Genomic DNA, 72,089 nt, shown 5'->3' on the forward strand with positions numbered 1-72,089 from the left:
ATCTTTCTTCCTAACTTTCCCCATTTGGTTTTATCTAAATTTTTTTTCTTCACTGAAATTTACCTTATCCATGGCTCATTCTTTTAAGGACCTGATAAGCTTTCTGGTTTCTTATAATCTTGTAAATCAATTTATAAAATATGTTAATGAATGTTAATAACTTAACCTCAATCAGAAATTGTATCTGAAATTTGTTGAAAATGTGCAATATCAGGGGTCAGGTGGGTGGCTCAGTGGATTGAGTGCTAGGCCTAGAGACGGGAGGTCCTAGGATCAAATTTGGTCTCAGATACTTTCCAGCTGTGTGACCTTGGGCAAGTCACTTTACCCGCATTGCCTAGCCCTTACCACTCTTCTGCCTTGGAACCAATACATAGTATTGATTCCAAGATGGAAGGTAAGGGTTTAAAAAAAATGTTCAGTATCTTAATGGAACAAAATAACTAAGTTAACGCTTATGAATATCATAGCATGATGATAGGGGAAGGATATCTCAATTTGAAATGTACAGAATATTTTTTAAACTGTACAGTGTGTTAATTTATTGCTTCTTAAATATTTTTCTTTGTGTTTGTATTGGGAACTTATTATATTTTTAGCTTATTCAATTCATAATGTAAAGGAAAAGAATATAAAAGATTAAAAACAGCAAATGCAATTTATTCCCCCAACAGTTTGGTGGTATAGGGGATAGAGTTATGGACTTTGACTTAGGAAGACCTAATTTCAAAATTTTCCACAGACACTTACCAGCCAACTACTGTGCACATCATTTGGCCTCTCTCTGCTTTTGGTTTCCTACTGTGTAAAATGGAAATAAGGTAGGTAGTTCCTGGCCTCTTTTTCCCTTTTCTGGATTTTACTTTTATTTTCAGTTACCCTTTGTCATTTTAGGAGAAAGAGGAAGAAAGGAAGGGAATGCTATGAGATGAGAGAGGGGTCAAGCCATCATTAATGCATGAGATTCCCATCATCAAAGTGATAGTCTCTTCATATGTCACTTCTGCTTTCTCTTGGGCAGTGTGTGTTGAAAATGAAGAGATGGAGGTAGGATGGTAGGATGGATGGAAGAAAGGAGAGAGGAAGGTAGGGGAAGGGAAAGGAAGGTAGTGGTCCCAGCCCCAGCATAGGGAAATTGACCAGAGCCCTCAAATTAATGATCAGAGAGCAACTTTAGGGTTTGAATAGCTAGGTTTTATTTTAATTAGAAAGGGAAAGGTGGTCTCAGGGTATTTTAGATATGATTTTTTGGCTACATTTGTTTTATTTGTATGGAACTTTTTAATTTAATGCAATCAAAGTTATTAATTTTTTATCTCACAATCCTGTTTCTTGTTTATTTGTGTATTTTATCCTATCCTTAAGTCATAAGTAATAGGTTATTATACTCTTATTACTCTGTTCTTTGTCTGTTGTATTCCACTGATTTACTTTACTGTTTCTTAGGCAGTATCAGGGAGTTTTGATAAAAATAACTGTTTTATATTACGGTTTAAAATCAGGTACTAATGAACCTCTTTTCTTTACATTTTTTAATGAGTTCCTTTAATATACTTTTGACAGTCTTAAATGTTGCTTTATCAATACATTTTTTCCTTAATCCAATGAGTAGGAAACATATTCTTCCTCTTACAAACACTTATCATTTTGTATCTCCTTTATGGACTTATTTTGTAGAATAATTTCCTGTATGCATAGTATATGCCATTTGCTGGAATTTACTCTCTGAAAAAGTGTTTGAATCATTTTTTTTCTCAACATCTAAGAAGCAAGTCTAGTGCCTTGCACATACTAGGAATTCAATAAGTATCTTTAAATTGAATCAAATTGATTTATATTATATGCATATTCATAATACTCTGTGAAAATATTTTTCTTTCACTGATCATTTAGCACTTTATCTATTAGAACTTTTACATCTCTACTATGTTTGACAGCCAGCAAGAGACTATGGTGTTTGACTTGGGAACAATAACTATACCTACTGTTGGTATATAGTCTTCTGTGTTTTTTTTTAAAAAGGCAATTTGGTGAATTGCTATGGAATATTTCACATTTTCTGCTAACTAATTCTCATTAAAAGGAAGCTCTGAAAGAAATTCAATTACTGTGGGCCTCTTGGGATCCAGCTTAGCAATATACTGCAACATTCAGCAAGATTCAAGAAACATTCTCATTTTATTTGTTTGTGTTATTTCATTTCAATGATTTTTACTTATCTAGCTTTTTTGTCTTGTAGTAGAGTTTTCCTGTTCATTATTTAGATATTGACTGGAACTTAGAAAAGGTAAAAGAAAAGAAAGAGAATGCACTTACTAAATAATATCTAATTATTCTTATTTTGTCATGGCTAAAGAATTCATTGTCAAGCAGTCAGCTTAATGGTGATAAAGGCGATTTCAGTCAAAATCTATATAACTAGAGTTAGTACTCACATTGATAATGTCAAAGATCCATTGATTTGTCAAGAAATTTTAAAGTAAGTTAATTAAGATAAATTATTAAGTATTCTTTCCTAGGAATTCTGATTTCAACTTTATATTGTATAGTAATTGTAGAAAGTTTCTTCCATGTCTTTAAAATCAAGTTAAATACTTGATCTGTCATTAGAAAGCATTTTATGTTTTCCATTACAGGAAAAAAGACATAGGAGTATGGAGAATAAGGTAGGAAATTAGATGACTGACAAATAGCTCTACAAATAACTTAAAATAATACCTCAAAATGAATTCTTTAGTGGAAGAAAAAATTAAAATTAAGAGTAAAGCAGCTGTCCATCCTTAGATAATTTGGGAAGATGATATGAAAGATGTGACCTTCTGGGGTGGTGGTCTGGTCTGATTTAATTCAGATACCTCTGAGAAGATACTACCATGTAAAAAAATAGCAGGGCCAGGGGACAGCTGTGTTGATTGATGGTAGTCTTAGCTTCTGTACTTTCTGCTCCAGGGACAGTGCATGGGGTCAAATCGTTGCGGGGGCCATCTGTTCACTCTGCACATGAACCTCAGGCAAAATGACTATAAGCTATCCTAGGCTCTGAAAGTTGGTGAGGAAGAGTGAGTACACACAAGTGAGTGTATACAGTGATCCCTCATATACTGTGGAAGTTAGGTTTTGGAGACCCCTGTGATAGGTGAAAATCTGTGGAGTAGAAGCATTATATTCATTTTATTTTATGTGTGTGTGTGTGTGTGTGTGTGTGTGTGTGTGTGCTTTATAAACCCTTCCCAACTCCTATAAACCTTTTCTACACTCTTATTTACCTGCAGTCACTGAAACATTCAGGGCCCAGGATACATAACACAGCATTGTGGTTCGTCACCTTTAACTCCATTAGCCAATAATGTGCCTCAATAAGTGTAACTAACTCCATGATACAAAATTAGATTTAAAACAAACAAACAATCAAACAAACAACAACAACAAAATAGCAATACCTGGATAAGTGAACCAGAATATAGCAGGGACAACTGTATTCACAGAAGAAGAAACCTCCTGATTATGCTCAGTTGCAGGAGATAAGAGTCTAATTGCCCTTCCAGATCAGAGAGAGGAGCTGATGGTTGCACCCACCTTAAAGAACTCAGGGGAGAAAGAGTATTAGTGATGATGAGGTCCCTGGTCCTTGCTTAAGGGTAGAAAGGAATGCCTGAGATCACTCATAAATGAGGATTTTACTGGAGGAGAAGTGACAAACTTTGTCTTGAATTATGAAACACTGGAGGAAACAAAAGATCAAAAGCCCCCAGAAAGAGCTCAGAAAACAACATGAAAAATCTGAAGCCTGAGACATTGGTCCACATATGCCAGGAATAGAACCCAATCTTCACATAAATTTAAAAGTCAAAACATAATCTATTTTTAAAAATAATGAGTAAAAATAAAAAATTTAAATCAGAAATTATATAAGAATTGTTGGAATAAAGAAAATGATGATTAAAAAAGTCCAGAAAGTATACCAAAAGAAAATATTAAGGGAAATTGCCACTCAGACCTAGAAATGAAAATATAAGTAGAAAAAATTCACAAATCATTTCCTGAAAGAGATTCCTAGAAAACTTATAGAGACATTATAGCTAAATTTCAAGTTCCCAGATCAAGGATAAAATCTTACACAAAAATAGAAACAATGTAAATATTGTGGACTGTCAGGAAAACACAATATTTAGCAACATCTACATTAAAAGATAAAAGGGCCTAGTACAAAATATTCTTTTTTTTCCCTTTTTTTTAAACCCTTAACTTCTTTGTATTGGCTCATAGGTGGAAGAGTGGTAAGGGTGGGCAATGTGGGTCAAGTGACTTGCCCAGGGTCACACAGCTGGGAAGTGTCTGAGGCCGGATTTGAACCTAGGACCTCCCATCTTTAGGCCTGGCTCTCAATCCACTGAGCTACCCACCTGCCCCACAAAATATTCTGAAAGGCAAAAGACTTGTGTTTGCAACTAAGAATAACTTAACTGGCAAAGCTGAATGTAATCCTGCAAGGAAAAATTAAATATTTAATAGGAACTAAAGAGTTTTAGGTTTTCTTAAGGAAAAGAACAGAACTGAATAGAAAATTTAAAATACAAGAATTATAAGAAATAAAAGAAGGTAAACATGGCAGACTAATGATAACAGATTTAATGAGGTTGAATTGTTTGCTTTTTACATGGGAAAATCATTTTTGAAACTCAATAAAGATCATTATTAGGGTAGTTCAAAGATAGAATACTCGGAATTGACTTGATTATGAGGGAGATTATCCTAAAAATTTCTGGATGGGTAGAAGCAAAATAGAGCAAATTATCTCCTATAAATATGATGTGAATGGAAGAACAGCTACAGTGGAGGTGGGTAATATGGAAACCTTGCTCTCATCAGAACTGGATTAAAAAGATTATATATACATCTAGAAGGAAATAAAAGTCTTCTTCAATGGCAGAAAATTAGAGTGCAAGGAGAAAGGATAAATGAGGGACTATTTTATATGAGTAAAGGACACTGATCAAAATTGAATTACACTTCCTTAGAAAGAGAAAACAAGAAGAGGAGCTTATGATGATAGAATAGAGGGAAATAGACTACTAGTAATTATAATATCCAATGTGAATAGGATGAACTCACTCATAAAACATAAATTAGAGAATGATTAAAAAACAGTATCCAATAATGTTATTTTTAAGAAACACATTTGAAAATTAAAAACAGCAAAAAAAAAAAAAAAAGAGGCTAGAGTCAAATTTATTATGCCTATGCTAATGTAAAAACAAAAACAAAACAGGGGTAGTAGTCATTATCCCAGATAAAGTTAGAGGTAAAAGAGATTTATAGAGATAAGAACAGAAACTAGATGATGTTAAACGTAGATAATGAAATAATAACAGTAATAAATACACATGCACAAAATACTATAGCATTCATTTAAAGGAAAAGTTAAATAAATTACAGGTGGAAATAGAAAATAGAACTGTAAGAGTAAGGTTTCCAAAAATCTCCTCCCAGGACTAGATAAACGAAATAAAAATAAATGAATTAAGATGAATGGAATCATAGATAAGATAGAGAGGATAATTCATTTAAAACAAGTAAAGACCATATAAGATAATTAAGAGTATTGTTGCCAGGACAAATCTAGGAAATACATGATCATAATAATTAAAACACATTTTAAACAAATACAGATATAAATAGTTGGAGAAGTATTTATTGTTATTGGGTGGACTGACCTAATACAATAAAAATAACAATTCTATGTAAATTTTATCTACTTATTCAGTAACATCCCAATTAAAATATGAAAAAAAACCTTCACTGAACTGGAAAAAATAATAACAAAATTCATTTTAAAGAAAAATGGTCAAGCATGACAAATAAAATAATGAAAGTTTAAAGGAAATAAATCTAAGTGCAAGTTCTTAAATTGTATTATAAGGTAGTACCTATCAAACTATCTGGTAATGGTTAAGAAATGGAATGGTGGATCACTGGAATAGAGTAGTCATACACTAAGTAGTAGAAAATTATTATTACCTAATTTTTGAAAAATGTAAAGAAATAAGTTTTCAGGATAAATTAGTAAAAACTATTATAATAACTGAAATACAGTCTGGCAGAAACTAGTATGGATCATATTATATACCCTTTATAATTTAAAATGTGTTCATGATAGACATAAAAAGAAATCATAAATAAATTAGAAGTACATCAGATGTATTACCTATGAGATTTATGGATAGGTGAAGAATTTATAATAAATAATATATAAAGGTTGTTATGAGTTAAAATGTTATGTTTTGATTACATTAAATTTTGTTTTTTTCAAATAAAACCCACATAGCTAATATTAGATAGAAAGCAGAAAACTGACAAAATATAGACCATTTCTCAGAAAAAAAGGTGTCATGTCTCAAATATATGGAGAACTTTGCCAAATTTATGAGAATGAGTGTTTTCTCATCTGATAAATGGTGAAAGGATATGAACAGACAATTTTTATAGGAAAAATGTTAAATTATGGATAGTGATATGAAAAAATGCTCTAAATCATTATTGATAAAGAAATTCAATTTAAAACATTTCTTTACCATCTTACAATTTTGACATTGGCTAAAATTTGGAAAAGGAAAATGACAAATATTAGAAGGGTTATAGAAAATGTTATACTAATACACTGTTGGTGATTTGAACTGCTACAACCATTTTGGAGAGCTATTTAAAACTATGATGGAAGTAACAAAACTGTGTATACCCTTTTGCCCAGTAATATGGCTATTAGGATTGTTTCCCAAAGTGATTAAGGACAAAGGAAAAGAACTCATGTGTTTTAAAATGTACATAGCTGTTTTATTTTGGGTGCAAATATGTAGAAATTGAGGGGATACATACCAACTGGAGAATGGTTAATAAGTTGTAGTATAAAATTGTGATGGAATATTATTGGGTTTTAAGAAGGGATGAGCAAGTTAATTTTGGAAGGGGGTAAAAAATGTAAAGCCATGCATGAAATAACAGAGTACAATGAGCCTAAATCAGAGAACCTTCTACTTACTAACAGTAATATTGTTCAAAGAGTAAATGTAAATTCTGAGTTATATGAATGTTCAAATCAAATAAGGACCTATGAAGGAAAATGCTATTGATTTCCCAAAAAAAGATCTAATGTATGGAACTAAGCATTATATAGTTTCATGTGTACACGTATATTGAGATGATATGATATTAATTTATGTCAAATATTGGCCTTCTCTAATGTGGAGTTGGCAGGGATGGAGTGGGGGAAGAATTTTGGAGCTCAAACATAGCCAAAAACAATATCTAAAAAGGGTAATAAATATATTTGCAGCCTCAAACATAAATATATGAGTACTACTGTCATTCAATGGTAAGAAATTTATCTAGTTCTTGGTTCTGAATGATAAAAGAATTTCATGAATCTGATAGCTATGGTAGCTTTCAAGAAGGAGGAAAAAATCCATATTGTCTTATGGTTGTAGATATTTTAATGTAATTTTTACCCTTTTGTCCCTTCATCAATGTGACAAGTGAAGTGAAATCATTTCATTTTTAATTTCTTTCCACAGAATAGAGTGGAATCATGGAATTGGTTTATAGACAATTTCCATGGATGAATAGAAACACTTTTGTGTTTTCTATTCTATAGCTTGGCACTTTTTCTGTTTTAATATCCTGTTGGATACCTGTACATGAGTGTGTGTACATATATACACACATATATAGATATATATGTATTTATATACACATATGTACATGTATATGTGTATTTATTTTTAATTAAATACTTAAACTATAAATTTTATTGTATAAATAAATACACATTTATATATAATATAAATAAAATAATTTAGGAGATTTAAAACATTATTTTTAAAACCCACTCCTGTCTAATGTGCAAGATGTGTCAAGTGGTTAATGATGCATTACTCAATTTTTTAATCCCTTACCTTTCATCTTAGAATCAATTCTGTGTATTGCTTCTAAGACAGAAGACTGGTAAAGGCTAGGCAATGAGGGTTAAATGACTTGCTTAGGGTCACACAGCTGGCAAGTGTCTGAATTAAGATTTGAACCCAGGATCTCCCATCCCTAGGCCTGACTCTTAATTCACTGAGTCATCCAGCTGCCACCCAACATTTCCCCTCATTACTTACTTTTTTATGTATCTTGATTTCACCTATATCAGTTTGATCTGTCTAAAACAATACCTGTTCCTAGTAGATTTACTAACAATCCCAATAGTGTTGACTGCTCTTTAGTAGATGACATCTCAGAAATTCCAAAGATCATAGGACCATAGATTTAAAGTTGGAAGGAAATTTAGAGACAATGAAGCTTAACCTCCCCATTTTAGAGTAGAGGAAACTGAAGCTGGAGTTTAAGTAACTTGCCTAGATTCACACTTCCAGGAAGTATCTGAGTCATAATTGTACTCAGGCATGCTTGACACGGAGCCTTGTACTCAATCCACTGTGCCACTTACCCATTTAGACTATAGAGTGAATTATAATGGAAAGTGTAATTGGACTTACTGCTCTCATTAGCATATGGAAATCTTGGGTGAAGAAACTCCCTTGGTCAACACAGGTCTTCCATGTAATTTATAATCTTAGCTGCTTAGAATAAGACGTTTACAAAACCAGTATATTTCAGAAGCGTGATTTAACCACAAATCTTCTTGGCATTGTGAAACTGAATATGCTAATTACATTGATGTATAGAAGCTGCCCAACTATCTAGGTAACCATGGAGAGTTGTGTAGGGCTGACTTGACCAATCAGGTTACAGAATGATTTGAACTGACAATCCTTTGTGTTAACTGGCAATAAACCAGGATGGAAGTGTAGAATCAGTGACCATGAAAGTAGTTTAACTCAAATAACCATAGACCAGTGATGGGCAAATTTCGGCTCACAGACTAGATGTGGTGTACTATAGGATTTTAGCATTGCCATGTTGGCTTAGGGCAAACTTGTCAGTTACCCTGGATGGAATGTTGAAGAGGGCATGAGACACTTGGCAGATAGCAACTAGCAGTTGAACTGAGTGTATAAAAAGCCCTGGAAACCCAGAGCTGGGTTCTTCCCTGACCTGACTTCATCCAGTTCACTCATCTACCCACTTCCCTGGGCCAAGGTGGTGGGTGTAAAGGGTGGTGGGATTGGAAGAGGGTGGCAGGAATGAGAAAGTGGGAAATTTGGATTTAGGACCCAAACAACTAGAGCAACACAATATTATTATTTATCATCATCTACAAGATTAGCTCATTTCCCCAACCAGAGACTTCTTCATTCTGGCTGAGGGCTACCTGCCCTCAGTCAGCCTAGACCTTCCAAGCACCTTCTACCATTTTAATCAGATAATCCATAACAACAGATTTAGTATTACCAAGCCCTCTTACCATTGCCTTGTTCCTTCCCAGTTACCAATAAATCCCATAGCCTTAACCAGTGAATCTTATGGTTATTTCCCAACCATCACAGGCTAGGAAAACAGGCAACAGATTCTGAGCAGTTAAGGCTGGAACAAGGTCCATAGCAGAGGGGCAGGAAGCTCTACATCCACTTCCTGCCAGACTGCCATTAGCCAATAAAAGGCAGTTTCCTCAGCAGGGTGGGGCTGGCTGCCTGATATGTTAAAGGAGCCTTGTGACTAGCAGTGGAGTTTCACTGCTATTATGTTTGTAATAACAGGGATGCTTGGGAAGCTGATGGACTGACCTGAACTAGGAGTCTGTGAGACTCCCTTCTCCCCCACAAATAGGCTTGAGTAAATAGGGAGGGGGTAAAGTACTCCTTACTCTCAAACCCCTCCCCCCTAGCAGTTGGTTTTCAGTTGAATATGGAGGCAGGCCAGTGTGTCTTCAGACAGGACCCAGCAAAGCCAGTATCTAATGATGTTCACTTTCTCCACTTATATTCTTCACAGGTCTGATTGAGGGACTAAGGGGAAGCTTGATCTCTTGATATTAAGGACTGAGAAGGATCTGACATCTTAGGCTGGCAACTGACAGGAACCAAGCTTAATGGCAGTAGTGAGTATACCCAAATAATACTCAATAACAGCTATTAAAAGATGGAATTTATATAGATAAAAGAAGGAAGTGTTAGGAGCCAAGACTATAAAATAAAAATAGTAACTCTTCAAGGAGAAGGATACTGATCATGAGCCCCGTTCGGGCGAGGACATAATTGCAAAAACCTCCTCCAGATAACAGCATGTTCTTTTCCCGCATTCCTTCCTAGTAACATCTAGTCCCTTTCTCTCCTCATCCCTACCGCCAGCCCCCTCACCCTGAACATATATATTCTTGCCCTGTACCAGCAATAAACAAGCCTTGCTCCATTAGACTCCCTTGTCTTCTTGAGTGCTTGGTCTCCCCTCCCTCCCCCTATGGTCTTTCAGGTGGCTGTTTCACGGACCCCACTGTTGTATCCGGCTGGTTCCGGACAAGTGGCGCCCAACGTGTGGGGCACAGAGAAAACAGCTTACCAGACAACTGAGGAACACATTTCGCGGCCGCGAACTAAAGTAAACGGGAAGAGGTTGACCAGACAACCTTGAGGTAGGGTAAGTTGTCCCATCACCATAGGCATTAAACCGAGAAGTGTTGGATCTGGGTAATGTGTGTGTGTGTGTGTGAGGAAAGAGATTCCGTGTGGGTCAGTCCACGAATCGCATACAAAGCCATAGAGTGCCGGGCCAGAGGGTGCCTTCGCTTGACGAAGGAGCCTGACGGGGGATTATACCGTCCACCCGAGCCCAAGCGACGTGGTCCATCCTGTTCCGGGGTGAGTGGATGGCTTCGGCCAGACTGACTTTGACTGACCCCTCGGCTCATTAATGAGTGTTGACCCATTATTATCCGGTTCCATACCCTCGCAAGAGGATTGGCGAGAATGTGGGGAAGTGCAAGTGTGTGAATGATGGGAAAGACACTCTCGAAAGAAGCGTTATTTGTTAAACAATTAAAAAGTAGTCTCAGGGAGAGAGGTATTAGGGTTAAGAAAAAAAATCTATTCCGGTTCTTTTGCTTTATAGAAAAACAGTGCCCTTGGCTCATACTACATGGCCCAGGTATTCACCCACTCACTTGGAACAAAGTGGGTAAAGAATTAAATGGCCTTTTAAGATCTGGCCAGGAAATTCCAGATGATTACTTTTCTTTTTACAGCTTGATCCGTGGCATTCTTAAAGAAGCCAACACTAGTAAACAAGTCTCGCACCTCCTCAGCTTGGCTGAGGATGCTATCTTGGAATCTAAAATTAAAACTGAAGAAATGAGCTCAATTGAGGAACAGAGTTCGCCCTTTAAAAAGAATGAGAGCCCCTCGTCTCTTTTAGACGAACCTATCAAAAACCCCTCTCTTGAGGAACCCCTCATCCCCGCAAAAAAAAGCCACACCTTTATCCAGTTCTATATACAGACCCTCCTCAAGAAAGCACACTTAATCCTGCCTACCAAAAAGAATTAGAGGAGGAGGCAGCCCGTTACCATAACAATGGCCCCCTCGGGCAAAATTAAGCATTAGGGCACTGGGCCCTTCTTAGAAGGACACCAGGAAAAGCGTATTTTTCTCTAGGACTAAACGGCAAATTTAAAAGTGACCAGAAATTTTCCTCTCTGCCCCCCTTTTTAGAAGCGGCTGGCTACTTTGCTTCAGCTAGAAAAACCAGTTTTGTCATAGTTTTTTTTCTTTCTCCCTTGGAAGGAGTCCAATTGGTAATGGCCACAGACAATGTAAAAAGTTTTAACAATTTTCACTTAGCTAAACCAGTCTTTCCAGTAATGTGGCATACCTGGAATTATTCAGGCAGGTATCAGAATCCCACTTCATAGAAAAATGAAAAAGCAAAAGTGTATTTATTTTAGGATACTTATTGAAGCATGAAGAAAGGTAATTAAGAAACAAAATTCATTATATGTCAGCCAGCTCCTTGTTAAGAATTAACCCTTTTCTGACTCATTCTTTTTCACAGAATTCTTCAGTCATGGAGATATGAATTGTAACAATTGATCTTTTGCCAGGATGAAAAGAAAAATCTAGCTTATATAATTTATGTTTTATATTTGTCAGAGTGTGTGTGATATGCCCGGGAAATGTGTCCTTGATTAGTCTGCGTGTTATATGTTGTTTGTCTGTGATCACAATGGGAGGGTTACAGGTTGGGAAAAATAAATCTCTCTCTTCTTCATTCATTCCAGAGGAATGGGGAAGACAGACAGAAGCGTTAGAGAAATTCAGAAAATAACATTGTAATTTCTGAATGTCTCAAACTCTAAGATAATTTAATCGGTTAAAAGAAATCTTATTCTCTGCTCTTATTAAGGCAAGAGTTAAACAAACTAATCTGTCAAACATTTCTCCTTCCATTTCTCACTGGCCATGAGAAAGGGAACATGGAAATCAAAAGACAGAAAAAGGGACAAATTTGATCCCATCACCAAATTCTATCAACAGGTTAAGTACTGAGACATATATCTAATGAAAATTACAAAAGATTCTAAAATGCAATCTAAGAAAAACTTATTCAGAGAGAAAGCAATGATTCTTAGTTGTGTACAGAAGTACAGAAGTGCAGCTTAACTTTCTTAGCTAGCAAAAAAATAAATAAAAACCATCAGTCTTGCTCAGTGCTTAACCAAGAGTGAAAAAGCTTCTTTAAACAACCATGAATTTAACCTAACATTAATTAAACTGATGTTAGTGAAAAATTTAACTTAAAGATTATTAGAACAATGCAATTGGTTTACATTTCAAAATTAGATCCCTTTAGACAGAGACTGGTCCATGAGAAAATTATTTGTTGAGAGCGAATCATCCACGCCGCCCCAGTTCAGCAGGAAGTAGCTATGAGAAGCTAAAAATCGTTGCCCATTCTCCCCCAAACTCATGGACCTTTCTCTACCCATTAGAGTATATATTTGCTAAGGAACTGAATAGGTACTGATGGTATTGTGTAAATTCATTGACTACTAGTTAAAAATGGAATTTCTGTTAAATTTAAGAATGCACAAAACTTATATTGAAAAGTTATCTATTAGGATTTGCAGTGTAGGAATGATCAGACTTACCAAAAATGCTTATTGAACTGAATTTAGGGAAAACATATGAACATGTAAAATTGTTACTCTAAGATCTGTACCATCATATTAAGTAATAGGTAAAAATATAATTAACATTAGGGTTTCAAAATTTGGTAAATCAAAAATAATATTTTTGCATTAGGAATCTAGTATATTATGAATATAAAAAATTTGGACAGCATTGTAATTTATTACGATATAAAATTATTTTAAAAGCATGTGCAATGTATTAGAAGAAATTCACGATCTAAGGAATAACATGCAATTTGTTTAAAGAAAAAAATATTATTATGGGTAAGAACAAACATGTAGAATAGCTTCATGTGAACAGACTCAGAGAGGTACAGTGACCAATCAAGCATGACTTGCCAGCTTAGCTCTGTAAAGTGAAAAAATGAACAGGAAGCTAAGAGCAACTTTATAACATCAATAATGATTGTGCAAAAATTTAGGTTTCCCTAATTCACCACGATTGGAGCATAAGTTTAAAATAAAAAGGGAAACTGCAGATATTATAGAGAATAAAAGGCAGTTAATACAAAGGAAATATGGTTTGGAAATTTATAAAAAAGCAAATAACATATATTGTGACAACTTAAAATTAAGCCTTAAGACAAAAGGGTTCAGCAAAATTGTCATTGATATTAAGGATTGCTTTTTCTCAATTCCTCTTGATCTCTCTGACAGCCCTCACTTTGCATTCTCCATTCCCATAGTCAATCACATAGGGCCTAACCCTCGATTTCAGTGGCGTGTACTTTCATAGGGAATGGCTAATTCCCCTACACTATGTCAAAAATTTGTTGCTCAATCTATTGACCCCATTAGGACTCATTATCCCTTAGCCTATCTCATTCATTACATGGATGATCTCCTCATTGCTGCCCCTTCCCCCTCATTGGCACAGATTATAGCCCAGGCTATCGTCAGCGTGCTCCAAGCCCGTGGCTTTAGCATTGCCCCAGACAAAATTCAAACTCAATATCCCTTCACCTTTTTAGGATTTCGACTTGAACCCAACCGACTGTTTTCTAATAAAGTCGAGCTTAAATGCTCTTCTCTTAAGACTCTTAATGACTTTCAGAAGCTCCTAGGGGATATTAATTGGCTACGCCCCTACTTGCAACTTTCCAAGGCAGACCTCCATCCTCTGGAGGATATCCTGCGAGGGGATGCTGACCCTTCCTCCCCTTGTTCTTTAACTCCGGCAGGTGAAGTTTCTCTCAAAAAGGTAGAACAGGCTATAGCCACCCAGAATATTGGATACTTCTCCCCAGAATTGTCCCTATACCTCCTTATCTTTCCCACTGAATTTTTTCCCACTGGACTCCTATGGCAAGATCCTTCTCCCCTCATTTGGATACATCTCCCCATGCACAATCGAAAGATTCTTGCCTTTTACCCCGACTTGATTGCTCGTATAGCTATGATAGGCATTCGCCTTTCCACACGCCATTTCGGCCGTCCCCCTGATCACGTAGTATCCCCTTACAGCAGAGAACAGCTTGACTGGCTCAAATCTCAGAATGACAATTGGGCTATACTCATCTCCACGTTTCAGGGCATCTTAGACAATCATATGCCCAGTAAAAAATTGCTACAGTTTTTCAATTTTACTCCCTTCATACTCACACGCCATACCCGATTCTCCCCCATTTCAGGGGCACCCACAATCTTTGTGGATGGTTCCAAAACTGGCCTTGCTGCCATAGTCATGAACGATTACCCTCGTTCTATCCGAACTCCTTATGAGTCCGCGCAGCTGGTGGAACTTTATGCTGCTCTAACAGTTTTTCATTCTCTGCCTGACACTCCATTCAATCTCTACTCGGATAGCAGATATGTTGTTCAATCCCTACTCCGACTCGAAATCGTTCCTGCGGTTCAGCCAACAACCGCTACCTTTTCTCTTTTTTTTTTCAACTCCAGCAGGCCATTCGATCACGGTCCTGTCCCTTTTTTGTGGGCCATATACGTGCCCACTCCAGCCTCCCAGGCCCCTTATCTTTTGGGAACGATCTCGCAGATCAACACACTCGCTTAATTGCCTCAGCATCTACGCCCACCCCTTTTACTGCCCTCTTGCCCGATCCTGTTTCCCTCGCTACAGAGGCACACAGGCTTCACCACCTCAACTCTCAATCTCTTCGTCTAGCCTACAAAATTTCCAGGGAACAGGCCAGGTCAATTGTGAAAAATTGTAAGAATTGTGTTACTCTCTTGCCTGAACCCCATTTGGGGATTAACCCTCGTGGCCTTCTTCCCGGCCATCTATGGCAAATGTACGTCACCCACGTCCCCTCTTTTGCTAAACTCAAGTATGTTCATGTTTCCATTGATACGTTTAGTGGCTTTCTTTTCGCATCTGCACAATCCGGGGAAGCCACTAAACATGTCATCAAACATATGTTTCTTGCTATGTCTATGATGGGGAAACCTCTCTCCATTAAAACAGACAATGGCCCTGGCTATACCAGCCAAGCCTTTAAACAATTTTGTTCCCAATTAGGCATAAAACATGTTACAGGCATACCCTATAAGGGCAAGGTATTGTCGAACGGGCAAACCAAACTCTTAAAAATACTCCTTTTAAACTCAAGGCGCAAGAGACCCTTTATCCGTTAAATGGCAATCAGACTCTGCTTCTTGCTCACGCCCTCTTTGTTCTTAATTTCCTTACGCTGGATGCTGAAGGGCGTTCTGCTGCTGATCGCCACTGGCATCCGCATACTTCATCAAATTTGGCCACAGTCCTTTGGCGTGACCCTCTCACTGGCCTCTGGTGCACCCTGACCCTGTCCTTACTTGCGGAAAAGGTTCCGCCTGCATCTTTGATAAAACAGCGAATAATGCCCGCTGGGTCCCGTCTAGGCTGATCAAAACCTTTACCCCTGACACTAATCTTGATGGCCCAGGGCTTACCCCTGAGAAATCTTCTCTTCATTCCGCAGGAAGATGACTTCTCCTTGGAATTGCCTCCTCTACATCTTCCAGAGTTATTCTTTGCCTGCTACGGTCGGAGCCCTCACTTTCCTGCCAGACAAACCTGGGAAATCATTAACCCGATCAACCAAAGAATCCTTTCGCGGGTCACTTCACAGAACATGCCTCCTCTCACTTGGTTCCCCGAGCTTTTTATTGACTTTTGTCAACTAGGAAACCCTTCTTCCTCCTCGTTTCACTACTGTTTACCTGCCATTCCACCTCCACCCGGGACGAAAATGATATCTACATTCCCCATCTACGGTTGTCCAGGATTCTCCCAACCTGACTTTTGTGGTGGTCTTTCTGAAGGATTCTGTGCCATCTGGGGGTGTGAGACTATCGGTACTGTATATTGGGTCCCAAAAAACAGGGATCTTATCCAAATTATGAGTGGATCTCAACTGCCTTCTTGCATTTCGAATAATCCCCCTAAGATCCCTAATTGTAATCCCCTTAATATCTCTTTTACCAACACCAGGAAATTGGATTCCCGATGGCCTCACCTGGGGATTGCGCCTTTATAAGACAGGCCCAGATGATGTCGTTCTTATGACTATCCGCCTCCGAATCAAAACCATCACAGTTTCAGTTGCCCCTAATACTATTCTCACTGAGCGACAACCCCCACTTCCTCCACTTCCGCCAGTACGGTTCCCCTCTGGTACCCACACTCCCCTTGATAACTCCAGACCCCATTCAATCTCTACCAAGTCTAGACCTCACCTGACCCCAAACCCAATCCCTTACCTCCCTTCTACTTCTACTTCTCAGCGTCTCCTCAACCTTATCTTCGGTGCATATACGGCCCTAAATTTCTCTCAACCCGATAAGACTAGAGACTGTTGGTTATGCCTCCCTGCTGCCCCTCCTTACTATGAAGCTTTAGCTTTAACCCTTGATCCTGAATACTACATCCAGCCCCCTGAACATTGTTTTCACGGACCCCCCAAGCTTACTATTTCTGATCTCTCCGGGTCCGGTCTCTGCCTGGGGAAACCACCCTCTCCTTATGATTCTTTATGTAATTCCACTTTGCGGATGCATCTAGGTGGTTTCTACCTGCTTGCACCCAATAACACCTTTTGGGCATGTAACACTGGCCTCACTAAATGCATTATAGGGACCCGTTTCAATTTTTCCTCTGAATTCTGTATCCTTGTATCCCTTTGGCCCCGCATTACTTATCATTATGGCCCCTACGTTTTAACAACAATTGACCCCTTTGCCTTACGGCATAAACGAGAAGTTCTTTCTCTCTCTATCATCACCCTTTTAGGCCTCGGAGGAATAGCTGCCGGCATCAGTACCGGGACCACAGCTCTTGTGGAAACACGCTATCTCCAATCTCTCCATACAGCACTTGTTGCAGACCTTGAGGATATTGAAAAATCAGTTACAGCCCTAGAAAAATCTCTCACCTCCCTTTTGGAGGTTGTTTTACAGAATAGATGGGGACTTCACCTTTTATTCCTAAAAGAGGGCGGGTTATGTGCTGCGCTTAAAGAAGAGTGCTGCTTTTACGCAGACCATACTGGTATTGCCTGAGAATTCATGGCAAAATTACGAGAGCAATTAGCTCAGAAGAAGAGGGAGGCCAAGGCAGGAGAAGGATGGTTTAATACACTCCTTAAAGGCTCCCCCTTGGCTATCTACTCTGATCCCTACTATTATTACATCACTTCTCATTCTTTTATTAGCTCTTACTTTTGGCCCTTGGGTTTTCCAAAGTCTAACCAAATTCATTAAATCAAACATCGACTCAGCCCTTGATAAGTTTCCTACGGTTCAATACCATCGTATTGAGATAGCAGACGCGGAACATCCTCACGATACTCGTCTACATTTTTCCAACAGGGCGGTAACCCAATGACGGGAATAGCACAGGTCCTCGACCCTTGATGGTCGAGTAACTCCCCCTGTGTAGCCTAAGACAGGGACTGTCGCTGCGAATATCATCTATGGATCAACTGGAAACATAAGGTGCTTTGAGAATATGGTATAGACTTGGAGGAAACAACGGTCAAAAGGAGTGCACTTAGTTATTATGCCCTTCATTTAAAAAATAAAGAAAGGGGGAATTGTTAGGAGCCAAGACTATAAAATAAAAATAGTAACTCTTCATGGAGAAGGATACTGATCATGAGCCCCGTTCGGGCGAGGACATAATTGCAAAAACCTCCTCCAGATAACAGCATGTTCTTTTCCGCATTCCTTCCTAGTAACATCTAGTCCCTTTCTCTCCTCATCCTGACTGCCAGCCCCCTCACCCTGAACATATATATTCTTGCCCTGTACCAGCAATAAACGAGTCTTGCTCCATTAGACTCCCTTGTCTTCTTGAATGCTTGGTCTCCCCTCCCTCCCCCTATGGTCTTTCAGGTGGCTGTTTCACGGACCCCATGTTGTATCCGGCTGGTTCCGGACAGGCAAGGAGGGGGTAAGTAGGATTTGGATAAGATCTGGGAAGCCCTGGACTGTCAGGTAGGAACTGCCCCTCCCCCGCAGGAGGGAGTGGCAGACTTAATATCTAACTGGCCCTCAAAGCTTATAGTAATCATTTCTAATATCTAAATAACTAAATCACTATTATATTGATGTTGGAAAGGTCTAATCCACCTAGACAGGAAAACTCCTGAGTAGAAACCACAATGGCTTTTGCCACTATGGCCTCCCAGGAAAACCCCAAACTTGGAAAAGCAAGCAGAGAGACCTGCTCACCTCAACCCCCAGGAATCAAATGTCCAATTCCTTTCTAACTGTCCCCTCACCCAGAGTTCTCCAGGGGGGACCCTGTATTCTGCAGGAATTCCACCCTGCCATTTTCCATATTATACTGGGCACTCAGTTCACCGAGTCTGGATCTTTGTACTTCCATAAACAAGCTTCAGGCCCAACTGAGGTTGCTCACTCCATCCAAACAACCAACACTATCCTACTGCTAGCCTGATCCCAGCTCGAGGCCCCTGTTAACCTGCTCCTTCATTACAGTGGCCACTTGAAATGTTCTATCCAGCAGTAGGACATTATTCCTAATCTGACCAATACAGTGAGTAGGACACAATACAATGAAACTTCGAAAGAGTTGCCTTAGAAACAGACTGACAGATGAGCATTTCCTTTCCTTTGGCCCCCTCTTTAAAAAGTTTGCCCATCACTGGTCTAGACAGTCCTTGAGCTATCAGTTCTATTGAAACATCCTGTTATCTCTTATTGTCTGTACTCAAGTCAGGGACTCTCTTACTTCATACTACTTATTTTGTTGACTTTTCTTAGATTATTGAAAAGTACCAAGAAGTCAGTGCCTCTCTTCTTGAAACTCTTCACCCACAACATACTTCATTCCCTCCCAACTTCAACACATTTCTCACCTCCCATATGACAACTAAATAAACCATTCCCTGCTTTCCCCTTGCTAAGCAGTTTTAGCATCAGCCTGCCTACTCTACATGTGTATGTATGTACCTGTTTAATAAAGATCAATGGTGATTTTTATAAGCAGAGTCTCCTTCTAGTTTTCTTTCCCTTTGGAAAAGAAGGACTGGTCCCATAAGAGTCTTTCCTTGGCATTTTCTTTCCAGTTTGCTTCCCTTTCTCAAAGGAGACCTTGGTCCTGGATGATTCATGCCTCATTTAACAACTTAAAGCTCAAATATCTATTCAAATACTGTCCTGATTTACTGTTAGTCATTATATGATGTGGTATTTCTTTCTTCATGGATTTTTTAATTAGTAAGGCCACATTGGAAACCAATTTAGAACCATGCCCTTAAATTAACTAATCTATGGATACATTTGACATAGGGTTATACTAAAGAGGTGAAAAAAAATGAACTCATGTATAAAAAAATTACACTTGTTATATTTGTTGTGCCAAATAACTGGAAAGTAAGGTGATGCCAATTAGTTGGGAAATGGCTAAATGAGTTATGGCATATTGATTCATTAAACATTGCAGTTTTCTAAAAAGAAAACAGAAAAATATATTATGAATGGTTTCATTTCAAACTGGCAAAATTTGTATGAATTGATAAAGATTGAAATGAACAGAACTAGGGGAACAATTTACATTAACAAAACTCCAGCCAAAAATCATAAAGAATGCTACCCAAATCCTGAAAGATAGGTGATAGGCTCAGGATGAAAAAATGAGATTTCTCTATCTAGATTAATTTTTTACTGACATTGTATACATGTGTAAATATAAACATACAAGATTTATATCTTTTTTTCTGTAAGCATAAATAAATACATATGTATACACATAAATATAGCAAATATATATATATATACATATATATATGTATATATATATATATATGTATATATATATATATACATATATATATATATGTAAAAAAACTTACTGATATGCCTGGGCTATTACAGAATGTTTTCCCTGGGTTGGAAGAAGGAGATATATAAAACTGATCATAAGTTGGGAGCCAGCAAGGGTTTCTGGGGGTGTTCTCAGGACAAGTCCCCAAGATTGGGAGGAGATCACAGGGGGAGACCTTAAAAGATGGAGCTCCAGAGGAGATAACAGTCTAGAGAGTAGTGGAAGTTTCCCAACTGCTGAGTGTCCACGCTCAGGGTAGATGCGAATTGGAGAAAGAGCTATCATGTGGTTGATAACAGTTCCTTGGTATCATCAGCTGGAGGAGAAGTAGCAGGAACAGAAGGGGGTTCATAATGCCAGGTCAAATGAAGCTTCAGGGGGTTTGTCAGGTGATGTGTGACTTGCCACTGGTTCAAGGACTGTAGATCAGGAGGTTCTCCTTTTCAGACATGGGAGTGGTGAACCCAAGGTCTGATGCTGTTGACCTTAAGGACAGAAGAGGTAATGAACAAAAACAACATGAGGGCCCTTCCAACGGGGCTGTCTCTTTATCCAAACCCAATCTCCCAGATTGTACTCATGTGGGGGGTGAGGCTCTAGTTGGAAAACCTCCTTGACTCGAGGCCAAAGGTCTTGTTGGGTGTTGGCTAACCCCAACAACATAGGCCTCAATTCAGCTGGAATATTGGTGCCCTCAATGGTTTGGGGAATGGGAGGGAGAATAAGAGAAAGGGAGCCGTATGGGATTTCACAAGAGGTAAGAGAAGGTGGACCAGCGGTGTTCCTGGAATGGAACAAAGCCAAGGGAAGGAGGGTCACCCAGTCTATGCCAGTCTCTTGGACCAGTTTAGATAATGTCTCCTTAATTGCACTATTCATCCTCTCTACCTGGCCAGAACTTTGGGGGTTATACTCACAGTGTAGCTTCCAATTGATCCCCAAAGCCTTGGCAACCCCCTGGACACTTTGCTTACAAAGGCTGGTCGGTTGTTGGACCCCAAAGTCTCAGGAAATCCAAACCTAGGGATAATTTCCTCAAGGAGTTTCTTGGCTACTACTAGATCCATTTCAGATTTGGTAGGAAATGCCTCTGGCCAGCCTGAGAAGGTGTCCACTAGGATGAGGAGGTATTTGAAGCCAAATTTACCTGGCTAGATTTCAGTAAAGTCTACTTCCCAGTTTTGGCTGGGCCGCTGACTCCTAACCCTATGTCCATGATGATTGCCCGGCTTAGCCGCTTTCATGAGTTGGCAGCCTCGGCACGTGGTTACTAACTGCTGAAGAAAACTACTACAGCCCTTGAATCAAAGCTTTCCTTTGTCCAGTAGTTGGGCAAGTTTCTTTTCTCCTAGATGGGACAGGTGATGTAGGTGGGTGGAAAGAAGTTGGCCTAAGGTTTGGGATAGCAGAAGGTGCCCTTCCTGATCCCAATACCAGTGTCCATCAGGGCGAACTTGGTGCTTCTCAACCCAGGCTCGATCTTCTGTGGTGTATTGAGGTTCCCTTTCAGGTTGTGGTGGTATGACAGCTGGAAGGATTAAGGAAGGTGCAAATACAGCAGCCTTGCGAGCCATTTGGTCTGCAGCCTGGTTTCCACAAGCTTCTACGGATTCTTCCTTTTGGTGGCCAGGTGTGTGGACTACAGCCACGGCTTTAGGCTTCCATATGGCCAATAGGAGCTCCTGTATTTCTGGTAGGTAACTGATAGGCTTCCCACCTGAGGTGAGATAGCCGCATTCCCAGTATATGGGTGTGTGCGCATGCAGGGTGGCGAAGGCATAGCCACCCTGTACACATAGTCAGTGTACACCGTTAGGCCCTTACCTTCAGGCTTCCTTAAGGTTTCTGCCAGAGCAATCAGCTTGGCCTTCTGAGCTAATGTTCCTTCTGGGAGTGACAAAGCCCAGACCAAGGATCCAGAGGCATCAACAACTGCTGCCCCTGCCCTTCAGTGTCCTTCTTCGATAAAGCTGCTGCCATCTGTGAACCACACAAAGTAACTATTGGTCAGTGGAGTGTCTTTAAGGTCTGGTTGGGCAGTGGTTGCCTCAGCAAGGATCTCCTGGCAGTCATGCAAGGGAGCACAGGTGGGGTTGGGCAACAGGATGGCAGGGTTAAGGGATGAGGTAAATTTGAAAGAAATGTGGGGTGCATCCAAAATCAGGGCTTGATAATGGGCTAGATGCAAATGAAACAGCCAAGATTAGGTGGCTGTAGGAGGATGCACTCAATAGCATGAGATGTGGTGATAACCAGAGCCTGTCCATAAGTAAACTTATCTGCGTCTTTTACCAGAAGTGCTGTAGCAGCAATAATCTGCAGGCAAGGTGGCCATCTTTCTGCAATGGGATCCAAAGGTTGGGTGATTGTTTTTGAAACCTTGTGGTAACCTTGTCCACGTGATTTGACCAGAAGCCTGATTGTCCTTATCATACCATTCAAAAGCAAACAGGGGCTGGCTGAGTGGTGCAAATGGAAGCAGGAAGAAAGCATCTTTTAAGTCTAGAGTAGTGTACCAGTCAAGATGTTGTGTCAAGGAGCTTAGAGTATATGGGTTGGGGACTGTGGGGTATACGTCCTTCCCTGGGTGTTGACCTCTCTTAAATCCTGGACAGGCCTATAGTCCTTACCCCCAGATTTCTGAACCAGTAGGAGTGGGGTATTCCATGGAGAGTGGCAAGGGATTAGGATCCCTGCTGTTTTTAGTCTGTTGATGTGGGGAGTTATGCCCCTTCAGGCCTCCAGAGACATTGGGTATTGCTTGACGTAGATTGGGGTGATGCCAGGCTTGAGGGTTACAATGATGGGAAGCTGGCAGACAGCTAATCCCACCCCCACAGTTTCAGCCCAGAATCCAGGGACTCTGTCCATCCAGAGGTGCACATGGTCAGGTATACCAGCAGGAAGGGGAGGGGTATGGAGACGATACTCATCCTGAAGGGGCAGTGTAAGGACCTGTAGTGGGACCCCTTCTTTGTCTGTTACTCATATCCCCTTGCCTTGGAAGAAGTAGGTCCTGGCCAAGAAGGGGAGCTGGACTCTCTGGGATAACCAGGAAGGAGTGTGTGACTTGATGGGTGCCTAAATTCACTGTTCGAGTGGTGATCCAGTTATATTGGTGAGTGCCTGTCACCCCTTGTACCCAACTTGTTTTTTTGGATATCTTTCCCACAAGCACCTGTGTCCACCAGAAAGTTCATGATTTCCTCTCTATTTTTGCCTTTACCCAGGACTCGGGGAGGGGGCACGAGTCCCGTACCCATCAATCACTATTGCCAGTGAGCAGCAACGTCTTCACAGGGTGGTTCCTAGGGGGCCGGTTACTATCCCCCAACTGACTTCTAGGGGGATGCAGATAGGGGCAGTTGCACTTCCAATGACCCTCTTCTTTGCAATAAAAACATTGCTAGAGGACTGTCTACCTGTAAGGGCTGGCTTTTGGCTTCCTCTATTGTCAATGGAGGGGATAGGCCCTGGGGTGGGTCTAGTGGTTAGAGGGGCTACAATACTGGCTGCTAGTATCCTAGCCATTTCCCTCTGACATTTTCTATCCTGCCGGCGGTCCTCAAGGTGCAGCCTGTCAAGTCTCTCCTGATCTTTCTTATGCAACCTTTCAGCTTTCTCTTCAGGGGTCTCATGGGTATTGTATACCCGTTTGGCCACTTTCAGGAGTTCATTAATGGATTGGTTGACAAAGTTTTTCACCTTTTGGAGTTTTTTCCTGATATCTGGGGCTACTCAGTTGATGAATGCCAATAGCATAACTGCCTTACTGATGTTGGCCTGAGGGTTCATTGGGGTATATAATCAAAAAGCCTCTCAGAGGCACTCAAGGAATGCTGCTGGGCTTTCATTGGGTCCCTGTCTGACTAGATTTACCTTGGCCAAATTGGTGGGCTTTGGGGCCACAGCTTGGAGAACAGCCATTAGAGTCTGGCAATAGACACAGAGATGTTCCCTACTTTCGGGTTGGTGAAAGTCTCAATCTGAACATGACAGCAGGAAAGCATCTTCAGTGAGATTGGGCTGAGCAGTGGGAAGACCATCCACACCAGGGACATTCTTTCTAGCTTCCAGGAGGATCCGTTCCCTCTCCTCGGTTGTAAAAAGAACCTGTAATAACTGCTGACAGTCATCCCAGGTGGGACTGTGGGTGAAAAGGATGGATTCTATGAGGTCAATACGTTTCTGAGGTTGGTTAGAGAAAAGGGGATTCTGGGTCTTCCAATTATAGAGGTCACTGGAGGAGAAAGGCCAATATTGGTGGACTTGAGGTCCTCCAGGGACAAGGGGGCCCACAGCAAGGATAGGAAGGGTCATGGTGGAAGATGAGGGTTCGGCTTCTGGTGAGGGGATTCAGCCCCAAACATGAGTGCGGTGAGCCAGTGGTGGGGTGGCTTCAGCAGCCTCCACCTATTCCCCATCTGGGTCTAAGTGGGGGTACAAGAGAGCATATGAGGGTGGTGGCACGGGCAAATCGAGAGGGACACTATTGGAGTCAGGCAGGACCAGTGGGGTAGAGGGAATTTGGGGTTTCCAGTCCCCTCCATTTTATCTTTGAGAGCTAGGGTATGGATGGGTTTCTTTGGTTCTGAGAAAACATAGGGCTGTAGCCAAAAAGAGGCATCCAAGACCAAGTCCTGCCAAGTAAGAATGTAGGGGATCTGTTCAGAGTGGCCCTCTGAACGAGGGTCAAGGATTTTGGCCAGGACTTTGGAGATGATGTCTCAGCAGAGGGTGCCGCCCTTAGGCCAACCAAGGTTGAAAGTGGGCTGGGCATCACAGAAGGTCACTAACTTCCCTCTTTTGACTTGCAAAGAGAGATTGTGAGCCCTGGCCTTAAAAACTTGGAAGAGGGAGAGAATAAGGGCCAGTGGAGTAGACCCTGTCTGTCCCATATTCTTTGAGCCAAAAGGCCAAGAAATCAGGAGCCCCAATAAAAATAACAATACCAATGATAAGACAAAGGCAAAAACAACAATACAAATAGGATTGGACAGTAACAACAGGAAGGTACTAAAACTCTCTACAACATTTCCCAAGGACAATATAATGCACCCTCCCCTTTGGTTCCCAAAGAATGAATACCTTGATTTCTGCTCTTGGAAATCCCTTGGCGAGTCCTCCACTGCCACCTTTCAGACCCTAAGGCCTCAGAGGACTCTAACCTCTGCTGCAGAGACATAGTTTCTGTCCTAGGTTCCCAGGACTCTGGGCAAAGAGCCTTCAACCCTTCAAAATGAGTCTTTTCTGCTCAGAAGGTTGAAAGGGTCAATCCACTTTTGCTTTCTCTCTCTTCCTGGCTGTTCTGGCTCAGCTTCTCACGAAGTCTGAGAAATGGGTATTAGGCTGGTCCACACTCAGAAACAGGCAGAACCGAATCACTTATTGGAACTGGCCTTGACAATAGGCCCCCTTCATACAAATCCTGAAGTCAGCGGGGTTAACTGGGCCACTTACTTGTATGCCCTAATCCCGTGATTGGTTCCCCATCAACCACATATCACACACCAATCACACATCACATACACTTCTCTGACCCTTTCGCCCTCCAAACCAGTACCTCCATTTGTGTGAGGTCCAATCAGGAAATCCCAGATGAGCCCCCAAATGTTCAGCCTGGTTCTGATTTCCCAAATCAGGAGGCATACCAGATAATGTAAGAGCAAGAGGCACTCTGCTTTATTGTAAGTTCAAGCTTGGATCCTACAATGGAACAGAGAATGAAAGGTCGAACTAGCTTATATACAGTTTGAGTTCCAGGAACTGGGGGGTGGGGATGGGAGGCTGGATGTTAACACATGCTTCCTATCATCCATTCACCAGATGTTACTGGTTGGGGGTCTTTCCTGCCATTCATTAGGTGTTGCTGTTTTTATTAGCTCTGCTTCACAGGCCTCTCATTGCATTTTTCATTGTTAGCTTGGAAAAAAAACCCCAATATTATTTAATAGTTAGAAAAACCAAGTCTTTAATCAGGATAGGGATTATGGTAAATTTTTAGACCTCCACACAAGAATTATGCTCTCAAAGTCCTCGCAGAGCTGAAAGCTCTGGCTTCTCTGGCTACTCAATCCCTGGGAATTACACCATACTAGATACCAGCTCCCAAGAGGGACAGAATTTGGACATCTTTTATACCCTCTGGAGAACTAAGTGCAGCAAGCAGGCTGCAAAGAGGTTGCAGCTATCCTCAAGGCTATCAGGGAGCCATCAACTATAACAATTACAATGGAAAGGGTCAAACTAAGAGCCTGGCTTCCTGAAAGGGAACTTTAATACAATGGGAGAGGCTTCTAAAACAAATAAAGGCATTCAGCATTTGACAGTGTAATCTTACCCAAATTAGAGTCCCCAAATAGTTTAAGGTCTATAGTTCAGCCCCAAACAGGTGTGGGTGCCTGATACTGGGTTTTCTCAAAGGTCAGGGGTAAAATTGAGGTGTCCAAATTTCAAGTTGACATCTTATTGGTTACAAAAAGGTGTGTTTTTTTCTTTTTCTCCAGGGGAAATGGGTAAGTGTGAGAAAAATAGGTTTTTGCCTATTAGAGTTTTGTTACATATAAGTTTCTTACATGTATCTTTAATTAGCCAGAAGAAAGGGAGACCTCTGGATTTGAAATCAAAGAACCTCTATGGATAGGAATTCCAGATCTGCTTCTTTTTGCTGTTTGACAAGTCAGTTATAAAGTACTTTTGGTCCTAGCTTCTTTATTTATGGAATCAAGTTTGTAAGAGCGATGGATAATTTCAGTATTAGAATTATTAAAAGATACTTGTTGTCCCAGTTTCTAATTTATTTATTTCTAGTGAAGGCAGAAGTTAATATAATTTCTTCCTGTCTTTTCATAATTTTGTTTCTGGGATTTATTTAGTATTCTGGGGACTTCATTTTCTCCTAACATTGCAAAAGTGCCAAAGGAATACACAGTCAAGATTTATTGTCCTTCAATCTTTCACATGACCAATGAAATTTTTTAGAACATAAACTTAAGATCACTTACTCTCATTTTAAAAGTTATTGATTTGGTATTGAATCCTGGCAATATTTATTCGTGGCTTTATTTTCTTGTAATACAAATATTTAATTGTTCAGAAAATGTAATGTTATATAACTCTTGATCTGTCATCTAATAATGATAGAATATTACTATTAATTTACGGAGGCATTTTTTTCCAGGAACAAATTTGAGATTTTTAAGTTGTTTGGAAATTCCTGAAGGATATGTATCCTGTTCTTTTTTTTTAAAGTTTGGGACTCGTTTTTTGTCCATTTATAATGTAGGTTCAATTCATATATGTGGCTCATGATTTCATTAGTGTGTGTATGAAATCCGGTTTCATCAGGCTTTTAATGATAAATTCCTATTACCATTCAAGGTAATCACTATCTGTGCAAGTAATATCTCAGCAGGTTGCCTAATGAACTGAGAAACCAATTGACTTGCCCAGGGTCAAAAATTCGATATGTGTCCTAGGTGGCTTTTGAATGTAAGTTCCAACTATTGTAAGAGAGAAATAGGTTTGAAGCATTTTGGAAGCTTAGAAAGACAGGAAGGCACTGAGATTCCAACTCTAAAAAGGCAGTTTGGGGGTTTGAAAGAGTTCAAGAAGCCACTGACGTGAGAGACCTGTGGATTTGGGGTATCTCCAAGCAACACCTGGGAACTTACAACTGCCAGGATCAAGGAGTAGAGGTTGAGATTTCTGACTTGCTTGGTGGACAAGCAAAGCCAATCTCCCTGATTTCCCCTGAAGAGCTATTTGGCTGGTTCCTGTGCTCTTGGAGTATACTTGGACTACATCAGATTGAGACCATCAGATCACATCTGTGAGATCCCATTTGTCCCTTGTGTCTCAGCTGCCTATTTAGAGTAGTGTAGGATTTCCCAGATCTTCAACTTTTAACTCAGAGTTTGATCCTTAGTGTTTTAGGTTAAGTGTGACCTCTCCCATCATTTCTAACCCTATGGTCTGTATTAAACTTATATTTTACAATTCTTTTGTCCAAGTCTACTCACTTGTTAGTTTCACAGACTCCCAGGCTAGGTGGATCTGTAGTGGCAGTTGGTTTCAACTGTCAATTCATAATCTCCCATTCCTTGTTCTTTGGAGGGGTTTGTGGTTTCCCAGTTAGTTATTCCCAGTCTGTTGCCCTGTCCTGTCAGTCCTCCTTCTCCCCTTTCTCTAAAACTAGTAATATTTAAGTTGCCCATAAGAGTTCCCCCATAAAACTATATATGATTTATTTATGCACACACATGTAAATGGATAGCAAGTGCCATTTGGTTACCATCTAAATTCATGCCATAGTATCATAATCTCTACCACAGACTCTTTCCATCTAATTGTTTTAATTTGTTTTGTCTTATTTGGTTTTTCTTCATGAACATTCACCATCACTTTTTTGAGCCATTCTTGATATCATGAAACAAAGGCCTGACAAAATGGTTATAATTCAACCAACCAAGATGATAGACTGACCTCAGGGTCTCAGGGACCTCTAACTTACACAGTGCGGTTAAGAGTAACTCAGCTAATGGGATTAAGGCACAGGAATCCAGGGTATCTCTTACATGAATTAATTTATTTAAGGTGAACTTACTGAAAGAAAATATGTATTTTCAATTTTTTGCTCATATCTATAAGGCAAACCCAGATTGCTCTGTCTGGTAATAGAAAGATAAATTAAATTAACTTTTCATATTTTGAAAATTTCTAAAGTCAAAGGATTTAGATTTGGAAAGAACCTTAGAGGTTATTTAGTACAATTTCCTCTATTTTTAGATAAGAGTGATACTCCTGGAGGTTAAATTATTTCATGATTACAAAGGCAATTAAAAACAGAAATGGCATTCAAACCTCTCTCCTCTGACTTCATATCTAATTCTCTTTGTATTGCAAAACACTACCTTTCAATTATCAAATGTTATGGGTTAATCCCAAAGCATCACTTTAAATTACTTTAGAAAAGGTTGATTCTTTTTTCTCTGACAGTAATTAAGTTGTAAGATAAGTCAAAATGTGTATGTTTGGTTTCTCATGTAGATAAATGAGGCAATTACACTTTAAGGTTGATTACCTAATGAATGACCTAAGTTATCAGACTCAAAAATTCAAATATTTGAGGGGGTTTGGTTATTTTATTGTCTTTAGAAGAATATTTCAACAAAGCAACACAAAAAGTCAAATGGAACCAATCCACCAAGTAATCCCCTGAAACCACTGATTCTTTAGCACCTCACTTGCTTGTGTGAATTAAACAATCATGAATTATCAATGTCTAGGAGCAACTACAAGGTTCAGTGGAAAGAGTGCCTGCCCTAGAGTCAGGAGAACTATTTAAAATACAGCCTTAGTGTGGGATCCATATTGCTGAGAGGGGTTCAAGCTGCATCAAAGAATTCCATAGTGCCTCCCAGAACTTTAAGAGAGGGGGCAGTTAAAGGAAGTTGAGTCCTGGTATAAAAAGGCAGGTCACTCTTCTTGCAGGGTCCTGATCCTGATCCTGGTGCTGACTCTTTGCACTTGGATCTGAGCAAAGGGGCAATCTGTGTAGCTGCTGGAGCCATTCAATCTCTAACAGCCAAAGTTGTTTTATTTTGACTAACCTTCAAGCAATACCACAGTCTACCTTAGTTTAGCTATCTAGGTTTAGAGAGAAGAATATATAGAGGCTTAGATAGGAGATCAGCCATTCTAGATACATTTCCCCTTTTGGGGGGAAGGGGCTGCTTTTGACATAGCTGTTTTAAATAGCCTTTTTATACAAGGACTCCAACTGCCTTTAACTGCCCCATCTCTTAGTGTTCTGGGAGGCACTATGGAGTTCTTTGATGCAGCTTGAACCCCTCTCAGCAATATGGATCCCACACTTAGACATTAGCTATATGACCCTATGAAAGTTAGTTATCCCTGTTGGCCTCAGTTTCCTCATCCATGAAGTGAGCTTGAGAAGGAAATGGGAAACCATGTTAGTACCTTTGCCAAGAAAACACCCAAAAAGGGATCATTAAGAGTCAAATATGACTTTCAAATGACAAAACAGCAAAGGAACTAGATTAAATTACTTACTCAGGGTCACAGAGCTAGTAAATGTATGAGTTCAGATTTGAACTCAAATCTTAACTTCATGCCCAGAAGTCTAGAATTAAAACAAAAGAGGCAGCTTGAGACCTAAAGAACATTATTAGAAGTATTCTTTTTTTAATTCCAAATATATTCCAAATTAAAACAAAACAAGCATTTCCATATATGAAGAAAAAGAAGATATTATCACTAATGAAATCACAAATCTCTTATATTTTAGCTTATTTTTATTTCATATCTACATAATAAAAATCTGCACCCTCCCTCCCCTCATCCCATAGGATATTGTCAGAGAGGCCAATTTATTCATATAAATTAAGTTTTTCACATTTTATCTTTCAGTTTTCTTTGTGCAGATGAATTCTCATAAGTTCCAATATTCATTCTGTTTTCTGGTTCTACTTATTTCACTATTCACTATCTCAAAAAGTTCTTTCCAGGTTTTTTTTTAAAAAGTCAGTTTATTCATCATTTCTTATGCTGCAGTAATATTCCATCACATTCATATATGACAATCTGTTTAGCCATTCCCCCATTGAGTATCCCGTTGGTTTTCAATTCTTTGTCACCACAAAGAGAGTTGCTACAAATGTTTTAGAACATATGGATTCTTTTCATCTTTCCCTAATCTTCTTGGGAAACAGACCAAGTAATATGTATACAGAGCTTTATAAGTCTTGGATGTAACTCCAAATTACTACCTAAAATGATTGGATGGGATTAGTTCACAACCCTACCAATAGTACTTTAGCATCCCCATTTTTCCACATCCCATCTACCATTTGTCACTTTGCGCTTTTGTCATTTTAGCTAGTCTAATGTTTTGAGGTGAGAGCTCAGAGTTATTTTGGTTTGCATTTCTCTAATCAGTAGTGATTTGAAACATTTTTTCCTATACATATATATGGCTTTGATCTCTTCCTTTGAAAATGTCTGGTCATATCAATTGGGGGATGACTTATATTCTTATAAATTTGACAATCACAGATCTGATGAAAATTGGGGTTCTAAGTATTACCCACCTTACAACTCCTCCATTTTCTTTCTGTCGTAGTTCCTCCACTCATTCTTCCTCCATGTATAGCTATCCCCCCCTTAACTCCTGTTATGTGGAGATGCAAAGCATGAAATCCCTGCAAAGAGGCAGGGATAGCCTCACCCAGAATTCCAGGGGACCCCCCTGGAGAACTTTGGGTGAGGGGGCAGTTGAGAAGGGTTTGAGACAGTTACTTTGTGGATGTTGAAGTGAGCAGACACTCTGCTTACTACTCCAGTAGGGGTTTCACCTGGGGTGGCCATTGTAGAATAAGCCAGTGGTTTCTACTCATATGGTTAGCCTGTTTGTTAATATTATTCTTCAATAATATCAATATATAATTACTTAGTGATTTAGTGATTAGATATATAAATTATCTAACAAGTTCAGTTAGGTGCCTTCACCCCTCCAGTGAGGGGGAAAGGGCAGCTTCAATTTTAATAGTTCAGGATCACCTTTCCTTATTCAAATACCTTCATTAACCTCTCTAGTTTCCTTCTCATTACTTAATATAACTTTTATCTTCAAATCTGTGCCTGGTAATTATTTGCAGGGATACTCACAACTCAGTCTGGACATCTAGTTTGAATCCTGTCTGCTGCCAGTTTAAGAAGATCTTCTCTGTCCTCAACAGTTAGAGAGCTAGCTTCTATATACTCATCTAACTGACCTGTGAGGAATATAAATTAAAGAAAAGGAACATCATTGGGGTTTCAGCCGTAACAGAAACTTACCAGAAGAATCTCATTCCTGCTTTCATTACCAACTAAAACCAGCAACTGTTTAGTGGGGAGGGGTTTGAGAGCCAGAAGTGTTTAGCCCCCTCCTTTCCTCACTGAAGCCTGTCAATCTCTGGCTCTGGACTTGAAGCTCTATTTTGCTCTATTTATCTGCTTCTCCAAATTATCTGTTATTATCATCATAGCACTCCTTCTGCTCTATTCTACTACCATTTTGATTCATTTCATTGTATTCACCTTGACCTCAAATTTTCCATTTATACCCTCTTCAGAATATCCAAGAAATTATGTCACTCTCAGGGTTCCTAATTAACAATTTCCTATACAAGAATTAAAATATTTTGTCATTTTGGGTCACTTATTATAAGTCTTTCATTATCATCTTGCATATTTCTTATACATTGAATTTCCTACTGAGTTATACATTTTTCTACAGGAATAGTTGAAACTTTTTTAGTTCATTAAATATTCATTTCCCCTTTTATATTTATTCTCACCTTTGCTGGTTGTTATTTTTGGTTGTAAAACTAGTTTTTTGCTCTGTGAAATGCTGTCCTCCATGCCCTGTCTTCTTTAAATGTTGTGGCTGCTTTTAATGTGACCTGTGCTATTTCAACTGCAGCTCCACATTATATTAATTTTTTCTTGTTTCTTGTAGTATTTTTTCCTTAACCTTGGGAGCTATGGAACTTAGTGATGATGTTTTTGTGCATTTTCATCTTTGGTTCTCTTTGAAGTGGTGATGGGTGGATTCTTTCCATTTCTATTTTACCTTTTGATTTTAGAATTCCTGGGCAGTTTTCCTTGACAATCTTTTGGAAGATGGTATCTAAATTCTTTCTTTTTTATTTATTTTTATTTTTTTAAACCCTTAACTTCTGTGTATTGGCTCCTAGGTGGAAGAGTGGTAAGGGTGGGCAATGGGGGTCAAGTGATTTGCCCAGGGTCACACAGCTGGGAAGTGTCTGAGGACCTCCTAGTCTCTAGGCCTGACTCTCAATCCACTGAGCTACCCAGCCACCGCCTCTAAATTCTTTCTTGATGGTAGTTCATCCACTCATTCCTTCTAGGAGTACAACTGTTTTTATTTTGTTTCTCCCTGATTATTTTCCAGATCAGTTGTTATTTTTGTGATAAAATGTTTCTTGTTCTATTATTTTATTATATTGCCTTTGATTTATTACTTCTTGTCTCAAGAAATCATTTGTTTCCCTTTATCTAATTCTGTTCTCAATAGATAATTTTCTTTTGTGAGATCATGTATCTCTTTTTCCATTTTGGTGATCTTTCTTTCATAATTTTTTTGGTTTTCTTGCATTACTCTTAATTTTCTTCTGATTTTTCCTCAATCTCTCTCATTTGTTTCTTGGGTTTTTTTCAAAACTCTTCCAAAAGCCCTTTGTGAGCTTGTGGCTCTTTATTCTGTTTCTTTGGCATTTTTGACATAGATATTTTTACTTTATTGTCATCTGAGGTTAGCCTGAGGTCTTTTCTGTCCCCATAGGAGGTTGGGTTCTTTCTCCCTTGACTGCTTTTTTAAAAAAAATCATCTCCCACCTCAATAGACTTTATTACTGGCTTTTTACTGTGGAACCAGGGTTCCTGTGGTGTTGGGGTATGTTATTTTAGGTTTTGGGATTTTTGTGTGTGTTCGTTGTTTTTTTTTTCCAGGCCTTGTTAATTTTCCCAGTTTTATAGCTCAGAGTCTGATATAATCCCTGACTCCCCTGTCCAAGTTCCAGTCTGTGACTTACTTCAAGTGCTCCAATCATAACCGTAGTGCATTTCTGACCCTGCAGTTGCAAGCATACAGGCAACCTACCCCTCTGGTGACAACTGAGCATCCCACTTTCCTGGGAGCAATCGCAGCTGACAGGTTTCTAGTCCCTCTGCAGCCACACTCTCATACTTGTGCTAGATCCCTCATTGGCTTCTCTTTTCCCATGATCATAGCTCATAACAGAGCAGACTTCCAGTCCATGTTCCCTGATTTTTCAGCATCTATCATCTGTCTTCAGCAAGGCTTCACATCTTGCCTTTAGGATCTGATGCTGAAGGACTCAGTGACATCTCTTCTCTCAGTTTCCAACTATTAGCTAGCAAGTATCACTAATATGGAGGCACCTACAATTATAGCCCCTGCTGAAGCTGACACAGCTTCTTGTAGAGACCTTTGTCTGTGGATGTGGATTCCAATGTTGTTCCCCTGGAAATAGGTTTTGAGGCTCAGCTAACAACACAAGGTTGCTAATTCTATCCTCAGGTGTTAATTCCAAGCTCTGTTCCTGGGTGGGACTGAGGTCAGGAAGTCAGAAACCTTCCTTCCTGTCTACTTTTGCTGCCTTGTGAGTAATATCAGTTAGTCAATCTGAAATAAAATAACCAGCCAAAGCTCCAAGCCAATGACAGGCTTATTGAGAGAAACCGGTGTCTCTCAGCAAAGTTGGATCATTAGATTTTCTTCCCAACCTAAGACAATTGAATGAGAATTTTCTTCCTTTTTATAATCTAAAATTGCATCATTCAAGATCCCACTCCAATATTTGACAACCAATCCCAGGTTTCAATGGGCAGGTGATACAATTATGGACAATGGGTGGGAGATATATTTTCTAGCAATGACTGGGTGTTATCTTCTTGAAGAGGCATTTCAGTTTCTTATTGAGTCTTGATTAGTTGAGATGGCCTTCAAGTTGATATGCTAGGTCATGACCTCATATTAATGAAAGCTTTGAGGCACCATCACTCTTCTTGATATGCCTTGTATAGTGATGACCCATAGTCAGCAGGTCAGCAAAGGTCCAAGGCTCCCACCACTCATTAGCCATGCTTAAGATGGAAGATATAGACTTATAGTTAAAAAAGGAAGTAGGTAGATTTATTGCATAGCTTAAAATGTTTTCTTATAAAATATAATTAATAGAATTCTCATAATCTCAATATAATTTTGTTAATTATTTACTAATCATTGTCCCAGAACAATCACTTTTTTGGCTAAGTACTGTTTAATTCTATCATTTGGGGGCTCATATAAATGTTAGGAGTCAGGGAATCTCATTCTCTTCCGATTTTAGAATTGATCTCATGCAAATTTATTGGTGTTTTTTTGAGGGGGTGGTATTAGGAGGGCAAAAAAGTTTTCCCACAATGTTCTCCTAGACAAATGTTCTTGACAAAGTTGTAGCTACCATTGCCCTTGAATTCCAAATAAAAATTCATGGTATATTTGTCCCAAGAAAAGTTCACTTACATGAGAAGAATGAAGAATTCATGTAACTTTTTAACTTACTGATTGTATGACACTTCCTTGCCCATATTCTAAACATCTTTGAAAAAAATTCCTTATTCTTTCAAGCCAAACTATTGACGAGATATCACTATTTGTGCACATCTTTTAGAAAGGGGTACAGAGTATGTATTTCATCTTAATGGTTTTCTGGAAAGAAGTTAGATTCTAATTTCATATTTGAGTTGACTCTTCCCAGCTATATAAGAAGAAAAGAATTAAATAACCATTGAAAAGAATGGGGGAATAATATCTCTGTCAAAATGGCAAAGCTTTGAGAAAGTGTCTCACTAATTCCAGAAGAATGAAGCATGTCTGTAATTACAGAACTATTCCAACTAGCCTCAGACAGTTCCCACCATTATACTGACACTGAGATTTAGACTTTTCAAAACATCTTTGATCTAAGTTAAGCAAAATCTGTGTCTAGGCATCTAGTTATTCCTCGTTGACTTTGTGTACCTCCAAAACCCCCTCTTTCCTTAAAAGTATTATAATTAGGGGCTTCCAGAGCCTTTCTTTAAGCAGTTGGGACTAGTCTGTGCTCCTCATAATCTGTACTTTCAGAAAATAAATACTATTGATATCACGCCAATGGGTTTTTCTATATTTGTTCTTTTGAGTCATTCAGAAGCAAGTCTATTATTCACAACTAGCTTCTTTAAAAAATCCAGGTTAGCCTTATTTCAACAGACAAGGAGGGATTCTCTAGTAGAATTTAAGCTACTTGAAGAAAATGCCCGTATTGGTTTTGTCTTTTTTTTTATTCCTAGATATCATGACTAGAACATTGTAGACCCTTCATAAATTCTGGTTAAAATAAATTGAATTAACAATAGTACCATTTTCTTTGAGTTTCTTAGAGTTTTGATTGTTTTGTACTTCAGTGAATAATTCTTCAGTGGGTTCCAGAAAAATTTAAATTTCTGTTGAACCAGCATCCTGCTTTTATTGATGGAGATAAAGATTAGATATATGTATGTATATAGGGAACTCCCAAGTGATGAAATGTCTTCTATACTTGTAAGTCACCATCTTATCTAAAACTCAGCCTTACAGAGTTGCCAGTGTCTAGAGAACTTAGATTTTTAAGTGACTTTACTAGTCCGACAAGCAGTATGTATTAGAGGTAGGCATTGAACATGGGTTTTCTTGGCTTTGATGCAAGTTCTTTATCTACTATAGAAAGCAAGTAATATGGAATTCAGATACTTCTCAAAATAAAGCATAAAATAAGAATATTATAACTACTAAAAGTTTAACAATCAATGATACTCTTGCCCTGAGCCTGAATTGCTTTGTTACTATTCTGACAATAAATTAAAGGTGAATTGGTCATTATGGCCTATAAACATGGTGGTGTTATAGGAAAAAAAGAAAACATTTCTGGGTTTCCACTGATTACACTGTCACAAAAGTAGACTGTTACCTGAAGTTATGACTGGAATTGCTCTTTGAATTACAATATAGCCAAGGATATAGACATAACAGTTCTGTAGAATAAGATTTAGAAAAAAAATCTTAGGAAATGTGAATTAGATCATCCAGCATTGTGAATCTAAGTTAACAATTTCAATCACAAAGTAATTAGGAAATTATTATATTCTAATGTTGTAAGGAAGATTAATAAATTATTATTTAGGAGGTTTAGCAGGCAGGGCTGAAGGATTCTAAATGGAATGGGGAAGCAGGAAGTGTTGCTTCTCTCTCTGAGAGGGATTCCATGTTGGCTGAGGACAAGTTATTACTGACTTCTGGGATACCTCAGAGGAAGTGGAGTTTGTATCCTGATATGCTGATATCCAGAAGGAGGAAAGTCATTTACCTGTGGGAAGTTAGGTTGAGACTATGAAACCTAAACTGAGTTGCTGGTCAGCTCACATTAGTTTAGCTCCATGACTTACCCAACTGAAGGAGTACTGGCTGAAGACCTGGGAAAGCTGTTCCATAGCTGGATTTTGACAGGACTCAGTAGTGAGGATCCCACTTTCCATCCTGATCTTCATTGTGCCCTGCCCTGCTATAGTTTCTAGCTTATCGTAGATAAGTCCATTCCCTGTCCCTGAGGCTTGCCCATGGACTGGTAGACTAGAACCCCCTTTTCCCTTTTTTAGAGTATGGTTTTCTTTAATTAAACCTGTGTTTATAAGCCCTCTTGTCAATATCATTTACTTACAGTTTCTCTGTGTTTATCCCTGGCTAGGTGGATCAGTGTGACAGTTAAGGTCTAATTGTCACTCCTGTCAACTGCCACTCCCAACAAGCTAAACCCAGTTTCCCTAACTTATTTGGTCCCAGACTATTGTCCATTCCTGTCTCCCACTTGCCCTTCTGAACTCAGATAAATATTTAATTTAACCCCCAGTTTTCCCCCATAAAACTAGATATCAGGGAAAATTTTTGATGAAACAGGTATCTTATTTGTTCTTGGATCATTAACCATTGATTTCTGTTCATTCTGACTAGCTCTAAGAGTGATGATTTGGGTTTGATAGAACAAATTATTTAAATAAGCCATATTGTTAACTAAATAACAGTAAATTATGTAATTTTTAATTCGTTCAAAAGTTAAATAATTGATTTATAGGATTTACAGTGACATACTGTTACATTTAACTGTGGTCATTTTCTTTCAGCTAATGTACTAGGTGATTTTTTCTTAAATATACAGTTAATTTCATTGTAGTGATTAATAAATCATGCCACGTGTCTCTCTAAGCCTATTATTTTCATGAGTGCTTCTCTTGCTTACTTTTGTTCTCCTGATAAAGTTAAAGGAAAGATAATTGATCATTAATAAAATGATCATCATTAATTTGATCAAAATGAAAAGTCTAAGATATTATAACCCTCTGTTTAAGCAAGATTTTAATTCTGTATATTAAACTACAACATGTCTCCTCTCCCTATATAGTCTGTCCATATAGTTTGCAGATGGAGATCCTTGAAACAATATGAATTTATACAGGTGTTTACCTTTACTGCCAAATATAGGTTTGAAAAACATTTTTTATAGATATTTATTTCATGGTAATGAACCATTTCCCACAGTAAGACAGTAATGAGCAGTCAGGCTCTTTTAGGCCAACTTTATGTTTTACATTTTTTAAACAAATTGTTTCATATTCATATGGTTCCATATAATTACAAAAACAAATTTGGAATACACCTCAGAGGACAAATTATCCAGCTTCTACCTGAAAAACAAATCTTGAAACACTTCACTACACATGTCATCTAATCTTGTGACAAGGAACTCACAAGTTCCTTAAATCTTCTATTTTGTGAACGTTTCTAATTATAAAGAATCTCTCTTACTTTGAACATAAACTTGTTTCTCTGGAACTTCCCCCCATTTATTTTAGTTCTTCTATCTCTAGTCAATTAGAAAAATTTTGATCCATCTTTAATGTGGAAGCTACTCAGATAAGGTGATTTCATTTTTCACCAATGCTAAGGAAAGTGGCTAGCTCATATTAATCAATGAATAAATATTTATTGTTTGACTAATTGACTTAATTAAAGGTTTCTCAACCCTAGACTAAACATTTATTCTTAGTCCACTCATTTACATTTTTATTATGAACTAAAATCTCATCACTAACTTTGGGATGATTGTACTCATCAAAATGATTTCTAAATGTGGAACAGAGAAAAAACTTTCTAGGACAGTTCAGTTCTTCACATCATGCATTTCCATATATGCTCTTATAAAAGCCAAACTTTTTTTAGGAGGCCATTATATCCCATTGATGATTCATACTGGGCTCTTTAAACACTAATTACCACCACTATAGCACTCACCACATCTATTTCCCAACCAACATTTCTCTAATTCTAGACTTTTATCTTTAATTTAAAAAATAAAAGTACATTTCACATATTTTGGCCACCCATGGCTGAAGCACATTTTCACTGGTTTTATCATGTGTCACTGATCAAAACCTATTTCCAAATTGTTGATAGCTGCATTGCTGTGGTAGTTTCGAGTCTACATCCCCAATCATGCCCACCCCGACACATGCATTCAAGCAGTTGTTTTTCTTATATGTTTCCTCTCCCGAAGTCCTTCCTCTGAAAGTGGGTAGCATTCTTTACCTTAAATCCCGCAGAGTTGTCCTGTGTCGTTGCATTGCTTTTGGTACAGAAGTCCATTGCATTCGATTTTACCATAGTATATCAGTCTCTGTGTACAATGTTCTTCTGGCTCTGCTCCTTTCTCTGTGCATCAATTCCTGGAGGTCTTTCCAGTTCACCTGGAACTCCTCCAGTTTATTATTCCTTTGAGCACAATAGTATTCAATCACCAACATATACCACAATTTGTTCAGCCATTCCCCAATTGAAGGGCATACCCTTCTTTTCCAGTTTTTTGCCACCACAAAAAGTGCAGCTATAAATATTTTCATACAAGTCTGTTTATCTATGATTTCTTTGGGGTACGAACCCAACAATGGTATGGCTGGATCAAAGGGCAGGCATTTTTTTATAGCCCTTTGGGCATAGGTCCAAATTGCCAGCCAGAATGGTTGGATCAGTTCACAACTCCAATAGCAGTGCATTAATGTCCCAATTTTGCCACATCCCCTCCAGCATTCCTTACTATCCCCTTCTTTCATTTTAGCCAATCTCCTAGGTGTGAGGTGATACCTCACAGTTGTTTTGATTTCCATTTCTCTGATTATTTGAGATTTAGAACACTTTCTCATGTGCTTATTGATACTTTTGATTTCTTTACCTGAAAATTGCCTATTCATGTCTCTTGCGCATTTATCAATTGGGGAATGGCTTGATTTTTTATACAATTGATTTAACTCCTTGTATATTTGAGTAATTAGACCCCTGTGAGAGTTTTTTGTTATAAAAAATTTTTCCCAATTTGTTGTTTCCCTTTTGATTTTGACTACATTGTTATTGTTTGTACAAAAGCTTTTTAGTTTAATATAATCAAAACCATTTAATTTAAATTTTGTAATTTTCTCTAACTCTTGCTTGGTTTTAAAGTCTTTCCTTTCCCAGAGATCTGACAAGTACACTATTCTGTGTTCACTTAACTTATTTATAGTTTCCCTCTTTATATTCAAGTCATTCACCCATTCTGAATTTACCTTGATGTAGGATGTGAGGTGTTGATCTAAACCTAATCTCTCCCATTTTGTTTTCCAAATTTCCCAGCAGTTTTTGTCAAAATAGTGGATTCATGTCCCAAAAGTTGAGCTCTTTGGGTTTATCATACACTATCTTGCTGATGTCATTTACCCCAAGTCTATTCCACTGATCCTCCCTTTTGTCTCTTAGCCAGTACCATATTGTTTTGATGACTGCTGCTTTATAGTATAGTTTAATATCTGGTACTGCTAGGCCCCCTTCCTTCACATTTTTTTCATTATTTCCCTTGATATTCTTGACCTTTTGTTATTCCAAATGAAATTTGTTATAGGTTTTTCTAATTCAGTAAAGAAGTTTTTTTGTAGTTTGATAGGTATGGCAGTAAATAGGTAAATTGATTTGGGTAGAATGGTCATTTTTCTTATGTTAGCTCATCCTACCCATGAACAATTAATGGCTTTCCAATTGTTGAGATCCAGTTTTATTTGTTTGGAAAGTGTTTTGTAGTTGTTTTCATATAATTACTGTGTTTGTTTTGGTAGATAGATTCCGAAGTATTTTATATTGTCTAGGGCTATTTTAAATGGTGTTTCTCTTTCTACCTCTTGCTGCTCTAATGTGTTGGAAATAAATAGAAATGCTGATGACTTATGTGCATTTATTTTGTATCCTGCAACTTTGCTAAAGTTGATTATTTCTACAAGCTTCTTAGTTGATTCTCTAGGATTTTTTAAGTATACCATCATATCATCTGCAAAGAGTGATAGCTTAGTCTCCTCCTTGGCTATTTTGATACCTACAATTACTTTATCTTCTCTAATTGCTACTGCTAGTGTTTCTAGTACTATGTTGAATAATAGAGGTGATAATGGGCATCCTTGTTTCACTCCTGATCTTACTGGGATTTATCCCCATTTCATAAAATGCTTGTTGATGGTTTTAGGTATATACTGTTTATTATTTTTAGGAAAGGTCCTTCTATTTCTACACTTTTCAGTGTTTTCAATAGGAATGGATGCTGTATTTTGTCAAAGGCTTTTTCAGCATCTATTGAGATAAGTGATTTTTGTTTGTTAGACTGTTGATATGGTCAATTATGTGGATGGTTTTCCTAATGTTGAACCAACGTTGCATTCCTGGTATAAATCCCACCTGATCATGGTGGATGATCTTCTTAAATACTTGCTGGAGTCTCTTTGCTAGTATTCTATTTAAGAGTTTTGCATCTATGTTCATTAGGGAGATTGGTCTGTAGTTTTCTTTCTCTGTTTTTGATCTCCCTGATTTTGGAATCAGTACCATATTTGTGTCATAAAAGGAATTTGGTAGGACTCCTTCTTTGCTTATCATATCAAATAATTTCTATAGTATTGGGATTAGTTGCTCTTTGAATGTCTGATAGAATTCACGTGTTAATCTATCAGGCCCTGGCATTTTTTTCTTAGGGAGATCTTTGATGGCTTGTTCAATTTCTTTTTCTGATATGGGATTATTTAGGTATTCTATTTCTTCTGCTGTTAATCTAGGCAATTTATATTTTTGTAAATATTCATCCATATCTCCTAAATTGTTATATTTATTGCCATATAATTGGGCAAAATAGTTTTTAATGATTGCCTTAATTTCCCCTTCAAAGAGGTGAGGTCTCCCTTTTCATCTTTGATAGTGTCAATTTGGTTTTCTTCTTTCCCTTTTTTAATTAGATTGACCAGCACTTTGTCTATTTTATCTGTTTTTTTTTCAAAATACCACCTTCTAGTCTTATTTATTAATTCAATAGTTCTTTTACTTTCGATTTTATTAATTTCTCCCTTGATTTTTAGTATTTCTAATTTAGTTTTCATCTGGGGATTTTTAATTTGCTCACTTTCTAATTTTTTCAGTTGCATGCCCAATTCATTAATCTCTGCCCTCTTTAATTTGTTAATATATGCACTCAAGGATATAAATTTCCCCACTGCCTTGGCTGCATCTCATAGAGTTTGGTAGGATGTCTAATCGTTGTCATTCTGTTCAATGAAATTGTTGATTATTTCTATGATTTCTTCTTTGACTAGCTGGTGTTGGAGAATCATATTTCCAATTAGTTTTTGATTTTCCTGTCCAAGTGCCCTTACTCATTTTTATTTTTATTGCATTATGATCTGAGAAGGTTACATTTATTATTTCTGCTCTTTTGCATGTGTTTGCAATGTTTCTATGCCCTATTACGTCGTCAATCTTTGTGAATGTACCATGTGCAGCTGAAAAAAAGGTGTACTCCTTTTTGTCCCTATTTATTTTTCTCCACATATCAATTAAATCTATTTTTTCTAGGACTTTATTCACCTCTCTTAACTCTTTCTTATTTATTTTTTTCATTTGATTTATCTAGATCTGAAAGAGGAATATTTAGATCTCCCACTAGTATGGTTTTAATATCTATTTCCTTCATGTGCTCTGCCAGTTTCTCCTTTATGAATTTGGGTGCTATGCCACTTGGTGCATACATATTGAGCAGTGTTATTTCCACATTGTTTATACTGCCTTTAATCAGGATATAATGATCTTCCCTGTCTTTTAAAATCATATCTATTTTTACTTTGGCTTTGTCAGAAATCATAATAGTTACTCCTGCCTTCTTTTTCTCATTTGATACCCAAAAAATTTTCCTCAAGCCCTTAATCTTAAACTTGTGCATGTCCACCCGCCTCATATGTGTTTCTTGTAGACAACATATGGTAGGGTTTTCGTTTCTAATCCACTCTGTATTTGCTTCTGTTTTATGAGTGAGTTCATCCCATTCACATTCAGAGTTATAATTATCAGTTGTGTATTAGCTGACATTTTTGTATCCTCTCCTATTCCTACCCCTTCTTCTTAAACTATTTCCTTTTAAACCAGTAGTTTGTTTTAAGCCAGTATCCCTTATCCCCTCCCCTAATTAACGTCCCTTTCTACCCCCTCCCTTATTATTTCCCTCTTTTTATTTTTATAAGCCTAATAAATTCCCTTCCCCTTCTTCTCCCCTCCCTTTTTTGACCTCCCCACTCCCCTGCTCCCCTTGGTTTATCCCTTCTAACTTTCTCAGTAGGGTTAGATAGAGTTTTATATCCCAATGGATAATATAGCTACTCTTTCCTCTCCGGGTTGATTACACTGATTGTAAGGTTTAAATATTACCTCTTAATGCTCTCTTCCTCTCCTTCTTATAATAGATTTGTCTCCTCCCCTTCCCAGGCCCTCTTTTTATGTAATAGCATATCCTATTTTTCTTATTCTCTCATGTTTCTCTTGGTGTCCCCTGCTATTCACCCCCCTCTTTCCCACCCCCATATCATCTTAGACCATTTAGTATCCCACCCTCTCCCTATGAATTATTCTTCTGATTACTATAATAGTGAATATTATAATAGTGAATAAAGTTCACTACAGAGAATTATACATAACATTTCTCCAAATTGGAATACAGATAATTAGATCTTACTGAGGCCCTAAAAAAGGCAAATTTAAAAATTATGAGTTTTCTTTCTTTCCCCACTGTTTCTTATTTACCTTTTCATGTTTCTCTTGGTTTTTGTGGTTGGATATCAAACTTTCCATTTAGTCCTGGTCTTTTCTGTGCAGATACTTGGAAATCTTCAATTTTGTTGAATGCCCATACTTTCCCCTGGAAGTATATAGTCAATTTTGATGAGTAGTTTATCCGTGGTTGAAGGCCCAGCTCTCTTGCCTTTCTGAATATCATATTCCAAGTCTTGAGGTCTTTTAGCGTGGGGGCTGCCAGATCCTGTGTGATCCTGTTTGGTGCTCCTTGATATTTGAATTGTCTCTTTCTGGCCTCTTTTAAGATTTTTTCTTTTACTTGGGAGCTCTTGAATTTGGCTATTATATTCCTGGGTGTTGTTCTTTCTGGGTCTAGTGTAGAGGGTGATCTATGGATCCTTTCAATGTCTATATTGTCCTCTTGTTGTAGAACTTCAGGGCTATTTTGCTGAATAATTTCTTTTAGTATGGAGTCCAAGTTTCTATTAATTTCTGCTTTTTCAGGAAGACCAACTATTCTCAGATTGTCTCTTCTAGACTGGTTTTCTTGGTCTGTCACTTTCTCATTGAGATATTTCATGTTTCCTTCTATTTTATCAGTCTTTTGACTTTGTTTTATTTGTTCTTGCTGTCTTGTGAGATCATTGGCTTCTAATTGCTCAATTCTAGCCTTTAGGGACTGGTTTTCAGCTGCTATAATCTTTTGGTTTTTCTTTTCAATCTGGTCATTTCTGGTGCTCAATTTGCTTATCAGTTCATTTGTTTTCTGAGCCTCACTTTCCAATTGCAAAATTCTGCCTTTTAAACTGTTATTTTCTTGTCTGATTTCCTTCTGAGCTATTTTCTATTTCTCTAGCCAAATCTTTTCCATCTTCCTCGTCATCTCAGATTTGAACTCTTCAAGAGCTTGTGACCAGTTTTCATTATTTTGGGTGGGTCCGGATGCTTGTTTGTTTTCCTCTTCTATTTGCTTGGTTGTCTGAATTTTCTTTGTGTAAATGTTAGCGAGTGTTAAAGATCTCTTCTTCTTCTTCTTGTTAATCTTTCTCTTTTAGCCTTTCTGATTCTGGGTTGCCATTGTTAGCCCAGCCCATTCTCAGCTTCATCCTCTTGCTCAAGGTCTGTCTGCAGTCTTTTGGCTCCTGAGGTCTCAGGTCTGGTTGTTCTCAAGGTCAAGACCCTTGCTGGACCCCTTTGCTTGATCCTCTGCCAGAGGCTCCTTTACAAGTCTCAGGGTGCTGGTTCCACAGTTGCATACCCAACTTCACTGGTTCTCCACTCAGCGTTTCAGAGCCTTCCCTCTTGTGAGCCTGCCTGTGTCCGCCTCCACCAGCGCCTGTGCTCCGTGTCCGTGCTCAAAGTCCGTGTGCATTCTTTAGCCTTTTGGGGTCCTAAGTCTTGCTGCTCTCAGGAACAGGCCCTGGAGCTGCCAATGACTCAATTGGTGCCTCAAACTTGCTCTATTTCTCTTGAGCTGGTTTTGGTGTTGTAGGTGGTGTGTGTGTTGGGGGGGATGCTCAGCTCACGATTTAGTGAAAGCTGTTTCACCCCTTTATAGCATGGAAATGCCCCAATTCCACGTACCTTCCACACTGTGCCCTGTTGAGTGGTCCCTCCATTCATCTGGATTTGTTTTTATGTCTCCTTGAGGAGTCCTGTATGTTTCGGTTAGGAGAAATTAAGAGCTGCTTTTTACTCTGCCACCATCTTAACCAGGAAACCCTGCGTTTATTTTATACAGTATTCAAAAGCCATTTCACACAAAACACAAAGAAATTTGCAGCTGCGCAGATGATCAAGGTTACAGCATTACCTTACATGCAAATTTTTCACACATATATTATGCCAAGGGTCCAAGGTTAAATTTTTAGACTTATTTTATCTAACATTCTATTTTAATGAAAGTTTCCATACTTCAAAAGATACAATAAAGAATGAGCCTTTAAGATTATGTGTGGTGGAAAGTACCTAGCTGAATGTGAAACTATCTCACTGCCTGCTTTGACCTTGGCTGTCTAGGAATAGATAGATACAGTGCCAGGCCAGCTTCTGGTTAATTTCTGCTCCTTTTGACAAAGGGAAAAAACTTGTAACTCCCTAACTGCTGCTTTACTAAATACATAAAGCTATTGTAGAAAATTAGATTATAATGCTTTCCAATAAGAAAAAGTTGTGTATCATAAAAGGAATCATAAAAAGAAGTACATATTTTCATCTTATATAAAACCATCCTGTCTGCATCCCGACTTGCAGGGCAGAAAGATCAAAGCACACTGCCTTGCTTGTCTGCGTTGATCTTTTAATGGGGTCCAGATAAAAATATCCATTAGAGACCCTGTTTCTCTCAATGGCTTCCAACAATATTTAAGTAAACAATTATTTATAACTTTTATTTATACATTTTTACACTACCCAAACTATTATCTTCTGAGCCCCAAAGTAAACTATTCCCATAGAATTGAAATCTAGCACTTTACTTCTGAAAAGAAGCAAGGGGAAAATACTTTCTCCAACTTCTTCTTTGAAATCAAGTTTAATCATTGTAATTTGATGGAATTATTTCAATTGTCTTGTTAAAGTCCCTTCCATTTAAGTTGTTTTAATCATTATGAACATCTTTCTTGGTTCTCCTTTTTGTTTTCATCTGTTCTTTTAATTTTCCTCTCTTTCTCTATATTTATAATTTTCCTCATATTTATCATGTTCCTCATAATACTATTACATTAAATTCATGTAATTCAATTTTTTAGTAATTGTAGAATCAGACATCATCTACTTTATAATCCTTTGTTAAGAGCATTTAGCACAATTTGACAATAAATATTATTATAATAGGTATATAGGTGTATAATGCATCTTTTCTTTTGCCATTGAAATCCTTTAGTGAACATGGCAGTAATTTATATTAAAATTTACATTTATAAGAATTCTTTATACTTATTTGACCCATTATTTCAATATATTTGAAGTATTTCTGAAATAATATTCTGCTATCCATTATATATTTACTATTTTACTGCCTTCCTTTATGCCCTTAGTGGAATGTACTGCCTCTCTCCTTCCTCTAAATCTTTTAAGGTATACTGTTTTAATCTCCCCTTTGCCAGAAACACACAACACGTTGTATTATATTTTCCCCTGTACTTTTGTATCCTCACAATTATTAAGAATTATATATTTTCCCTTATTTTTATTAGTGCTTACTATAGTCACTTTCAATGAAGAAAAAACATTAATTATTTTTATTATTTTAATATTTTTTATAATTGATAAGTATTTCATATATAGTTTCTTCCAAGGTATTGAAAACACAAAAGTTGAAGCAGGAAAAGTACAAAATTCTATAGTAGACCATTAGAAGACCTTCTTCATCCTAACAGAGGTGTATTAATAATTGATAGGATTTAGATTCCATTATTTAACCAGAAAATAAATGTCCCATATTCTATCATAATTGGGTTATCTCTGTAACTTATTATAAGAATAAATAGAGCCTCTGCCAAAACTATAATAATAATGAGAGCCAGGTAACCAGTGTTAGGATAGAAGGGAGAGAAAGTCTATAAGGTGAGACTCTCTTCTAACTCTCCCCTCCTGCCAAATATACTCTGAGAGATTTTGAAGCGGTATCACTATGAAAATGGGTGACCTGGATGTTCGCACCACCCTACAGGACGTGGGGACAAGGCTTCCCTATAAGATGAGGTATGGGGGACCCCAATATTATTTTGAATGATGGAGGGGTTCATGCAAGCCTCCCCTGGCGTCAGCCAACTTCACAGAGGGTGGTCTGGCTTCAAGATGGAGGCAGCCACACAAAGCTGTGATTCCCCTTCCCCTCGTCTCTCAGGCACTCTGATGACTAATAAATGTCTTTTATTAATACCAATATAGGGATTGGGCAAATTGGTGAAGGGCAGAGGGATTTTGGGGTGCCCTCTTATCTATTTCTATAGGATCCGTCACTCAGGTGGGAACCTTTGGGGTTCCCGCTCCCAAGTTTCCCAAATTTCCCCTCATCTCTTCTCCTTCAGTTTCTATTTCTATTTCCTATTTCTATCCTTTTCTATAATTACAAGTCAAACCTGAAAGGGTCTCTCAGCAAGGTTGGGCTATGAGGGAAGGAGTCTAAGAGATCGCACCCAAAATGGAGTCCAAACACTTAGCTGACTCAATGGTTGAAGTCTTGCTGGGTGAGAAGTGATGGAATATTTGACCAGGAAATCAGGGTTTAAGTGTCCAAAGAGAAATCCTCAGGAAGCCCTCAGGACTGGATCCAAACTGGGATATCTTCCTCAGAACCTCTTCTCCTTCCCTGGAGAACCTCTGCCAGAACACCGCCTACTTCTTCTTCCTCCAGAGAATTACCCAGAATTCCCTCTGTTCTTAAATGTCACCAACTGTCACCAACTGTCAGCCACTCCTTCTCTGGCTCCTCCTGTCCCATCCATAACTTTTTGCTGATATTTTGATTAGAAATACTTAGAAACTTAGAAAATTCCAGTCAGCTAAAATTAATTGAAATAATTCATAACTTCATCAAAATTGTCATATATAAAATAAACCTGGAAAATCAGTAAATTTCCAAAAGAAAAGGAAGAGACAGAAAATTCCATTAAAATAACTATAGAACCAATTATTTAGAAGTCTACCTTTTAAAACATACATCTATATTAAATATATGAATCAAGTAAAAAATTATACAAGTAAGACATAGTTATTTGAAGAAATATTAATAATATTGTTCTTCTTTAATAAGGACAATATAATAAATGACAACATTATCTAAATTAATTTATTTTTTGATGTCATAGTTATTGTCCATACTGGAAGAGGTCTAAAAGGACATTATTGGTGATTTTTTTTTACTTTCTCATAAATTTGGATTTAAGTGAGACAGAGTTGCACAGTCATCAGTCATTATCATTCTTATAGAGCCATGAAAATCATGTAGACTGAGGATACGGTGGTTGACTTTGTTTGAAATGTCTAATGTCGATGCTTCCACTACCTTTGTGATAAGTGGAGGAAAATAGTTTTCTTTTGACCTTTCTTCTGGGAGAAATATTTCTTCGTCTGGGAAAGACACCCCACCCCAGTCACTGATAGCATATTAGTTATCTTCATTCTGGTTTGGTCTGACTGTTGAGACAGTTTACCATGGTGTGGCCACTCTGCATAGTACAACTGTTTCGAGGACAGGTGGATGTGACTGGCAAATGGCCACAGAAGGAAGAAAGTAGCCTTGAAAAAAACTTGGCAAACCCTCATATCCAAGGTACCAATATTCCCTGAATACCCTCTATGTTCCATTGCTCTATAAAGTTAGTAAAAGAAAATAATAATATAAATCATCTGGAGGAACTAAATGTCAAGAGTGTTAGAGGGAAATAACAACAATAAAAAAAGGTTAAGTAAGGGGTCCATGCAATATCAGGTTTCATATGAAGTAGAGTAATTATAGAGAATCAGCTCTATATTTCTGGGGGTTCAGAGTGGTGTTTAGTGGTGTCAGATTGAATGAGAACATTCAGACTAAATGCTTAGCTCATAACTGCTCCAACTTGCCACGGAGTCTTGAGTTTAATGTATACTGATATCACACAAAGAGCAATTTGGATCTATGCTCAAAGGGCTATAAAAGAATGCCTACCCTTTGATCCAGCCATACCATTGTTGGGATTGTACCCCAAAGAGATCATAAATAAACAGACTTGCACGAAAATATTTATAGCCGTGCTTTTTGTGGTGGCAAAAAACTGGAAAATGAGGGCATGCCCTTCAATTGGGGAATGGCTGAACAAATTGTGGTATATGCTGGTGATGGAATACTATTATGCTAAAAGGAATAATAAACTGGAGGAATTCCATGTGAATTGGAAAGACCTCCAGGAATTGATGCAGAGTGAAAGGAGCAGAGCCAGAAGAACACTGTATACAGAGAGTGATATACTGTGGTAAAATAGAATGTAATGGACTTCTGTACTAGCAGCAATGCAATGACCCAGGACAATTCTGAGGGATTTATGGAAAAGAACGCTACCCACATTCAGAGGAAGAATAGCAGGAGAGGAAACACTGAAGAAAATCAACTGCTTGAATATATGGGTTGATGGGGACATGATTGGGGATCGAAAGTACCACACCAATGCAACTATCAACAATTTGGAAATAGGTCTTGATTAATGACACATGTTAAAACCAGTGGAAATGCATATCTGCCAAGGGAGGGGGGAGGTTGGGAGATGAAGGGGAAAGTAAGAGCATAAACCATGTAACCATGTTAACTTTTCTAAAATATAAATATTAATAAATGTTTAAAATAAAATAAAAAAGAATTAATAAAAACAATAAAAAAGGGAAAGAGTTAAGAATATGAAGAAGCATTTTTTAGAGGAAGAAATTAAATTTATCAATAGCAAGTTCTTTTTGTGTTGGCAAAGTCAAAGAGATTAAAGAATTGGCAGTGAACTGTGAAATGACTGAAACATTTTTGGCATATGAAGGTGATTGGACAATATTGTTTTGTATTAAATGATGAAAAGGACAATTTCAGAAAAATTCCAGATCAGTTGTATGAATTGATGGATAAAAATGAGTTGAGAAGAGAAACCAATAGAAAATTTATATCATAATAACATGGTAAAAATAAACATATTTGAATGATTTAAGAACTTTTAACAACATAATGAACAATGTTGACTCCAAAGGAATAATAATAAATAAAATTATCCAAATATTATCAGAAATGTGATGAAATCAAGGTGCAAATTACAAAATAATTGTAACATCTATATCTATGATACAAATATAAGTTTTATATGTGATTAGAATGGGAATTTTTTCTCTAAATGGAAATCCAAATGGCATTCATTGATGATTCAGACTATACTTATTATGCATGTAGATATAGATATAGATCATATTGATACATGTCTGTCACTGTCTTGCAATGTCTTGCAGTCTGTCTCTATATGTGTGTGTGTGTATATATATATATATATATATATATATATATAGTGTGCATATATATATATTTATTCTCAATATAGGAAAATATTTACATTTTTTCCTTTTCTTTTTCAGTTATGTTGGGAGAGTGGAAGTATAGAGAATTGATCTTTGTAAAGTGAAAAACACTTTAAATGCTTATTTATCAATTAGTCTTCCAATGTTTATAATATATAATCCACAAATTGTTTTGTAATGAGTGGTATAAAATTATGGATGAGATCAGAAATAGGATATCAGTAGAAAACTAATTGAATTTTATTGATGATTGATTCAGATGTATGATGTTGGACTGTTTAGCATATTTTCTAGATGTTAGAACCTATTTAAGTTTGTCAGATTTTTTTTAATTGTTGAAAGAATTGGGATTGGGGTCATCTAGGTGGCTCAGGAAATTGAGAACCAAACCTAGAGACAGGATGTCCTGGGTTCATATGTGGCCTCAGATACTTCTTAACCAAGTGAACCTGGACAGTTTACCTATTACATAGCCCTTACCACTTATATGCCTTAGAATCAATACACGATATTGATTTTAAGACAGAAGGTATGGTTGTTTGTTTGTTTTAAGAAAGAATTGGGAACTAAAGGATATAAAATAATTTCTTAAAAGGCTTATGGGTTAACAAATGGAGAGGAAGTAAGAGATCATGGAATACCAAAGCCTTTATTTTTCAAATTTAGGAGTTTAGACCTAGGGAAGATAAGCAGCTTCCCAATATACACATAAACATACATGTATGCAATTTTGTGTTCTTCTGTGGTTACTGTTGTTATTTTTCATTCATATCTGTGATTTAATTGATATGGGACTTTTCCCAACATGAACCCTCTTCCAGCATGAAAACAGACTTTTTTTTTGGTATTTTGTAGTCTTAGAGATTTATGTGATTCTTTAAAATATAATTGACATAAAGAGTCAGAGACAGTATATATTAGAGCTCAGATTTGAACTAAGTTCTACCTGACTCCAAAGGCAGATATCTACTTAGTCACATTGCCTCTTACATGTGAGTTTTGTGGTTCATTGAATGTAGGTATTCCTATTGAAGATTTCAAATATTATTAATCATATATTCATTTTTTAATGTTTAGTGACTTTCTTTTCTTATTTCGAAATTGCTTTCCTTTTTATTAATTAAAAATCTAAATCATATTTTGCTATGATTTTTAATAAATGCCCTCTGACATTTTGTATACAATGTTCTCTCTCTCCCACCCCACTGCAGAAGCAGGTAATATGATATGTTATTCATGTGTTATCGTATAATACATATGTTTGTCATGTGAAACAAGATACATATCACTTACACTAGAGAAAAATTCATTGAAGAAATAACATGAAAGTGATATGCTTCAATCTGCATTCAGACTTCTTTAGTTCTTTCTATGGCGATAGACGGCGTTTTTCATCTAAATCATACATTCCTTTCAAATTTTTTTTAAAAAGTGGCAAATGTTTTATAATTTTAGAGTGATTTCCTTAATACATGTAGCTTCTGTATCTAAAATAAAGTATTGACGTTAGAGTGGAATTTTCCCAAAGAAAAGGAAATTATTGATATGAAGTTTACTTGCACTAGTCTATTTTTAGGGAACTCAACCTTATTTATAACAAAGTGATTTGACAAAGTAATCTGAAGTTGTAACTATACAAATAATTCTATAAATTTGGCCAAATATATTAAATCCTGTTACTGGTTTATGGATAACTGTGACAAAGAATTGGGTTATAATTTTTAGATGTTTTGAAGAACACAAAATTTAAGTCTAAATAAATATACCTAGTATCTCAAAGAGAACACAGGAAGTGTTTGTCAAAATATTTCAACAACTGTCAAATTATTTGCTACAGTGGCCAGTAATATGTTATGTGGGTATTGAAATAGAAAGAATAACTTGGAGAATAAATATTTTATTTAACAGTGAGGGACAAGGTTTTATCATTGAAAAAATGCAAATAAAGTTTTTTGTTGTAGTTTATTCTGCTTTTTAAAATTCTAGATATAGAGTGGATTTAAAATAAAAATCTTACAGTATACTGTTTACAAGAAACATAATATGAAATAAGAGACACAATCTCACACTAAATACCAAAATAAAGACAATATGAGTCCAAGATTTAAATAAAAAGACTGATGTAATTAATAGTCTACCTATGGGTTCTATGCATAACGGAAGAATTTAGGGCAAAATAAGAGATACAAAGCATTATGAATAAGATAATTTTGATTATATTAAAATAAAATGTTCAGTACAAACATAACCAATGCTACCAGTATTAGAAGAAAAGCAGAAATCATGGGAATTTTTTTTGCAGAATATATCTCAAATAAAAGACTAATTTTCAATTAGAGAATAAAGTCAATAGAGAATTAAATTGAATTTATAAAATATGTCTTTCTTTAGTTGATAAATGGTCAAAGTATTAATGACCAAAGGCATTTTTCAAAAGAAATCAAAACCATCTACAGTCATATGAAACAATGCTCTAAATCACTAGTGATTAGAAAAATGCCAATTAAAACAACTCTGAAGTACCACATCACCTATCAGATTGGTAATATGAAAAAGAAAGAAAATGATAAACATGAAATGTGAGGAAATTGAACACTAATACAGTTTTTTTTTAATTTAAAAATGTTAATGACAAATTACCACACAAGTTTTTCCAAAGTTCCGTGATACAAATTGTCTCCCTCCTTTTTTCACTCCCCCCTTGGGAACCTGGCAAGAAATTCAATCTCAGAATTTTCCTGGATCATTTTATTGCTATTAGTAGCAAAGTATCACATTTTATCATTCCACAATATTGCAGTTACTGTGTACAATGATTTCCTGGTTCTGTTTAATTCACTCTGCATTAATTCACTTAGGTCTTGCCAGCTTTTTCTTAAGTTATCCTGTACATCATTCCTTATAGCACAATAATATTCCATCACCATCATATACCACAGTTTGTTCAGCCATTCCTCAAATGATGAACTTCCCGTTAGTTTCTAATACTTTGCCATCACTCTCACACACACACACACACACACACACACACACACACACACACACACACACGTGCACGTGCACATGAACAAAAGCAGTTATAAATATTTTTTTCATCTCTTTGGGATACAGACCTAGTAGCAGTATTATTGGATCAAAGGGTATGCTTGCTTTTTATAGCCCTTTGGGGATAATTCCAAATTTTCCTCCAGAATGACTGGAACAGTTCACACCTCTACCAGAAATTTTGCCACATTCCCACCACCATTTATCATTTTCCTTTATTGTCACATTGGTCAACCTAGGAGTTGTTTTAATATGCATTTATCTAATCAAAAGGTATTATTTCAAGCACTTTAATATGATTATTGATAGTTTTGATTTCTTCATCTGAAAACAACCTGTTCATATTCTTTGAGCACTTGTCAATTGGAGAATGATTTGTATTCTTATAAATTTAACATAATTATTTATATATTTGAGTAATGAGACCTTTATCAGAGAAATTTGTTATAAAATTTCTCCCAGTTTGTTATTTCTCTTCTAATCTTGGTTGCATCAGTTTTCTTTGTACCAAAACTTTTAAATTTGATATAATCAAAATGATCAGTTTTACATCTTATAAATACTATTTGTCTTTTGTTTGGTCATACATTCTTCCTTTCTCCATAGATCTGAGTTCATCCCATTTACACTCAGAGGTATGATCACCATGTGTGCATTTCTGCCATCTCATTTTATTCTTTTAATTCTGCCCTTTCTCATTTCACTCTATACCAGTGTTTTGCTTTTTACCTCTACGCACATCCTCCTGCCTTTTATTATTCCCCTTTCCACCATTCATCAGATAAGGTGGGCCACAGGAATTAATAGGATAAAAAGTATGAATGAAAATCATTTTCCAATCAACTTTTGCTTTTATTAAAACTTGGTTATTTGGCACAACATTTATTTTAAAGAAAATAGTCTAAATCAGTGATTGGCAAACTATGGCCCACAGGCCAGATGTAGCCCCCTAAAATGTTCTACATTGCCCCCTGACATTACTCCTAATCTGATGAATACAATGAGTAAGATACAATACAATGAAACTTCAAAAGAGTTGCCTTAGACTGACAGATGAGCATTTCCTTTCCTTTGTCTCCCTCTTTAAAAAGTTTGCCCATCACTGGTCTAAATGAATTAGTTTGTGTTTCCTACATTCATATTGTTCTAAAAAGATAAAGTGATTGCATTCATCCACATTTATAGATATTGATTGTCTAGAAGATAGTCCCCTGTCCCCTTATACTTGATTGGATTGACAGTGATAGGTTTAAGATAATCAATATTGTGATTCTAAAGTGATCACTATAATTCCATAATAATCTTAGTTACAATTACTAGAATTCATGATTTTTAATAGAATTTCTAACTAGAGCATAAAAACTGCTTGTAAGGGGACTTTCAACCCCTCCCTAAGTTGGCACTTTTCTTCTATTATAAGATGCTGCCCATCTGTGTTTCTTGTCCTGATTTGGTGCATCATCTCCCAATATAGTGCAAGTATGCACACCATTCTTTATTGGGAAATAACCATCCTCTCCCCAGATCAGATGAGTCTGAGATAATGGTCATCACTTCTCTAAATAAGGGTATTGTCTTGTGATTTGACCTGAAGACTAATATGGGTTTTCCTAAATGAACTCACCAATCAGCTGTGTAGTTGGATAAGAGTTTCTAAAAAAGATCTACATGATTCTGTGTCTTGTGATATGTCATGATCCTTGTTTGGAAATATTTATTTTGTTACTGTTCTAGTATATAAACCAAGTCTCTGCTGCCTGGCTTGGTCTCTCGCTAGGATCCAACTATGTAACATGTGCAAGACTCTGGGTTTACACGGGAGATTTGGTCCTCTTCCAATAAACTCTAAAATTCTACCTTGACTTGGAGAAATTTGGCTTTTTGACTTTATTTACCTAAATTGTTTAAATTGGGGCAGTGGAATAAAGAATTCTGCAACATGACTATAAGTTTACAAAATACATTTTTTGTTAACATTGAAATGACAAATATTGGAGGGAATATGGGTAAATGGGGACATTAATTCACTTTTGGTGGAACTATATGCTGATCCAATCATTTTGGAAAAGAGTCTGGAATTGTGGCCAGGGAATTATAAATCTATAAATTCACTTTGATCCAGGGATATCACATTTAGGTTTGTTTCCTAAGGTGATCAAGGAAAATGGAAAGAACCCATATATTCTAAATTATTTTTAACAACTCTCTTTGGGGTGGCAAAGAACTGGATTTTGAGATGTGGTGCATCATTTAGGAAATGACTAAACAATTTGTGGCATGTGATTATGATGGCATACTTCTTTGATAATAAGAAATTATGATCAGGTTAATTTTAGAAAAAAATATGGAACAAGCTACATGAAATTATTAAGACTTAAAAGAACAGAATCAAGAGAGCATTATATACAGCAACCAAAATATTGTTTGAAAAAATAACTTGTGTATACCCACTTTCAGAGAAAAAATACATATAAATAGAAACAAGGAAGACAGAATTTTTATATATTTTTCAAATGATGACTTCTCTAGTGCAGAGAGGAGAGGGAGGAAGAAAAGGAGATTATTGAGAAGTTTAATGCAACAAGAAAACAAATATTAATTTAAAACATAAAAGAAAAAGGCTGTCATGAAAATGAGGTAGAGATACTTGTGTAGTAGACTTTGCCTAGATCAGTGATGGAAAACCTATGACACGTGTGTCAGCCACTTTTGATGACATGTGGTTACATGCAGCTGCATACAGAGAAGTATGGGGCCACATGCCGACAATGAATCATTTGCAGTAGTGTAGTGTAGACACTCTGTGCACCATAGATGACAATTCAACGTATATTAATTTACCTATTTTGGTTTATTAAGTACAGTTATATATCATAATTAATCATTTTTGTTATTTAAATTATAAATATTTCAAAATTATGTTTTTTTTTCTTGAAGTGACACACCACCCCAGTTATGTTTGGTTTTTTTGGTGAATTTTGACACACCAAGCTTAAAAGGTTGCCCATCCACTGGCCTAGACTGTACTTTGACCCTTTTCCAAGGCCAGACCATTCTCTAAATAACTAGAATAAAAAAAAAAACACAACCTCTAAAGACAACAGGCATTTTAAATTTTAAAGTAGGTCAAGGCAGGAAAAAAAAAAGGTTGCATCTAAGAAAATTCCAGAAAAACAATGTAATAAATTTAAGAATACAATGCAAACTCTCTAAGGTTACATGGATCCTGCTTTGAAAATTACCTAATCCATTCAGCATTTAGAAGGAGAGAGATATGGAGCAGAAGTAGGGGTCTTTATGTGACTCAATTAAAGATTCATATCATTCATATCTATGGACTATCAAGATGTGTGTATGAACCTACCTATGGAGGTAAGAATGAGAAAAAAATAAGATCTACTGTTATTGGGAACATTTTTTTCATTAAGTATCTTGACTCATGTGCTCTTTTTCTTTTTTTTTACTCAGTAAAGGTAAAATGAACTATACTGACTTGTTTCTTAAAGTGTTTATTTTAAATTTAATTCAAAACCTGAAAAATCTTATGATAGTAATAATAACAACAACAAAGAAACTTTAGAATACTTTAAGATTTGAAAATTCTTCATAATTATTTCAGTTTATCCTCACAGTAATCATGGGAGTTAGGTTTTGTTATTATCTCCATTTTGCAGTTGAGGAAACTGAGGTAGAAAGAAATTAAGTGACTATAGGGCAGGGGTTGGCAATGTATGTCTCTCAAGCCATATCTGGCTCTTTTGAGGGCCAGATATGGCTCTTTCTGTAGGAGCCATAAAGTCAATTTTTTTCAGGAACTGTTAAGGAGCATGCACTGTGAGCACTGTACGGCTCTCACGAAATTACATTTTAAAAAATGTGGCGTTTATGGATCTCAAGGCCAAAAAGGTTGCCAACCCCTGCTATAGGGTAACAAAGCTAGTAAACAACTTAGGCCAGGTTCAAACTTTGCCTTCTTTCTTCTAAGTTCAATGCACTATCTACTGCACTTAAACAGTTGTCACATGTACTGAATACAATCTGATTTACTAATCATTTCACAAAGTCACAGGATCTGTTCTAATTGTATAAAAACCTCAACTGAATATTTTTAAATAATGAATGTATAAAGAATCTATTTGTTATTAATAAATATGATACATTTTGCTCTATGTGATATAAAAATTTAGCAAAAAAATCTTATACAAAAAAGTTTTTCAACATGAAATTACTTGTGTTTTAGCTACAATTATGTAAATGATTTCTCTGGTTTATAAATATAAACCAATATGAATTCATAACAATTTGTATATTCTTAGAGAGAAGATGATGAAGAAGAGAGATCTGCTTTTAGAGACAAAAGCACTTGGTTTCAAGTCATGCCTCTAATACATATTTATTGTGTGACATGGGTGAGTCATTTCACTTTTCTGTATTCCTGACAATTCTCTAAAAATTTGAGGGAAAGTACTGATCAGTAGGAACAGTGGGAGTTTTTTAAACAGAGAGTTCCCTTTACAACTGAAATAACAGGTCATTCTGTATTATAAAATCTTATGTGAAATGATTTTTCCTTTCACATAGTTGTTATAAAGATATTGATCTTGAATGGGAATTGAAAAAAGCATGACGAGTTATAAAAGTATGAATAACTTCTCATTTAAATATTTTCACCAAAAAAACTTGCATTTGATGGTAACAAGACTATTTCTTTTATGGTTATTATTTTGAAGAATAAATGTAAAAAAATTAAATGATTATTTTTATCTAAAATCTTTGCATATATAACAATATGTGACTCAGTTTCTTATCTAACCATTCTGGAAGACAATTTGAAATTATACTTAAAAGTTTATAAAACAATGGATATCCTTTGATCCTATAATACCATTACTAGTTCTATATTCCAAAGATATTTTTAAAAGGGAGAAAGATCTACTTGTACAAAAACATTTATAGCAACCTTTTTTTATGATAACAAAGAACTGGAAGTTGAGGGAATGTACAACAATTTGGGTATTCCTGAAAACCTTGTAGTATATGATGGTGATAGAAAACTATCATGCTTAAAGAAATTGTGAATAAGATGAATTAAAAAAGCTGAAAAGAACTACATGAACTGATACAGAGTGAAATATGCAGAATCAGGAGAATGCTGTACTCAATTAGAACATTATTGTGATTAACTGTGAAAGACTTAACTGCTCTAAGCAATACAATGATACAAGACATTTCTGAGGGATTTGTGACAAAGAATGCAGAAAGAACTGTTAGAATTTGAATGCAGATCAACTGATGATTTTTCAATTTAGTTTATTTGTGCTTTTTTTGAGGAGGGGATTGGTTTCATCTGAGTATTCTCATATAAATGTCTAATCTAGGAATATGTTTTATATGACAATATATGTATAACATAGATCAAATTGCTTATCATCACTCAGAAAGGTTATGGAAGAGAGGAAGATAAAATTTGCATCATATAACTTCAGAAAACTCATGTGGAAAATTATTACATGTAATAGGTAAAACAAAATATATTTTCAATTTTAAAGCCCATTGGTATTGGAATTTCTCATCATCTGAGGAGAGCAATGCCCTAAGTATACTTGAGAGATAGGGCAGAGTTATCAAGAGACAGGATATTTTGAGCTCCAATCTTTTCAGTCCCCCCAGATGTTTAGTTTATGCTCTTGTGATTGTATACAACTGGTCCTTAAGACACTGAAAAATCAGGAATCTCTGGTTGGGGAAATAAATGTTGACTGAGTTTCAAAACTATGAGTGGGAAGATCTAGGGGGAAAATTATATAATAGGAGAGGATAAATTTTGGAAATGTTTAGTAGGGGCATTAATTTCTTGGAGTAATACAAAGGGGAAGGAAAAATAAGTAGGAGCTATGAATGTCAAGGAGTGGCTAGGTGGTTCAATGGATAGATTGCTGGGACTACAGTCAGGAAACTGTTATTGTTGTTCAATCATTTCATTTGTGTGCAATTCCTTGTTACTCCATCTTGGAGTTTTCTTGGCAAAGATAGAGTGGTTTGCCAATTCCTTCTCCAACTCTTTTTTATAGATTAGGAAACTGAGGCAAATTGGGTTAATGACTTGCTCAAGGTCATATATCTAATAAGAACCAGAGAATTCAGATTTGAACACAGATCTGCCCTTCAACCATTATTCCATCTAGCTGCCTAAGTGATAGGTACATACTTCCAATGTGTCCCATCTCCTCCCCTACTCCCTCATATTAGAGATAAAGGGGATGGGATGAAATAACATGATAACTGGCATGTGATACAAAAGAAAAAGGATTGGGATCAAAGAACATGTTTTTTGTATCAACATACTGGTTGACACTTGAAAGTCAAACAAGATCAGAAGCAATGAGTTCAATCAAACTTATTCAGAATGAATTTCAGTTTTACCACTGGATTTCACAATAACTTTTGACAATAGCTCTGCTGATAGACAAATCTTGTAGCCATTGATTTCTATGGACTTGATGAATAGACTTAGGTGAATTTAAAATCTATTGAAAGGCTTGTCTTAGAAAAATTATCATTGAATCAGAGCTAATGAATATCTCTTCTAAAACCTTCCTGTAATCCATTCTTATGTGCCAATGTATTGTTCAACTTTCAACTTTATTTTTATTGTGAGAGAAAATACCTTCCCACCTTTTATGAGGAGTAGGTTTTAATGTTATCAGTAGTTTTAAGTTAATATGATTTTAGTAGACTTTGTTTGTGATCATTTTAGTATGAGTTTTAAAGTAAGATAACTGCTTGAATATAATCATTGTTAGCATAGGCCTCAAAATTTCTATATCATGCACCCTCAGTAATCATGATCTTGAACTTGTGACTAGGTCTTCATTAGCATAGAAACTTTTGCCTCAATTAGATGCCTGGTGATACCCCTTCAACTTTGTATACACTCTACTATACATCATCAAGCTTTTCCCTGCTTGGGGGCCTGACACCTCCTCCTTACCCTGATCATCTTAGTATACATCATCCTTGACATCATCATACTTAGAAAGTAGTGTTCAGGCTTCCCCACTCCCTACTTCTATATCAAGTGACTTCTTCTACCAATGAGAATTATTTCCTGATTATTTCAACCAATCTACATCTCTCTATTTTCATCACTGTTCGGAACTACTTTTGTAATGGTATATGATATTCTTTGCAGCATATAGGAAGGTCTCTCACAGTGAACAGGGTCTTTTGGTTTTGGCCAGATGTCTGGCTTTGTAGTGTGACTGGCCCTCATATAATAAACTTATCTTCATTTCATGGCTTGGAGACTTTTTGCTTAGCATTTGTGTTCCTGCAGCATTATCAAGGACTAGGAAGAAGGCAAAATGGACATGTTTACAAAATTTAAAGACTAAATAAATCTGAGGGGAAATAACCATGTTTGATGACAGTATGAAAAATAAATCTTAATGCATTGGAAAATGTACACTATGTTATAAATTTAGATTTATGAGGCATAGATGAATTAATATAAGTTTTTGATAGTCTAAATAGAGGAATTTATGCCTAGAGGTATTAAGATGACAAGAATGGGAGAAATGAGAATACATTTTAAATGGTCTCAATTTTCTTAGTAAAATAAGTAAGTCTTCATCCAGAAAGGAGAGGGTAACACTGGAGGAAGAAGTGGGGGTTTAGAAGACCTTCTGTTTGGAGTAAGATAAGAAAATCTTTACTGAGAAATAAAAAGACTACCTTACTGCCGTGCTACTGAGATTGAATAACATGAATTTAATATAACCTTTTTAAACCTCAGTTTCCTCATCAGTAAAATGGAGATGAATGATTTCTCTGGTAATTATATCACTTAGTTGTTGTAAGGCTAAAATAATATAATATCTGTGAACAATTTTTAATATTTTAAAATTAAAATTATTATTTAATAAGAAAATTCACAGAAGTGAAAAAGTATATAGTCTAGGTTAATTTAAATTTTACATTATTGGTGAGCCACAAAGAGATAGAATTTTTGATTTTTTTTAAGATGGCCTTTGAGTAAAGTTATGGAGTTTTCCTGTGAAAGATTGGCTAGATCTGAAGATCTTATGACAAGTATCCATGATCTTCAAAAATTTTTTTTAAATGTTACTCAGTAAATGGTTATAGAGACTGATGGGAATCGTAATGAATATGGGTTTGTTTTCAAAATTGTCATTTAATATGCTCTTATGATTTTTGGAGTTTTGATACTTCTTTGAATGTGCATTAACTGCTGTGCTACTGTTTTAAAAAGCTATTAATTAGTGAAAATCATAACGACTCACACTGTTGATCATGGCCAAGTTAAATGGGAAACAGATCTCATTTTTGAGTGAGAAATCTTTGTATTCTGCCTCTTCTTGGCTAACACAGTGTGTCACTGACATTTTTCCTTGTATGTGCAATAGAGTATTTGAGGGATTGTTTTTTGTCTCATTTTTTGTACTTGAAGCACATGTTACCAGTATCAATGGCTTTTTGATTTTGCAATAGGGTAAATTTAAAATTTCCATTAGCCATAATGTCAATGCCTATGCAAAAGTTTTAGACTCTGGAAACCTGTCATTGATTGTTAAATAATATGGGACTTTAATTAATGATTGTGTCTGATTCCAGGAGAAAGGTTCACAAAAGAGCCACTGCACAGTGCCAAGGAGCACAAGGTCAAAGAGACCAACCAATTCCAATAGGATTGATGAGATTCTGCACCAAAACAGGGGACTTGAACTTATTTTGGGGTTTGAGAAAGCGGCTGTTTGATAACATCAGATGCAGGATTCCCTTGTGCCAGATTTAGACTTCTACCAAGTACCTCAGTTTCGCTGCAATTTTGGCTCCCTTATCTTTGAGAGCAAAAGTAGAATCAGACCAAGAAATGCTATTTTCCTTATACTTCTGAGTGTTATATTGTCATAATTGCTACTACAGGTTTGTATGACATATAACACTGCAATTGGGCCCTGATTCAAGGACCTATTATGGGCTCATTCTTCTTTACTTAGAATTTTTATACATTAGACTTGGATATGTTATCCAAGAAGTTACATTTTCCCCTTTTATTATTTTTTTATGTTTTTATTTTCTTTAGACAATTGATTCATATACCTCATAACTCAGCCACGTATCCCGGGGTGATCCATGTATTGGTCAACATCCTCCTCAGGGGGAATTGTGTTATGATCATAAAATTCTAGATTTATAAAAATTTTTCTTGTTTGAGAGTAATTTTAGGAAAAGTAACTTGCTACCTCCCCAAATCAAGAAAGTGAACTGTTTAGGGAAGGTGCCATAAAAAATCCTTCAAAAACTATGCACTGTGGGGCAGCTGGGTAGCTCAGTGGAGTGAGAGTCAGGCCTAGAGACAGGAGGTCCTAGGTTTAAAGCCGGCCTCAGCCACTTCCCAGCTGTGTGACCCTGGGCAAGTCACTTGACTCCCATTGCCCACCCTTACCAATCTTCCACCTATGAGACAATACACCGAAGTACAAGGGTTAAAAAACAAACAAACAAAAAAACAAACAAACAAACAAACAAACAAACAACACACACTGCCTGAAAAGATACAGAGTGAACTTTGGAATGTAGTAAATTGAACTCTGGGAGGTTGAACGCATTCATTTTGAATGTACAAGCTTATGCCAAAGGGAATTTCTCCTTAATTGGCTTTTAGTCAATGTGCCTACCAATCATTATTTTTGTTTTCTTTCTCTTTTATTTCCCTCATCCCCAAATTATTGTAATGTTTCCTTAGAAAATGCGATATTGTATGTAGTTAAAAATCTTTAAAGATAAAAGTTGGTTATAGGTACATACTCATTGGGGAAACTAGGCATGTAAATCTGGGAGATTTGCACATGCTTGTTTCCCAATGGAATCATAGGGAGGATTATGTAATTAGAATTTTGCTTCCCAGGGAATCTTTCTCCCAGCATCCCATTTATATGTCTATGTAACTTAATAACGTAGGGAAGATATAAGTTTTGTGTAGCTCTACCCTCACTCTCTTCTTCCCAAAATATTGGTGTGGCAATTGGATGAGTGCCACGTAGGATAATTTTAGTCATGTGGCTTTACTTGGGCTTTTAATTTTGTTCTTTTATTTCTTGTACTTGAAGTAATTATTAATAAATCTTATAAAATATAATACTTGGAGTTATTGAATATTAATTTAAATTTTACAAGCAGAAAATAAAAAAGACCCAAACTTGATAGTTTTTAATCTATTTTTGACCACTACGTTATTTGTTGAGGCCATCTGTCTTAATCTTACTCTCCTCATGCTACTTTGCTTACCACTTTCCTTATCACTAAGGAAACAAAAGAAATATGCCTTAAATGTAGGTATTTGAAGTCTTCCCTTGCAAATCACAAAAGGACAATCTCAATCCCTTTACTAAATGGCCACTCTATAGCTAAAAGAGTCTGGCAGTTGTCTATATCCTCTGATGAAGTCTTAAGAAATATTTCTTTATATTAGAGCCAGAAATTAATACCATCATTTTTCAGAGGAAGAAACTGTACATAGAGTAATTAATTAACTTTTTCAGAGCATCAAGTTATCAGACAGAGAAAATAGGACTAGAACATTGTTCTTGTGATTTTAGGTAGTGTTTCTATGACACTGTTATTATTATTATTATTATTATTTTATTTTGTGTATATTTAATCTTTTTTATTATTCATAGCTTTACATTTCTTCCTCTGCAAAATGCATTTTTTGTTGTTGTTTTTTAAACCCTTGACTTCTGAGTATTGGCTCCTAGGTGGAAGAGTGGTAAGGATGGGTAATGGGGGTCAAGTGACTTGCCCATGGTCACACAGCTGGGAAGTGTCTGAGGCCTGATTTGAAACAAAATGCATTTTTCAATTCTTTAATTCTTTTTATCTAAGTTTCGAAAATCTATATTTGTAGATAATGACCTATTTTTAAATTTTTTATTTGTTTTTAGACAATAATCAAAAGGAGAGGCAGATAGGTGATGTAACTCATAGAGCACAGAACTTGGAGATTAAGAAGGCAGAGAATAAAGGAAAGATTATTGGCGTTCATGATTAAATACTTATTATTACTTGTGAAGAGGGTAAATTCACTTGAATGATAAGATCAGAAATAAGATTGTAAGATTTAAGATGTGAGAAGTGAGTTAGAGTTGAAGAAGTGGAAGCAGTGAACATAGGCAAATACTGTGATGAAAAGGAGAAATATGTAATGATAATTTTAGGGTATTGCAGGTTCAAGTTATATTTTTTAATAGAGAAGGAAGAATTAACAATCTGATATCTCAAGAAATAATTAAGAACTTTAGTTTTCTTGAGATATACATAGCTCTTTTTAAAAAAATTGTCCCTTATGTTCTATTTTTTAAATTTAAAATCTACTAATTTCTTGCACATTTATCTAGCCATTGCAAAGAAAAATAACCTGATGTTATTAATGAAAACCAAAAAGGTGATTCTAAGTCTTTGCCTCTTGTCAAAATACATGGTACATTCAATCCACCGCTAATGTTAAACCAATCAAAAATGTTACAAGTAGAAATACCTATTACATTAAAGTAAAATTTACATCCTCAGGCCTTAACAACGAACATGAAAAATGAAAGTTTAATAATATACTTTGACAATCAGGATGGCTGAAGAAATGGGAAAATTAGACTGAAAAGATTAACTGAATTTTAGTCAGTGAATGTGTTCTCAATCAGGTGGTAAACTAAACCATTTATCTTATCTTTTTCATTAAAATACTTTAATTACATATGGATTTATGAAGTAATAGAAATATAAATTATTTACCTGATGGAATTGTATTATTATTATTATGTCATTTTTAAAATTTATTAGTTTTGATTTCTCAACAGAAGAGATTAGGTTAATGCCTATGTAGCAATTATATGAAATTTCTAGTGAAAAGATAATATTTATTATCAGGGAACTCTGTCAAACCACTCTAAATTCCCCAGAGTTCAGATTAGTATTGATGGAATGTCCTATAGTATTTTAACACCAGTGTTCAGAATTGTCAAACCCCAAGCTTCCCTGTAACTTAAAACAGAGTAAAGATTTTTAATTTCAATATAGAATAATCTCCTTCATCCAATTTTGGTACATTTTCTCAATTTCTTTTTCTTAAAAAGACCTCCTAAACCATCAGCTTCTTGTAAAAGCTTTGTATTATTTAAGAAATAAAAAAATTCAAAAATTTTAGTCATTTTTGTTTATTTTTTACACACTCCAGTCAAAAGAAAGAATAAACAAGTGAATAACAGTTAAAACACTTCTTCCCTAATTTATCATTCTCTAATCACAATATAATATCACAAGATATTGAGAAATGGAAGATATCCACTCTATCACTCATGATTGATTCTGAAATTTCATTTAAAAGAAGTAAAATAATTGAAATTTGAAAAATATTAACAAAATATTTGATAATATATTAGTGAACATGAGAGAACCATATAATTAGAATACATGTCATTTTAATATCTAATGTTATATTATGACCATGAAAACTAATTAAAATTCCAAGAAACATTATTACATACCTACCTACACAGTGCAAGGCACTCTATCAATAGCTATAGGTACAAAATTCCTGTTCTCAAGGAGCTAAAACTCGTGGATAGATTTAAAAGTTACTCAGATAACTGAATATTATATAATTGAAAGAAGAAAAGTATAAGAAAATCAAAGAAGATAAGGAGAATTGAATTATAAGGGGTTTGAAGAAAGATAGGGATCATGAGAGGAATAGGTCACCAAAGAATATGTGCTTGTGGGTAACTAGAGGTGAATTGATTTTATAGAAATAAAGAAATCAGTGGGTCATAATTCTGAGCTGAAAATCCAAACTTTAAATGTATCAAATTAAAGCTGGAGATCTTACCACAACCAGTTTGTGATAAGACCTCATATATATGTTCAAGAGTATGTTGTATAGGTTTTTTGATAGGCAATTAGAATAAGGAATAAACACAGAAGAACATAAAGAAGATGTTAAGAAACATGCAATGGTGCTCAATAACAAGAATTTGACTCATTTGCTATGAAGTCTTCAAAGTTTAGGATAAGATTATCTATCAGACTACGTAATTCAGAATAACCATTCTTGGTCACAATACTCTGGGAGCCTTTAGTAGAATAAATATTTAAAGGATCAAATACGTGAAGAAAACAAAGCTATTTTCATATTATGTTTTCAGGTCAAATGTACACTCTCTGTTCTCAATGAACCCAGGTCCTACTGCGTGGGTTTTGGCTTTCCTAGATAGATTCACAGACTTAAATTTGTTATTCCTCCAGCAGAAGCCCTTAATATATTTAGTCTCTGTAATATTCCAATATATCAAACTGTATCCTTTCTAATACTATGGTTAATGCTCTGTTATTATAATTTATATCTTATACACAGTTAGTTTGCTAACTTTGTCTAATTCTTTAGAAACTTAAATTGAAGTTACTTATTTAAATGATTATATATGATAACTCTGCTCATAATCAATAATATAAAGGAAATGGAATAATTTTCCTTTCATTGGGAACATAGGGTCCAGAAATGAAGAGATATATCGTATCTGAAAAGATATGTGGGAACCAAATTAAGGAGATTTCTGAATTCCAAAGAATCTATATTTTATTCAAGAGGTAATGGAAAAAACCTGAAAAAGGTTTTGTAAACCTTTTGTTTTTGTAAACCTTTTTTGTAAACCTGAAAAAGGTTTGGTAGTTGGGAAGAGAATATATCAAAGATGTGAGAGACCAGAATCAAGACAGAGCAAGTGGGACAATATCTAAAAAGACAAGAATGGATAGGATATAATTTATGGTACTGGGAGAATTGAGATAAGGGGATAAATATGAGAGAAGGTGGGATGATAGAATAATCAAAACTTGCTAGTGTATTTGATATGAATGGGGAAGAAATGTAAAAAGAGGAGAGTAAAGGAGCACCTTGTAATTCTGAATTCAGTTAACTGGAAGTATAGGTTGTTAGCTTGAATAGAACAATTTGAAGAATGAATAGGTTTGATGCAACAAATTTATGACTTTTAATTTGGACATGTTGAATTTGAGATGCATGCAAGACATTCAAATGCATTTGCCAAACAAGTGCTTAATGGTGTACAGAGGGAGATCAGAAGAGAGATCAGGAAAGGAATATAGATCTGAGAGTTATCTGCACAGATATTATAAATGGATCTATGGGCATAAATTAGAAAGTAGAAGTGAGAGTGTAGAGAAGAAGTAGATATTGTAGAAGAGAAGAAAAAAAGTCATGAGACAGAGCCTTTAGTAGGAAATGGATGTTCAGCTAGCAAAGGAGAATAAAGAAGGGAGAATCAGACATGGAGGGGATGTAGAAAGAGAAAGCAGTTAATTGAGAATATCCTCAAGGAAGAGATGTTTGATAGGGGAAAAATGCTTCAGAAAGGAAAAGTAAGATCAGGTTTTAGAAAAAGCCTTTAGAATGAGTCAGGTCTCTAATAATTTTGGAGAGAATATTTTTTAGAGTGATAGGTAGCCCAGGTATCTGGGATTTAGTATATGACTGAGAAGTGAATAAATAGACTTCCTAAATGTAAATATTCTTTCTACAAGATAAAATTTGGTGAATATTATGATATAAAAAAGGAAACAAAACTATTTCAGTCAAATTAGAGTTATGGAGTATTAAAGCTTGGAGGACCCTTAGAAATCATTTAGCCAGAGTCCTCCATTTTAATTAAATAATGTCTAGATAATTATATCACTTTATAGTTTGCATAGGATTTCCAGAAAGATCATCTCAATAAATGTTTATAATGATACTAATTATTTTGTTGGGTATCAATGGCATATTTAATGTGGAAAATAACTAATAGCATTCAAATAAACTTTAAAATTTGGAATAGGACTCAAATAGTCATAATATTTTATAAAATAGAAACAGTTTCCTTTTGAGTATTTTTCTGACTCTTCTAATTTGCACTTATAGCCTGTGTTATATGACTGCTCTCATTGGAAATAACTGGGAGAAGATGTCAAGGAGTCATAGGATCACATAGCTAAGTTTCCTGGGATCTGTCCACAAAAATATGGAGCAGAAGACTGATCTGATTATAAGCCCATGTTCAAATTATAGGTAGGATTAGGATCACACAGAAGATGCAGGTCATTTGCCAAAAACATTTCTAAAAAGATAAAATATTTACTGGAAAAGTACATTATTATTGTTTTATTATTGTTAACTACAAAAAAAACATTTTTCAACAGAAGAGATTGGGTTAATGCCTATGTAGCAATCATATAAAATCTTTAATGGAAAGATTGGTTAACAAAAAACAGAAACAGAAGGGGGAATGGAGTTGAAAATGTAGGTCTTGGGAATGGGGAGGTAGAGGTGTCTTCTGGAGTTTTTCACATATTTAAAAATATTTTTCCACTTAGTGATTTTAATTAATTCAAATAACAATTGAATTAATTCTTTGAAGTTTAGTTAAATAGGAAAGCAATATGGTCCAGGGGGAAGGAGTTGTGAGTTACACTTGATTCATCTCTATATATCTTTACAACTATGTTTTATAGAAAGAATTTGGAAGAGTACTTCAAACATTTTAGAGATGTAGCGATTACTAGATACTGATAGAAAAGTATTGAGAAAGTTCCCTGATGAAATTCAAGTAGGCTTGTGCTTTATGAGTTTATATTTTAAGCAACTGCTTGCAGCAGTCATCTGGATGCTAGAAAAAAATAATGATCTTGAGTGAGGAGGAAAATAAAACACCTTCACTTAATAAGTACCTATTATGAGCCATGTGCTATGCTAAGTGCTAGAGATCAAAAAAGGAGCATAAAAATACTTTGTCCTTAATGACCTTATATCTAATGGAGGAGACAAGGAAACATGTGTGTATAGTTTATGTGTGTGTGTGTATATATATATATATACATATATATGTGTGTGTGTGTGTGTGTGTGTGTATTCTTTTTTCCTTATTTGCTTTTTATATTAAAATACCCAGTAAAACTCCCTCCATTCATTTTCTCCATTAGAAAAGTCATCATCTAACAAAAAGTTGTATGTTTATATAAAACTATCTTATTCCTTTTTATCAGTTTTTCTCTGCCAAACCATGAATAGTTAATATCTCACCAGTTATTTACATCTGACTTTATTTGCATAAAAGTATTTTAGAATTATGTACTTATAGCTTCTAGGCTTTGTCTTTCTACGTATTTTATTCTATTTCTGGTTAGTTTAAATGGGTTCTCCTTTACTATCTCTTCTTGCAGGACATAGTAGGGTATATATAGAAGTGGTGATGATTTATGGGAGTTTATATAATATTCTTCTACTTTCCTAAGATTACTGATAGTTTTAAAACTTTAGTTGAATCTTTAGCTTTTCATATTTCTATATGCACACATATACATATATGTTGCTTTTTAAGAAGGAAAAATGGATGCTCATTATCACCAATATTATTTAATATTGTTTTATAAATGCCAGCAATAGCAGTAAGAAAAGATAAAGACATTGAATGTGGATATCTATTTATCACCTCTGATAATCCAATAAGGACTGCTTAGTTGATAAGAAAATAACTGGACACAGGGATCTTGACTCTTAACTCATAGCTGCTTTTCCAAAGTTCTGTTGAGTCAAAAGTTTGTTATATATGAAAATTCAAACTCTCTTTCACCCAAAAGCACAAGAAAAATTTCCCACAGCTGTGCAGAGCTGCATTTTTAACACAATACGAAAGGCTTAGAAGCTTCAAGGTGACGATAAGAACTAGGCTGGACCTTCAGCTGCATGATTATCAGTAAGCTAAGTCTGAGAATACTTCTCTCTGGGGCAAAATGCCCCTGCTAAACTAAGCTTTCAGCTTTGGCTGCATTTCTGACCAAAGGGGAGCATGTTAACCTCTTACCTTCTGCTTTGCTAGGAACTTAAGCTTTTCAATAAGGCCACAATACTTTTCAATGAGAAATCACAAGGATTACAAAAGGGGTCAAAAGAGGAGTCTCAGATTTTTATCTATTCGAGACTCTTTTTCTCTTATTGGCTTCCCACAGGTATGAGAAACAGCATATATGATCTTGGTGTCCAATTAGGAGCTTTCCAGGAAAAAAAGACATGTTTAGCTTATTCTATTTGCTCTCTTCAGGCCCCATCTAGAATACTGAGTTCAGTTTTGGATGTATTAGTTTGAGGATATTAGGAAACTGGAAGATGTTTCAAGCAAGGCAAGAGGAATTTTAAAGCACTTTGAATCTGTGTCAAATGAGGATAACTTGAAAGAATTGAAGACATTGGACTTGGGAAGACAGAGAAACAGAGAGATAGAAAGACAGAGAAAGAGATGGACAGACACCTTAATATAGGACATAGGAACCTGGAGGCAATCTAGTCCAAATCCTTCATTTTTCAGATGATGAAATAGAATTAGATGAATTGTTCAAGGTCACATAGGTAGTAAGTAAAAGAAGCTTGGTTTATATTCATGTCTTCATACACTAGAGCCAGAGATCTTTTTGCTATATATATTTTGACTGGTGAAAAAGGATTATACTTGTTTGACTTGATTTTGGAGTCAACAATTTAGAGCAATGAATAGAAGAGGTATGAGGTCATGTTTGTACTTGAAACCAAATATATGTTTCTAGTAATTAAAACTATCCAAAAATTATAATAGATTGCCTGAGGAGATAGAATGTTCTTGATCAAAATATTTAAACTAGAGAGTATCTAACCATGTGTTCAATTAATTATAGTGTGAATATTTTTCTGATATATTGAGTAGATTATAGTTTTATAC

Source organism: Gracilinanus agilis, chromosome 1, assembly GCF_016433145.1.
Source record: "Gracilinanus agilis isolate LMUSP501 chromosome 1, AgileGrace, whole genome shotgun sequence".
Classification (NCBI taxonomy): domain Eukaryota; kingdom Metazoa; phylum Chordata; class Mammalia; order Didelphimorphia; family Didelphidae; genus Gracilinanus; species Gracilinanus agilis.